This window comes from Cricetulus griseus, chromosome 3 (genome assembly GCF_003668045.3).
Source record: "Cricetulus griseus strain 17A/GY chromosome 3, alternate assembly CriGri-PICRH-1.0, whole genome shotgun sequence".
In the NCBI taxonomy this organism is placed as follows: Eukaryota; Metazoa; Chordata; class Mammalia; order Rodentia; family Cricetidae; genus Cricetulus; species Cricetulus griseus.
The window spans coordinates 40,504,604-40,576,692 of record NC_048596.1 but is presented as its reverse complement, the minus strand read 5'-3'; the positions used below and the strand labels follow the sequence as shown (position 1 = coordinate 40,576,692).

General features: G+C 37.0%; 1 protein-coding gene across 1 annotated transcript; it reads left to right on the top strand.

Annotated features, from left to right (window-relative positions):
• The first annotated feature begins 21,134 nt into the window (after nucleotides 1–21,134).
• Nucleotides 21,135–61,949, top strand: LOC100768654 (retinal dehydrogenase 1). The gene is made up of 13 exons (XM_027406543.2): nucleotides 21,135–21,292; nucleotides 27,369–27,473; nucleotides 35,367–35,507; nucleotides 37,618–37,747; nucleotides 39,168–39,229; nucleotides 40,802–40,930; nucleotides 42,197–42,310; nucleotides 45,918–46,020; nucleotides 47,791–47,975; nucleotides 52,910–53,074; nucleotides 55,116–55,273; nucleotides 58,449–58,523; nucleotides 61,407–61,949. Exons 1-13 carry the CDS (start codon nucleotides 21,236–21,238, stop codon nucleotides 61,477–61,479), a joined length of 1,497 nt encoding a protein of 498 aa, XP_027262344.1. The 5' UTR covers nucleotides 21,135–21,235; the 3' UTR covers nucleotides 61,480–61,949.
• Nucleotides 61,950–72,089: the final 10,140 nt, after the last annotated feature.

The following is a 72,089-nucleotide window of genomic DNA, read 5'->3' as shown; positions in this document are numbered from 1 at the left end:
GCTCTATCACCTATCATGACTGTGCCCTGTCTGTGCAACTATGAGTGGTACACAACAGTCTTCAGATATAGCTATGATAACATACTTCAGAGTGTGCTCATGTCCCTAACCCTCTAGGAGGTAATGTCTGTCTCTTCCCTTTTTCATTCCCTTTATCACATGGTTGACAAAAATAAATTGAGTACTCCTTGAATTTATCTGTGCAGGTGAAAAAAATGAAAATTAAGGACTTTTCACTAGTAAATTTCACCATATTCTGTTCCTACAAACATGATCAAAAACAGTGTTTAGAGGACAGGAGGCTGAGTCAGAAATAAATATCAGCAGCAGATGCCGAAGTGTGATAATACTACACTCTTATCCATGACAACTGATGCATTACCAGTCACAAATTCATTTGGTACTTTCATTTGCACTTAAATAGTTTATTGGCCAAGATTTTAATCCCTCTTTCGAAAGTGCTCCTGATAAGTAACAGTAATTTTCTGCTGACACATTCAAAGATGTCTAAGTAATAGCGGATTTTTATGTTGATTTAGCTTAATTTGAAACTTTGAATAGTAGGATCAAACTTAATATTGAAGCAAATAAGATTAACTTATAACTTTTGACATAAAGTTAATCAAGAGAGTCTATGGAAGGGAAAGGTGAAGGGCAGCAGGCTGTAATCAGGAGAGACATTTCCAAACACAAACATCTATGAGTTGTTAAAAAAAAAAAAAAAAAACTATAATGGAAGTGAGGAAGAAAATTCCCAGAAATTGATTGCTATTCATAAGAAAAAGCTTTAAATACGCAAAACTAAGAGATGAAATCACAGTTTTATGAAGCAATCCAGTGTTTTTTTTAAGTGACTGTTTTCTTTCTTTTCTGATTAAAGAAATAATTTCCATTTTTTCATTATAGCAGGCTAGATTAAATGAGAATTCAATTCAGGTTAGATACTTTACAGCTGAAACTCAAGGCAAGAGTGATAAATGTGCAATTAACCTAAAAAGAAAGATTTGGAAAACTCCAGAAGTCTAAAAAAACAGAGGAATCTGAAATCTTGGAGAAAACCAAGCTGTTCCTGCCCTTCAGGGTTTTTTTAGCCTTGACTGACCAAGATTTGAGCTGTCTGGAAAGAGGACCAGTAAGGCTTGGAGAGGAAGTGGGGCTTAATCCCCAGATTTCAATGACTTCTATCCAACTCAAGAATGTAATAGAAAAATGTTCTCTGAATGACTGGATAGGGACATGATTGTCGCCTCAGCCAAGACTGGATAGAAAAAGAGTCTTCCCTTCTTGTCATTTGCGAAACAAGCATGAGTTGCCTTGGTCAGTGCTCCTGGTGTTCCAGTGCTGAGACTTAGCTCTGTGGTAACTCCCCAATGCCAAGAAAGAGGTATCAGTAAGTTACTGATGAAATGGTCCTGCTTCCTGTACAGTCATGCAGCAACAGATACAATTCCGTAGTTTACATGTAGTTCTCATAAAATGTAAATTGAGAACACTTAGAAAACCTCAGGTCCCTTCTCCTTGCCTGTATGAAAATGTTCAAGAAAGTGTGTAGTCTTGAGCAGTTCCCTAAAACATCTCTGGATGTGTTATTTAAACAGATGAGCCTTTAAAGACATTCAGACTTTGGAAGTGGTTGCTGCTGTGTCTTATGAAACATACCCTCTTACAGATGAATCTACATGGGAATTTGCCAAGTACACTGGTTAAACAGACACTTTACTTTGAGTTTTCATTAATGTCAGTCCAGAGGAGAACTTCAGGCTTTTTCCTTCACCATTTATGTATAAACATATAGAACATCCAATAGTTCTCCCAAATCCTTTAGTTAAACGCGACCTTGTTTGTCTTGTTTAAAAGCATTATCAAATATAACATAATAAATTACTGAAAGTCTATAAAATGTGTAGAAAAATGTAATAAAAATGCAGTGGATAATCTAAGCAGTAGTTTGATGAGAACTGAATAGAGATGAAGTAAGCTAGAGATTTAATAATTTAATTAGGAGAAAGAAAAAGAGCATGATGACCAAAAGTTTTCAAATTGATTAAAAGAGTTTGAATTGAGAATACCTCACAATTAATGAAAAGAAAAACTAAGAAATTTGCAGAATTAATGAAAGTCATAAAACCTAGATTTAAGTATCAAAGTGAATGCAGAAAAGAAGAAAATTACACAATAGACCCATGATTTATAAATGCAATAATAATCTGAAAAGCATAGAAAAAAGAAAATTTGCAAATGGCTGAGAAAAAATAAAGATAACAATACAAAATTATCATTTTCTCAAATATTTTATTACAGAAAATTTGAGAACAAAAGGAAGAATTGCCTCAATTTTTTAATTCTGATAATCAAAGAACCAATCATTTGGACTGGTTCTTCCACTAAAAACAAGTAACCAACTGTAAAAGTAGATAAAATATTTATATACAAACAAATCATTTAAGTCCATGAAGTGTTCAAATTAGATACTGACATATTATCAGGTCAGATTCTACAGCTGCATAAAAGCAGCTGGAACAATTAGACATGTAGATCAGTAGAACAAAATTGAAGTCAAAAACTTGAATGTGAAATTCATACCTGTCTGACTTTTAACAAAGATGCCAAAAATACAGCACCCCAGAGAAAGGACAGTATCTTTAACAACTGATGCTTGGAAAAACTGGTTGTCCACATGCAGAAGAAAGACACTAGGCATATGTCTATCACTATGCACAAAAAATTAACTTCAAACTCCTCTTAAGAGGAGTTTCAGGTTTGGGGCTCCAGCTCTTAGGACATCTTCTGATTGCAGGAGATCAACTGAGCATCGGTCAGGCCACACTACAAACTCTCTATCTCCTGGCCTCCTGGTACTCAGCCTATAGCATGCAGGGAGTACAGGGTAGTCCTGATATGTGCCCCTTATTTAGACCCCAGAATATGAGGGTTCACAGCTGTCTGAATGAAAATGGAGACACCAAAAGCTTTGCAGTATCAAATATGGGAAGAGAACATCATCTTAGGTTTCTGCTTACTTCTACAAACACAATTTTAAACTAAATTCCTAATGCCTTTTTTTTTTGGCAAAGTAAGAGGAAAAGAAAACACCAACATAACCTTGGGAAAATTACAGAAAATACAAACACATATGGTTAGAATTATCAGAAACAACCTTTAAAATGTTAATGTCAAAAAGACAACGGCAAATTTTGGGAATGTCCCTGGGAATTTAAAATTCATAGCAATATTTTGTTAACTAAAAATGATCTCTTGTAAACACTTCTGTGAATAAATTTCTTATTACAATGTGAACACTGTAGAAAGTAGAGCTGACAATTAGTGAAGAAAAATTTATTCAGAATCAAACATACAGTGAAAAATAACAAAAAGTAGGGAAAACAGGATAAATGACTAATAAAACACAGTTACATATTCTAAGACAAAACAGGAGTGCCAGAAGGAGCAGAGACAAAGTGTGTGGAAATTGTGTCTGTGAACGTTTCTCTACAGGAGTAGATGGAGGACTCAGATATAAGAAGCACCGTGTCCACTAAGGAAGATAAAAACCAAAGAAATCCAATTTTAGGGACATCTCATTTAGCCTTAAGAAATGAAGTAAGAGAAAGAATGAAGAAAGAAAAGAATAAACAAAAATCCTTTAAAAGAACAAGGTTTGACAGCAAAGGGCACAAAATGGTACTTGGTTGGTTGTGTTTAATGTTTCCAAATAGGTGATAAGCTAGAGTTACTTATTCACAAAGCAAGAGATTGGGGAGCATAGGAACAGATAGTGGGGAGAGGGAAGGAAAAGAAAGGAAAGGAAAGAAAAGGAAAGGAAAGGAAAGGAAAGGAAAGGAAAGGAAAGGAAAGGAAAGGAAAGGAAAGGAAAGGAAAAGGAAGGGAAGGAAAGAGAAGGCAAAACAAGCCTGGACAGTTATTGGCAGGGGATAAATTCATTTTAACAATATGTAAAAATCCTTGATAAATTTCAGCAATCAAGTCAGTATAAAGTACAATAAGGAATATTTTTATAACATAGTGTAATTCTTTCTAGAAATGGAAGATTAGTTGGATTTTGAATTAATGTGATTCACCATATGCTTACCTAACTATATGAAAGGTAAATTCTTGGACATATTTACAATGCATTCCTGAATGAAATAAGAATTAAATGAGAACACCCCCCAAGAAAAATCAATCATCATTATAATAGCAAAAGACTAAACACTTTTTTCTATGATCAGAAACATGATAATTTTGGCTTCAAATCAGTCCCTTCAGTGTTTAACATTCTAGACAGTGTGATCAGGAAATGAAATGCATACTTCATTTGGAACTAGAAAAAATAATAGTTTCTGTTTATCAGTTAAAGGACACTTGGGTTGTTTCTATTTCCTAGCTATTGTGAGGAGAGGTAAGCAAGTATCTGTGGAGTAGGATGTCAAGTTCTTTGAGCATATGCCAAAGTGAGGCGTAGCTGGGTCATATGATAAATTTACTTGTTTTGCGAGGATAATCTAATGAATTCCAGAGTGGCTGCAACAATTTGCATTCTCACCAACAGTGAATGATGCTTCTCCTAATTTACCTACAAATTTGCCAGGATTTGTGCATTCTGACCTGGATGAGACAAAATCTCAATGTTTTCACTTGCATTTTCTTAATTGTTTCAGAATAGGACTCCACTTTCTGAGTTATTTCTTTGCCATTTTTATTTTTTTTCTTTTGAAAACTCTGTATAGATCTGTGACCATTTTTTTAACTGTTTTTGAGTTCCTTATGTATTCTAGATACCAACATATCAAGCCTCTGTCATATGTAAGCTGACAAAGATTCCCATGCTGTGGGCTTCCTTTTTACTTGTTTGATTGTTTCCTTTGTTTTATAGGGTTTTTAAGTTTAATGATCCCCCACTTTTGGCTTTTGGCCTTAATTCCTGAGCAAATGGAGTCCTATTCTGAAAGATGTTCCTGCATCAATAGCTCGTAGGGTAGCGACTGTTTTCTTCTAGCAGTTTCAGTGATTTATGTTTCACAATGATGCATCAGATTCATTTGGAGTTATGTTTTGTGCATAGTGATAGACATAGATCTAGTTTCTTTCATCCATATGTGGACATCCACAGTTTTTCCATCAGTTATTGAAGATGCTGTCTTTGCTCTGGTGTGTAGTTTTGGAATCTTTGTCAAATATCAGCTATAGATTTGTACACAAGTTTGTGACTTCAATTTTGTTCTTCTGCTCTATATGTCTGATTGTTGCAGTACCACTCTACTCTTATTTTCATAGCCCTAATAGGTTGTAGTAGTTTGTAGTATATTGAACTCTAGTATAATTTCTCCAGCATTGTTCTTTTTGTGAGTCCATTATGAATTTTAGAATCATTTTGTTTTATGTTAAGAATATTATAGGATTTGGATTTGGATTTGGATTTGGATTACACTGGATATGTAAGTTGTTTGTGGTAGGATGGTTATATTTTCAATATTAATTCTACCAATCTGTGAGCATGGGGGGGTGTTTCCATCTTCTAACATCTTCCTCAGTCCCTTTCTTTGGAGATATAAAGTCTTCATTACAGAGGACTTTCTGGATATGCACAGAGTTCTCAAAAGAAAAAAAAATAAAAGTGGCTAAGAAAGATCTCAAAAAGTGCTCATCTTTCTTAGCAATTAGGGGGATGCAATTAAAAACACTGAGATTTCATTTCTACTCATCCAGGTCAGAATGGGAAAAATCAAAAAATAACTGACAACAAACACTGACAAGGCTATAGGGGAAAGAAACCCCCATTCACGATTGGTGAGAATGCAAATTGATGTAGCTACTCTGGAATTCACTGGAGAATCATCAAAACACTAGGTTTGTTCCTGCTTTGTTTGGCGGCTCTCTAGAATGGGAGTGTATCTATGATCTCTTATACAAAATGTTTGGTAATTTGTATATAGAAAAGCTACTGATAATTTTTTGCAAGTTGATTTTGTATCCTGCTGCTTCACTAGAACTTTTGACAAGTTCTGGAAGTCTGCTGGTAGAATTTTTGGGATTGTTATGTGGAATCTCATATCATCCACAAATAGAGATAATTTGACTTCTTTTTTTCCTCTTGGTCTTCCTGTAATTTCCTTCTACTGTCTCATTGCTTTATCTAAGTCTTCAAGTGCTATATTGAAAAGGACTAGGGTCAGTCACATGTCACTCCTGATTTAAGTGGAATTCCTTTGGTTTTTCTCCATTTAAGATGATTTGACTGTAGGTTTGTCATATATAACCTTTCTTATATATATTGATGTATATTGATGTATAATTGATATACATATCAATTATATATTGATGTATGCTCATCTAGTATTATTTTTTCTAGGACTTTTACCATAAAAGATGTTGGATTTTTCCAAAGGCCTTTTCTCCATCTAATGAGATGATAATGTGATTTTGTTAAGTCTATTTCAATGGTTTATTACATTTGTCAATTTATATGTATTCGACCATCCTTCTATCTCCTAGGATGTTTTTAAAAAAGATAGGGAAGCATATTACATTATAAACTTAATAACAATACATATAAAGTACATCTGTGTACATATATACATATATTTATATTGTAAAATACATACATATGCAATAAATAGCAATATTCTACAAAGGGTGATAATAATTCCCCCAAAAGCTATGAACTGACTATATAACAAAAGCCCCAGTACTAAGCATAGGAATCCTCGCTTTTAGTTGTTGTTCAGAGGATTCCAAGAGAGTCTGAAAACAATTTAGACTCTGCCCTTACTCTTGGATGCCTCCAATATACTTGAAGGTGAGACTCTATTAGAAAACAAACCACTCACTTCAGACACAGGACTTGTAGGAATCAAGTTGGAACTAACTAACACTAGCTCTCACAATACTGAAAGTATTAGGCAAGCTGCCAAGGGAGAAATCAATCAATAGTTCTATTCATATCTAGAACCTATGAACTACAACAATGACTAATATGGAAAGATATTCCTAAATAGTTCAATACCGGTACTTTCATCTTGAAGCCAAATAAGAGATGTATAACTGGATTCAAGTTCCTTTCAAAGTGAGAGAGATCAGGCATGGTCCTGTAAACCTAGCCACAATAAAAGGGATATAGATGTCAGAGAACCTGAGGAGAACTCTTGTCAATTTCCTAAACCTATATAATTTAAAATGTATTCTACATACTATTCCCCAGAGAAGAGTGTAGCTCTGACCCCTCATCAAAGAATTTTTTTTTGCAATATATGGAAACTATTTAAGAAATCTAAAAGGGGTCAAAATGAAGAAAACAGCAGACCATGGGGTGCCCAACCACGTTTGACTACTCTACAATGGAATTTCTATACCTAGGATAGGAGTCAGAAAGATTGAAAAAGCCAGAGGACCAGGGCATCTGCTTCTAGACATTACAAGGAAGCTGCACCAGTGCAGTCTCAACAATATGGTTGCCTAAACAACACCTGCAAAATGACAATACTAATCAACATTCTAACGGGAATAGAAAAAGTTTCACAAGGCCCCTCGGCTAGAAGAGCTAAGAGAGGAAGAACCAATTATCTCCAGCAACAAGACCCCCTGAGAGTTATCTAATCCCAAGTAGTCAGCCCTGAATAAATATATGTAGGGGAAATGTTAGCCATGCCCTCTTGGGGGTCGGCACACTAGCACGTGTTCAGTGACATAGCAAGACCTTAAATATGAGGGTCGCACACAGGTGGTGCTCTGTTTCATGGTTCGCCTGGTTGTTAGGGACTGGCTCTGTCTCTTGAGTACTCTCCTATTAAAACATCTGGTCGTCAAACTTGCTCTGACTCCCTAGGGATCTGAACTATAATGCCACTCACTTTAAACATACATATGAGCAGTGCATAGATACATATATATATAGTATATAAGAAGAGATCATGAGTTTGAGAGGAAATGGAGGGACATGACGGAGGTAGACAGGCGACAGACTGACAAAAATGTTTTAAGTACAGTACTCATGTATGAAATTCTTAATGAGTAAGTCAGATAAATAGTAAATCACTGAATAATAATAATACAATTTGCAATAACCTAAAGAGTATAATTAATTCAAAGTGCAACAAAAGTGTGCAGTGACAGCTCTAACATGAAGAATATCCAAGCTCAGGGTCAAAATCATTTACATTATTTGCAAAGAATAGTAATGGAGTTTAAACCTTCTTATGAGCTTATCAAATGTTTAGGTCAATCATTAAAATGTATTTCTTCTCATCCAAGTACTAATGAGGCCTGGCCTTGCTTGGTTGCCAAGATCAAATAAGATTGGGCACATTCAGGGTGCTATGGCTATAAATTGAAATGTATTTCTTACAAGCAAGAGCAGGTACAATACTGGAAGTGATGCTGGATGACAGTCTATATCTTTCTCTGGCTTCTGCATACATACCCACTAGCTAGAGCTAGAACATTAACACACATGTGCGAGCGTGAGTACACTCACACACACACACACACACACACACACACACACACACACACACACACACACACAAAGGGTGTAGGGGGAAACAGTGCATAAGCCATAGGCATGGTGAAGGTAAGTACAGAGCAGGACTTGATGGCTGCCTTGCCAGTAACCATTTTTTTTCTGTTGTCCTTGATAATTCCATGTGTAAGAACCTGAAGGTTGGGGGCAGTAGACAGTTTTCATTTTTCCTTGACATTTTGATGTGGATGTGTAAGTGGATTCTTGTCTACTAATTCCAAGTTCCAGGAAGCCTCAACACACAGATAACCATTTTCTCCCTTTCTATTCCCCATTCTGAATCCTTTAATACTTGATGTCATAGGAGGAATTGTAGCAGACTTTGCTTATCAAGAGGTCAAGAGGGAAGTGTACTTCAGAAATACTGGGACAACAAGTTAGAAGTCTTTTAAAAAGTCTACCTGGAACTCTAGTTTCCAAAGTCAAGCTCGACCTTGTCTGAGAGGAAAATAAATAATAAATAAATAAATAAATAAAATCCCTCATCAAAACCTACCTCTCAATTCCACCTGAAGTGGTTATTTCGAGCAGGAGAATCTAATCCTAACTAATCAAAGCCAAACAGAAAGCAAAAAGTGCATCAGTAGTCATAGTACATATAAATGTATATTGAATATATGTTAAACATTAGTTAAACATAGTTATGCAGTATATGCAGAAACCCAACTCAGACTCAGGGTACTCCAATGATGTATTCTTTAAACCCAGACCTAAAACAAAACACTGTAGTTGAAAGTAACTAGTTTTTGTTGTTAATTAAATAAACTGGTTTTACAGGAAAAAACAAACAAACAAAAAATTCAGAAATGCTGAAGTTTAGATGCTTTGATGTGACCATTACAAGCAAGAAGAAATTAAGGAAAACAAGCCTGAGAAATTAAGGTTTTTTTAGGGATGTGGGAATGCAAAGTAAACTAGAAAGTGAGTTAGTGAAATCAGACTAGATAAACAAAAATTCTTGGCAGTGTGGCCTTGCAGTGGCTCTGAACCAGATTCCCCAAGAACTCTTGCTATTTTGCAGGTGACTTGGCCTCACCTCAAAGTTTCTGACTTAGCAGCTTTGTGTTAGAAAGATTTCCAGCTGATGTGAAGGTGGTTACCAGCTTGAGAGTCTCTGCTTTGCATTCAGAGGTTGGCTGTGCCATGAGGAAATGGACCAAGAGCAGATGCCCCATGTTCCACCTATGCAAGATGCTTCAGATGAAACCTCATACCTGAGCTCAAACCAAGCCTAGAGGCTGAGAATATGTTGCTTCTCATTGGCTCAGTGATCTCAATGTCCTAAAATTGACTCTTCAGCCTTTTCTGACACAAAAATCTGGGTTCTTTGTGTAAATATCTCTAAAGAGCAAGAGGGTATATAGAGCAAAAAATAAGTACATAAATATATAAATGAATAAATAAATAAATAAATAAATAGTTCACAAGCTTGCAAATGCAGCTACTAGACTTAGGAAGCCAATATCCAGCTAATGTGTAAAACCACAACCTGGCAGGCCATTAGAGTTGTGGTCACAGATCTACATATGCCTAAAATATTTCAAACGTGGGAACAAATTTAAGTAAGCAAATGTAAATACAAAGATTGTTTTTATAGCTAATAGCTTTCACAAATATCCTGTGTTATATTTTGCTTCTGCAATAAAATAAATATGAGTTTATGTTGCAACTGGAACTACAAGATTTTTGGGAAGCCTAGCTGCTGAAGAGTCTTTTGTTCCAAAGGACAGATACAAAGCTCACCTGTATTTGAACACAAATATTTAGATATTAGCAAATAACTGTGTTGTCATGGCACATATCTATCACCTCAGCAGAATACAAGAGATTACTCTTGAGCCAAATCTGCATGCTCCTGGCCCAGGAACGCAGGTTCATGTTGCACCATCATGTATTAAATTTACAGAACTGTAATCATAAGTGGTGGGAACAGCAGGTAGGTGGGAGTTAGCAAGCAGGGAAATCTCTTTAGTGGATCTTTGATGTTATTCTTGATGATGGTGTCCTTAGTTTTGAGGCTGGTGGAAGCTTCTGGTCTTCTAAGTTAGTACATTCTGAAAGATTTTCTCTGACATTTACAAGAAAGTTATAGCAGACACAGAGGTGGGTGTAAATAGTTATTTAAACACCAAAGTCAGAGGAAGATAATTTGGCTCTGCATCTGCAACATTCCAACTCTCTAAAATTATGAAGTTTAGGCAATTGGGTGGCCTTGCAACATCTTCAATGTAGACATGGTTTTTGCACACTTCAGTCCACTATTCTCCCTCTTGACCACATATCATATTTTGTGCATTTGGAGGCCAGGTGTTGTCTTACACACTTCAGGGTCAGAAGAGTTCCCCCTAGCATCTAAAGTTGAGTAGATAGAAGAACAATCACAAGGAAAGTAAATAACAGGCAAATAATGGAAGACATATTTAACCAAGAAACACTGGCTCTTAAGGTATAAATATCCTGGGTACTGTCATTGCAGGTTGATTGTTTTTGTATAATTGGAATTTAAAGATGCAAAGAATCAATAGAGTCAGGGTTACACATTGGTCTAAGTATGTCATTGTCATAGGCTTCCCAGAGGCTTCAGAATGATATATTAATATACTGAATATCAATAGCAACATATTCATTTATTTGGTTTGGTTCAGTTAGTATTTTCTCAGTAGGAAGAAGTGTTATTGCTTTGGGCACTGGGAATTTGAACTTGAAGTAGAAGTAAACCCCCTCCCTCCACTGGATTTCCTCTTGAAAGAATTAAAATAGGACTTTGTCAATTTAAACCAGTATGTTTTTACCAAATCTGTATTAAGCAATTAGAGAATCATTTTATGAAGATATTGGAAATTTGAATCTTCTTAAACATGAAGACTTCATTAGATAAAGTAAAAGACCTAGTTGAGTCAGCAGTCAGTATATAAATGTGGTTACTGAGAGGATATAATATCATCCTTATTGTAGTTTCACTGAAATCGAGACCATCATTACTTCCATGATTTGGAAATTCCAATATCACAGTGTTCTCATTCCTATAAAAGAGAAAGAATTAGTAGAAATTGCGGTAGAGGATTTTGAGTTCTGTTACTTGGCGTACTCAATTGAATCCAAGGATGGGTGTCACCAAAATGTTCTAAAGTCTGCTTGGATGTGTCCTTGGAAGTTAGTGTGAGCTCAAGATGAGAAGTATGGTCTTACTGGTTTATCCAGTGAAGTTTCATAGTCCAGAAACTTCTTTAAAATATCTGGTAGAATTCTTTATACTGAAGCTGAAAGGCATTGATTCAGTTTCTTTTCTAATTGCAACACACCTGGTTTTAGTACTAATTCCTTTAGTTTTGTTGTTGGAAGGGCTTTTTGTTGTTTTTTATTCATTTTGTTGTTGTTGTTGTTGAGGTTAGGTTGTTTGTGTAGGGAGAAACCCTGATTAGAGGTACCACTGACCGGGCCTTGTCAGCGGTACCTCATCAGGTTTTCTCCCTACATGTTTGTTTGTGTGCTTTCCCAGGAGATCATTATAGAAAAATTCTATAATCAAATCTGAATTTTTAGTTGTTTTTTTTTGGATTTTTTTTTTTTTTTGGTTTTTCTAGACGGAGTTTCTCTGTGTAGCTTTGGAGCCTATCCTGGCACTGGCTCGGGAGACCAGGCTGGACTTGAACTCACAGAGATCCTCCTGCCTCTGCCTGCCGAGTGCTGGGATTAAAGGCGTGCACCACCAATGCCCGCCTAGTTATTTTTTAAAGTGTGTAGTGGTTCCCTTTAATGAAGATTGATCATACAGTTCCCTCCTCAATTTTCCTAATACTTAGTAATTATTTTATATAGACATATTTTTTTCTAAAAGGGAGCAGATCTTAGATTTAGAAGAATTAATGCTATTGTATTTGACTTAGGAACATATTTATTCATTTTTTACTTTTAAAAAGCATATAATATTTGATCATTTAACCACCAATCAAGAGAATTAAAAGGCAGATTTTAGAAGCAGGTTTAAATATTTACCATACTTATAGATCATATCTCACTCATCACCAGAGAAGTTTTCTCTTGCAGTGGATGGGCCCTAAAATAAAGACCACCTATTAGATAACACACAGAGAGTAAGAAATATTTGGAACATTCAGTCCTAAATGGGATCTCTTCATCAAACCCCTTCCCTCAGGTTTCAGGAAGTTCTGTGGAAGAGGAGGCAGAAAGATTGTAAGAGCCAGAGAGTATAGATAGCAACAAGGAAAAGTGTCTTCTAGATACAAGACTGATGTATGTATGAACTCTCAGAGACTGTGGCAGCATGCCCAGGGCCTGCAGAGCTGAGTCTCAGAGCTGAGAGGGATGACTGGACATGAGCTCCTATCCCTACCAAGAAGCTATTGTCAATTCGCAACTGCCTGCAAAGGGAAAATTAGTTTTCTACAATGGAGTCTCAAAGGGTAGACAAACCAGACTTCAGATCAGGCCCCAGCTCCAGCAGTAGGGCCATGCAACATGAACTGAGTAGTTCTTTTGCAGATGTCTGTCTCACGTTGTTTTGCTTTGTTTGTTTGTTTGTCTTTTGGGCTTTTGCTACTTTGTTATAGTTTTCTTTTTTTTTTAGTTTTATTTGTGTGTATGTGTATGTGCTGTGTTTCTTCTGTTCTTTTTTCTTTTTCTTTTATTTTTTTGTTTGCCTGTTTTTATTCTAAAGAGAGAAAGAAAAGGCATGGGGTTGGGTGGATATGACGGTGGGGGTATAGAAAATCATAATCAGGATGTATTATACATATAAATTGTCAATGACAATATAATAAATTAATATTTAGCTACTAAAATAAGTTTCATGATTATTATATAATCTTAAGAAATGCCCCATGTAGAAATAATTCTTTCTAATACAAACTTTCTTGCTGATAGGCTGGCAGCTCTAACCAGTGGAAAATCAAACAGTCTGCACTTGGATAAAAGCCAATCACTGTGGTTTAAATGCCCATTTGGTAAAGAGATGAGACATTAAATCCTTGTTCTTCAAGAAAGTTATTCTGTAAACATTGCTAAGATTAGATCAGTGCTTTAAGAAACTTGTTGTAAACAGAGTTAGGCTTCAGTCCTACCCCAGTGTGTTGAATTTTGGCCTTAGGAATTTTGAATAACCTTTCATTACATCCAACTCAGTCATATCCACACCATCTTTCTTTCGGGTTTAACTTTTACAAATCTTCATATGACATATGTTAACCTTCTAGTTTTGCCTTCTCTGCTATTTCCATTTTGAGACAATCATTTACTTTTAGAACAAAACTAAATTACAATCTAAAGTCCTTTCTCATCAAGAAAATTTTCTTTTTTCTCTTTTAAACCTCTTTATCAAATATTTTTCTTATATCTATAGTTATATAAGTCTTGTTATTTATTTATTTATTTATATAAGTCTCATTTTATTGTTATTTCCTGTCTCATTTTTCTTTACAAAACTTAGAGAACATTCATTTAACAAAAAAATGCGTATATTAGAACACACATACTGAGACATTTAAAACATAAACAGAACATGTTCATAATCCTGGAAATATTTCTAATTTCTCTTTCCAAAGCTGTTCATTAAATATTCATCAATAATTTAAGTATGATTGCAATAATAAGCACAGAGAAGCTACCTTTTTAAGAAATCATTGATTTCTCACTTGGTCCACAAGGCAACTTAAAGCAAGAAGAAGCCTGGTATACCTGCCCTGACCTGCTGCTGCTCTTAATTCTTTGGGGTCATGTGTTTACTTCTGAATCTAATTTATACTAACTATGCAATGAAGCCAACCAAGTTTACTGTCTACCTGGTACCTACTGTAACCCTCTAAGCAGTCATGAAAAAATTAATTTGAAAATGGCATGTTTTTCTTTCTTCTCATTTTACTTTAGTCACAAATTTTAGAATGGACTTTTAAATGTTTGTATTTCAGGCCTAAGAAGGAAAGGACCTTGGAAAACAGATTTATTTTTTTCAAAGAGGCTAGTACAGGGAAAAAACCAGTAGAAAGACATTAAGCCCTGTCTATTAATGGCATAATTTTAATTCAAAAATAACTCTAAGACATTTATATCCACATCCATATTTACATTTAAATCAAGCATAGTAATAAATATTGATATAGTAATCGTAATAATAATCTTAGTGAAAAGTAAGTTAAAAACGTAAAAATAAACCTGAGACTACCACAGATTTGCAAGTGGAATTATTTTAAAAAATTCTAGAGGCAGATTAAAGCTTTGCCCCACACAGTTTCAATCACAAAAAGACACTTTAAAACTAATGACATAAATGCAGATATCATGAATATGTCCAACATAATTACGTTAAATCTTAGTACACTGTTTGCATATGTTGATAACACCACTGCAAGTGATGTGTTCCCAACCCATTAGTAGCTCAAAATTCTGGCTCAAGTAGGTAGTATCCCAATTTGAATCAGCAGCTGGGGTTCTGGGACACACCAAGCAAATGAAGAAAATACGGGGCTGAGTAATAGAGGAGTGAAGTTGTTTATTATTGTATCCTTCCAGTTGTAAACAGTTTGAGCTGATGGGCCTGTCTTTTCAGATCTCTAGTGAATGAATTCTGTGGACTTCATACCCTCAAAATGGTTAAGTATGTGTTTTCTATGATCAGGATTCAATTATACATCTAGGAAGACCAAATTAAGTACTAATATAAGTTTTCCCACACTAAAATCTTAAAATATTGTACATAGTACATCAATTAATCTGATTGTCAACCAAAGAAAATTTGAAAATAACATGCAAACAAATCTTGGGGCATGCCTGTGTGAACATTCCTAAATTAGACTATTTGAGGTGAGAAAACCACCCTGAACATGGGTGGCAATGTTCCAAGGGCTGGGTACCCAGAGTTGGGGGGTTGGGAGACAGGGATAAAGGAGGTAGAGGCAGAGAAGCAGCATTCACCATGCTCTGCTTCCTGAATGTGAAGGAAACTGGAGTCAAAATAAGCCCTTCTTCCTCCAGGTGCTTCTGTCAGGGATTCTGTCATAGCATGAGAAAGGTAAGCGATACTTATGTAAATGATGAAATGACAGCTAATAGGATACTTTCTGTTTAGTGTAATGTGATAGTTTATGCCTATAGCCATATCTGTGTGCACATAAAATCATTGTTTGCCCTCTTAAAATCATTCAATACTAAGAAGCTTTCAGCTTTCCTTGAACAATCTTTGTTTCAGAGTCAAGAATTAGGCAACTGGTGATTTCAATTGCTGGCATTGTGGACCACAAAGCTGAGGGTGAGTCCTTCAGTGATCAGGCATCACAATGACAAATCACTTTGTGAGAGGAAGGGGTAGGAAGCTGATTGTATGACCTTTGAAATGTATGATAGCATGGATTATTGCTTAGTGGGAAAACCTTGCTCCAGCATAGCATTGAGTAATGCTGCATTCAGATTGCTTTGTCAACATGCAATGATTGGGTTCATGCTGGAGTAGAGATACTTTGAGAGAGTAGAAAAGGACTGGTGATTCCTAGTGAGGGCCCAGCAAGTTGTGAAGTTCATCGAGGATTCTTTGTTCACATTGTGGTTATTTTCTTTTTTCATTTTATAGTTACGTATTGAGCTGTATCCTCATAGTTTTTAAGGACTCTATAAATGGTGTGTTTAAGTAGTATATACTTTGGAAAATCATAAAGGAGGAGCAAGACCACCATTCCTACCATGTCTTGTAATCTCAGTTCTGACTCAATGCTGTTTCCCAGGGCTCAGCACCAAGCCTGACAACACTTGCTGTCACTACTTCATTCAAATGACTGAAGTGATGGGGAATGTACTTCTTTGTATGTTTATCTTACTGATTATTGAATAAAATACTGTTTGGCCAAAAACAGCAAGTTAGACAGGACTAGGAGTCAAAGAGGATTCTGGGAAATATAGTAGAGAAGTGGTGATCCAGGCAGGAAGTGACATAGCAAGGAGACTCATATTTAAGCAAAGGAAACAGGAAGTGTCCCCTTTTTCCCCTTCCTCCTCCAGCGGTGCTGTGTGAGCCACCAGTAAGAGAGGGTGCCAGTGAAAGGCATCTCTATAAGTCTTATAAAATATATAGGTTTATGATAATTAAGACTGAACTAACAGATGAGAAATCCTAGTCATTGGCCAAGTAGCATTGTACCTAATACAAGTCTCTCTGTGCATTAATTGGGGCCCTAACTCAGGCAGGTGGCTGGCGTAGAGCGCACCTGTGGTGGTGGGGTTCCCCGGCTTTTGGCAGAAAGATTTATTATAACACTGAAGAAATGTAATTTAAGTTTATGAGTGTAAAAGTGGGTATGGGGAATTATTTCTAGTAACATGATGAACATGTTGAAGGGTAATCTATCCATAACACAAATGTGGGAAACATGGAACAGGGAAGCCGTAGAGACCTCACAAGTGTTTCCAGTGTTTTTATTTTCTCTCTCTACTGTTAGGAACAATGGTGGAAAGTGTAGACAAAATACTGAGTGCTGTGTTGGCAAGCTAAACTTCATGGGCCAATATCATCTTCTGGATCTTGGCTAGCATGGCCCATAAGGTTTAGCAAAAATGTTTTTAAGATCACACAATTATCTTATATAGTCTTTAATCCACAGTTAATTTTAGAGAACTTACTATGCAGTAAGTGTCCCAATTGCATCAGATGCTGGAGATCCAGGCCATATCTTAGTTGCATGAAATAAACAGAAAAGCAAAGATATGATACGTGAGGAACAAGAGAAATGAGAGGTGATGAAATATGTCTAAATGGAGAATAGTAAGTGAATAGAATTTATCCCACAAGTGCATTTAATTTAATACAGGCTTGTTAGCATCAACTTATCAATTATGCACAAGCAAGGACTACTTCTTATAATTATTTAAACCTAAACACTCAATATGAACCAGAATGATATTGTATCAGACAAAATTATATTCACCAAAATGTGAAGGCATACCTACTATGGGAAGAAAGCAGTGGTTCTAGGAGTGAGACATGAGCCTCACAAACTATCTGAGCAAGACTCTGAACTCACATGAACCATCCTGGATCTTGAAATTAGACAATGTGAGAAGGGAAAAAAAGTCATCCTACACTTTTTTAGGTACTACAACAAAATTCTGAAACATAATTTCCTTGTAAACAAACAAACAAAAATATTTCTCCAAGGTCTGGAGGCCAGAAGTCCTCTATCAAAGTTTGGCACTGTCAAGCAGTATGAGCACTAACTTCTTTCTGGGTAGCAGACTCCTGAATTCTCTTTAGATTTTCACATTAAAGAAGTCAGCAGGAGAAGCAGGGGTTGTATTTTATTGATAGAGTCCTCACTCAGAATGCATGAGGCTCTGGGATCATTCCTATCACCACAAATGGCTTCCCCTTCATGGACCACTTATCCCCAAGTCACCAATTCCTCACACTTTGTCACTGGGTTAAGATTCCAGTGTGTGCATTTTGAGGGGAACAAACTTTCAATCTATTGTGGAAACTTTCACCTCACCATGAAGTTCACTTTTGTTATTTAATCTTATTTTAATGTGAATTATTCATATTAGTAGAAGGTTCTTTCTTGAATGGAGCCAAGAACAAATGTATAGTCTATTGAGATTGGTTTTGGTGATAGAAGATGTTGCAGTTTATACATTTCTTGGGGAAAGAACAGACTTCATCTGCTTGAGAGATGGCTCATTGGCTAACAGTGCACACTCCTCTTACAAAGCACATGATCTCTATTCCTAGCTCCCATGTCAGGCAACTCACAACCACCTGAATCTCCAGCACTGAGAGATCTCTCACTCTTTTCTGATCTCCAACAGGTTCCTGTGTTCATGTACACATACCTCCCTCCCTCCCTCCCACACTTGCACATAATTTTAGTTTAAATGTGAATCTAAAACCACTCCCCCCCCCCAAAAAAAGCCATGTGAAGATCAGGAGGCAATCACACTACTATCTCAATTTCTTTTTTACTCTCCCTGGCTTTGTGTAGGTGGATACGATAGAGCAATTTAGCTTGTCATAGAGAAGGAAATATTCTCTATTGAGGAACCCATGTTAAATTGCTAGCTCTGGTATATGTTGAAAATACCCAACTGTGACTCCAGTCAAGAAGTAGGCCTACTTGGTGCTCATCATCATAACAAAGCTAGTTTTTCCCCTGTAAGGGAAAGAGGGGGGAGAAAAAGTTCTTTTACTTGCTTATCTATTCTGAGGAATAAGCTTTTCTAAATATTAAACTTCCAAAATACATCTATCAGACTTGTGGTTTCCAGAAAATAAGAGGAGCTCAGCTGATATTTTTTGAAGACTGAAGAATGGCTGGTGCATATACCTGTTTAATAAATACTTGAGAAGCTAAATGGGCAGGCATGGTAACTGTCTCCAAAGTGTCCTTTAGTTACACACACAATGGTGGATTTGAAGAGCTTGTTATTATGTAATTATCCAAGAAAATACAATGAATGATGTTGCCCATTCAGAGAGTAAAGTGAATGGTATGTCAAGTATGTTGTGCAGCCTGTGCTTTTTCCCTTCTAGACACCAAATGAACCAGTTTTGAATCTACAAACAACTGTGACTCTGCAAAACACAGCTGTTTGGGCATTGGCCTCAGCACCACTCTGTGTGTTATATAACAGCTATTGAGCAATTGTGCATTTAAATCCAGAAACATTAATGAAAGAGAAAACAGTTCAGTTTTTCAAAAAAAAATGAGAAAGGGGGAAGGAAGGAGGGAGGGAGGGAAGGAGAGTGAGAGAGGAAGAGAGAGAGAGGGTGGTGAGAGAGGGAGAGAGGAGAGAGAGAAGAGAGACGGTAGAGAGAGGAGAGAAAGGGAGAGGGAAAGAGGAGAAAGGGGAGGAAGAGATAGGGGAGAGGGAGAGAAGGGAGAAGGAGGAGAGAAGATAGAGGGAGAGAAGAGAGGGTGATGGAGAGAAGAGAGAGGAGAGGAGGAGAGAAGACAGGGAGAGAAAGGAGAGGGGGAGGGAGACAAGAGAGGAGATGGGGGAGAGAAGAGAGAGAAGAGGGAGACAGAAGAGAGAGGGGAGAGAGAGGGAGGGAGAGAGAGAGGGAGGGAGAGAGAGGAAGAAAGAGAGAAAGAGATGAGAGAGGGAGAGAGACAGGGGAGAGATAGATGATAGATAGATAATATTTAGAAAACACTGACGTTCCAATGCAGATTCAAACAAGATGAGCAGGCTATCCAAACACTACTGAATCTAGGGAAATGCTCAGTGTTGTGCATCTGGCTTGCCTCCTATTTTTACATACACAATTCCATTTTTTTAAAGTGCATTTATTTGCCTATTGTCTGTTGTAAATTTTAATAAGCATAGAACACATAAAAACAGAACTGTTAAGTCCCAGGAAGATGAAAGTATTTTCTCTCTGTTCCATGAGAAAAAGTTTGCCTATCCCTGCTAGGATGAATAAAAGGTTAAACATAATTTCGGTGTATGTAACTACCTCTGCGGAGATCCCAATCTCACCTTGATCTTTTGTGGGGATCATCTTACAGATATCAAGGCCGAGCTAGAAAGGAGGGATAACAAGAATAACTGAGGAAGCTTTGCCTTGAGTGAGATTTCAGCCTTATACTGTGAGGTCTATGATTACAAGCTGTGTTCCTCTCTGTGTTTATAAAATGAGAAGCTGGGGTCAGGGTGAAAAGAGAAACAGGTTCCCAAACTCCTGTTCCTACCCCTCGTGCAATCCCCATACAGGGGAGGGGAGATGGCAACTTTACTACAAAGAAGTTACTGCTAATTCTTAGGAACTGGGGCATCCAAGGAATGTTACCTTCTTCCTCCATATCTTGTGCTGCAGTGTCAACACAGAGAAGCATTGTGTTCCAAATGAAAACTCCCAAGGTCAAAATTGTCCTTTACAAAGTTCCAGGCTCGAAACATTCAGAGTTTAAACTCTTAGGGAGAGATATTTACTTTCTTTTCCGGCTACACTGTTTAGAGTAATGATTTATAAGCGTAGATGTGTCCCAATCAGACATTCTTCCTCTTGAAATGAATTTTCACAGATGACATGGACATGATGTTTTGAGGATCTGTGAGTGACAGGGACCACAGTTTTTTGTTCCCAACCAAAAGACATAGCCAGTTTGAGGATTCTGAGATCACATGAGGTGGCTGAGTTTCTTAAACTGTGGAAGACAGAGTCTAGAGAAGGAGGTGTTTCTCCCTAACAGCACCCTGATCTGGGACAAGAATGGATTTGTTCGTAGCCATGTCCTGAAGATTCATGGTCCTCTGCTCCCCAGATTCTGGTGAGAACAGAGGGTGTTTTAGGTTCTTCTTCCTTGTAAAATCTTTAATTCTGAGCCTGTTAGAGAAGGAAGGGTTACATAGTAGTATAACAAAGCATGAACAGGCAAGAAAAAAAAAAAAAAAAAAAAACCATAACTGGCTTCCAGCTGCACACACACACCCTCAGCACAGGTTTGGCTTTGTAAACTAATTCATCTGTAAATAGTGAGCAGTCTCCAGATGGAACTTCAGAGCTGAGGTGCAGGTTCCTTAAGGATTTACATTTAAAGGCAAAGGCTCCCAGCCCAAGGTATTAGAAGACAGTAGTGTCCTTTCTGCCCTGCCCTGAGTCTGTCCATCCAATCATATCCAATATGCAAATGACCCTTCGTGCATGCAGATAAAAAGGAGCAAGGGCTCTATCAGAACCAAATTGCTGAGCCTGTCACCTGTGTTCCAGGAGCTAAACCAGCAATGTCTCAACCTGAAGTCCCTGCCCCGCTGGCCAACTTGAAGATTCAATATACCAAGGTAAGACACTTGCAAGCAGGGCTCTCCCTGGAGGCCTGATTAAAGCCTATGTCGATTGTGGCTTCTGTAAGAGCTTTCTGCAAACATAAAATTAAAATGCTTGCAAAGTTAGTGGGGTGATTCAGCAATGAATCCTAAACCATACCAGACAACTTCTCGTAAGTTTTCTAGCTTGAAATGTGTTCCAGGGAAAAGAATTTCACTCTGTATGAAAGGTTCTTGTGCCAGAGTGCAGTGAAGCAGAGTGAGCAGCAGGTCTCTTAATCCTGTGTACTGAGCACTTAGGGTAAGGCAGACAAACAGAGGAACTTACTGGAAGGAGTCAAACATATGAAAACAGCTTTTTCTCTCCTTCCTTCCCTCCCTCCTTCCTTCCTTTCTTCCTTCTCCCTTTCTTTCTAAAGGAGAAATAGCAGGATAAAACAGGATAACATGACCATATGTTTCATAACACAGTGTTGGAGTTGGAGGACTAAGTCTGAGCAACGAATGAAAGCTGTTGCCAAAATCCCCAAATGGACTTTCATTATTTGCTTATTTTGACATAAAAACTGTGCTTATCTATTTCTCCAGGGAAGTTTGTTATTGTTGGAGACTGTTGGAGAACACATGTGATTGTTAGCTGATAAATATTTGGAGAAACAAGAGGGAGAGTTAGAAAATGATCAGGCTGTGGCTGTCTTGAGAAACTCTCTGCATTTTTCCTACCACATAGTTTTATGTCCACTTTTGTTTCGGGTCCTAGGTTTCCCAGATTAAGAAATAAATCACACACACACACACACACACACACACACACACACACACACACACACACACACACACACCACACACACGATAAGCCACTGAAAATTAGCTGTGTGGTATGATTCAAAGCATAAAGAGATGAACTGTTCAGACTTCTGACATACGCAGTGGAAACCAAGAGGATTAAAAGAGATGACAAGGGCCCAAGCCGTTTGTGCATTTATCTCCTTTTGCAAGAATTGGGTGGTTTTGAAACACTGAAGCCTTTTGCACTTTGCTAAGCACATCAAGTGTGGTGTTACATGTGCTCTTAGCCCAAAGTCTGCAGAGAGGAGTGAGCCTTGGTAATGGCTGAGGAGCAGCTAACAATACACTAGCCCAATTTCACAAACTTTCAAAAGAAAGAAAGTGACTTTCAATTTAGGTTGTTCTTTCTTTCTTTCTTTCTTTCTTTCTTTCTTTCTTTCTTTCCTTCTTTCTTTCTCTCTTTCTTTCTATTTATTATTTTTTTGCAAATTTGTAGATGCAAACTCTGGTGAGTCCACAAGCTCCAACCCCTCACTCACAACGGTCAATCTCCTTCTCTCACTCACTTTCTGGTGTTTGGAAGAAATTCTGTACACCTAGTGTTTCAAAAAGATTGGAATTATTGACTCTGTTTATATAATTATAGTTTAATCACTATGAAGAGTTTAGTTTGCACGATCCCAGCTTAGAATGGATTTTGATAGTTGGGATATTGCCCTCATCATTCTTTACTTTATTTGTCCTATTAACTTGGCTGTGGTTGTGTGTGTGTGTGTGTGTGTGTGTGTGTGTGTGTGTGTGTAGGAAGTGTTTTAAGTCAACTATTTTCCCACTGCGTTACATTTATTTAGTACTTGTAAAGCATGCAAATGAAAGTACTAGAATAATGGGGTATTCCTTAAAGTCCCAAATACAAGGACAGGATGTTAACACAGATGTTTCCAGACTGAAACCTCTTCACTGCAAACACATGGCATAAGGACATCTGAGGGAAAAGGAATGGACCTAAGAATTTAAGAATCAAAAACATGTTTGCTGGGTATTCACTTGCTTCTCTAGTTAATAACATGCAACACCACTCAGTCAATTTTGATTCTTCCGTGTATTTTCTACATAAATCTGGCCTACTCAGTAAGCATTATACCGTTTGATGTGCTGGTTACAGCATTTTCACACTTGGGAGGACACCAGTTATGTATGCAATTAAATCTCAATGGGGAGCTTTCTCTATGCCTGTGCATGTTCTGTTTACTGTGTCCCACTGAAGATTTGTATTAGATTCCCACTCCCGAGAAAGGGTTGAGACAATGGATTTTAGCTCCTGGTTGCAAAGCATAAAAGTCAGGTTAGAGGTATTTGTCAAATTACCTTTTCTGACCAGTGTTTCAATTTATGTATTGTTTTCCCTACTGTTATTTTTCTTTATTATTGTCTAAAGCAGGTTGGTTTTGGGGTTGAGGGAGGAAATTATAATGCAAGTAATAAAAAGAGAATTGCAGCTATAGTCAAACAGCTGCATAATCTTAATCTCAAGAGTATTTCTGCTCTAACCAAACTTATTGATACATGTAGAACTATTCTCTAGTTTAGTTCCTTTTTGATGGGGTACATGAAATGAAGTCTAGAGTTTATGAACTATCTAGTAGGAAGTCTGCATTTCTCCCCATTTGTGTTGGCTACTCTAACTTTGTTTCCACCCACTTGACTGTAGATAGTTTCCTACCATATGGTATTTTCCCATCTCAAGTTTGAATCACAAGATTTGCTTTGCTGCTCCAGGCTTAAGTTAGAACTAGTTGTGAGAAATCTAGCCCCCCCTCCCGCCCCGTTTTTTTTAATGTTTAAGATCCACTTAACATGTTCCATTCTCATATTGTTCATTGTACCGTGCTTTTCGTCATCTTATTTTCAACATTTCTCATAGTCTTGGTATGTTTTCAGGTTTCTAACGATGAAAAAAATGTACACATAATAATATTTACCATTCCCTACACGTTGATATCACAACTCATCACTCTCCATACTGTGTCCCTGCCTTTCATATTTGGCAAGATACACAGGTGATCTAGAGTGAGGATTGACTGTAGCGTTTCTCTTCCTTAGAAAATCTTATAATTCTTTGTACATTGAAAATTTGATTTTTATAGATTCACAGCAACTAAGAAAACATTGACTTCCATTATAAGGACCTGAGCTAATTGCCCTGTTGCCAATGTGTAAAAATCATTTGAATTCAGGGCACTTCATCGCAGGGAGTTAAGAGCCAATAGGCCACCAAATCTCATATCAACAGGTACGAAGAGAAGAAGAGAATGCACTTACTATGTCCATTAATAAAACTCATTTTGATGTAAATCAGAAATATTTAGAAGAAATTTCATATTTGGTAAAGGAGAAAGGTTTATATGATCTGGAGATATACCAGAGTGTAGAGATTTCTTAGTTAGAATTGTTTTTCATTGAAAACATGAAGACTTAATAACTTTGACTGTGAATAGGCATCATTTTTCCTAATAATTATGAGTTGAGAAACTATACTACATCCGGTAAATAGGAAGATAGTATGCACATCATTTTTAATTTCATCTATGGAAAGTACAAAAAATAGAAGTCAAGTTTTAGTTACCTAAAAAATTATTATTGATTGTTTCATCAGTTTAAAAATATACTAAAATAAAAAACCTTGAAATTCCAGGATTGCAACTGACATCTTTAAAACTGATTTCTGTGAACTTAGACTTAATATCTCTTGTACATATACAATACTCTAAAGCACTACGAGTGCATTCATAATTATAATACAGTTAATGATTAAATGCACAAAATATTTTATTTTATAATATCATCCCTGTCTCCCAAACTTGTCAACAACAAACAACAATTGGAAAGTATACTTCTCTCCATGATAGAACATTCAGTAGTCCCAGATGGTTTAATAATTACTATAATAAACATTCATTAAACTAAATTTATCCATATATCCATTTAATATAATTATAGGGAGGGTGGTTATTCAAATATATTTGTTCTTACAAGTAGCTAGAAGCCAATAAAAATGTAAGTCTAAGACAACTAAGAAGGGGGAGAAGAAGGAGAAAATACCAATAAATTCACTGTAACTAATAAGTAAGAGGAAGGAAAAGTTGTTGCAAGCCTGAGCCATTAGGGATACATTAGTAATCATATAGACTGTGTTGAGTTCTGTCTTAGTACTGAAAAGTCTTATGTAGAATAAATGTAATCCATCACTGGCAGATTACTGAGTCCTACTGTGTGGATGATACAGCTATTTTCTTTCTAGCCTTGTGACCTCATTGTTGGCTTGCTGACAAGGTCTCTGGGAAAATCCTGTAGATCTGCTTGCTCCAGTTAATGTCAGTTTTGGCAATTTTCATTAATTATTCAAGCATTCTTTTTGGTCTAGAAGCTAGTGATCACGGTCATCAGAGTCCACTAGATGTTGACTTCATTTCAACTTGATTCTAGTGGTGTCTCTGCTGGGTTGTAAGTATCTCAAGATTGGTCCATGCTTTGCTCATCATTTGTCTTCTTTCACCTAATCCCACATCCCTTTCTCCCACAAGTCTTGCCATGAAATTTATTGAAAGAATTGCTACTTTGGCTCTTTGAATCTTCAGTTTACTGGTTGATATTGATTAGAAATCCACTCTTCCTAGAGTATGAACCTTCAGGAGCAAAGCTACACTTAATATATTTCTCATTTTCTCACAGTATCTTCCATGGTCATTATTTGACAAAACATTTTTTCTGATCATAAATGTGATCAGTTTTGCATGGCATATACAGCGTTGTCATGATCCAAACACACCTATGGCTGTCTACAGTGAAACAATATGAGACTGGGGCTATGAGCATTCATGGATCAGGGAGGGGTTTACATGTCCCTGTGCCTTCCTGGTGAACTTTTGACAACTGATGGATTCTGGGGATGGGACAGTCATCATTTTCACTTGTATATCCAATGGTGAGCCCACCGTGCTCCTTTTGGATAGTTTTAAATCCATGGGCACCAAAATAATCCTAGTTAAATTCAGATTTGAAACAAGTAAACAAATGAGAGGTTGGGAGGACTATTGGAAGTGTTGAAAGATGAGAGAAGCATTCGGTTGCACTAATCAAAGTGCACTTTGTACTTGCATGAAATTGGCAAAGGCAACAACTCAATAAAAAAATTTAAAACAGCCATTCAGGATTTGGTTACATAAATTAAACTAAATAAACACTGGATTCCTAGTTTTCTTTGGTATTAAAGGTTAAATCTGTATAATGCTGAGTCATGGGCACTCACAGGGTTATTCAAGCCTATCTCTTCAGCTATCTGAAGCCTACCAGATAAACTTCAGTATTATTCTGAATCATCTACTGCCTTTAGTATGAAGGGACAGTGTACAGTTTAGGCACATGATTCTAATATTAAAATGATGTGTACACTTTGCCATAGCTCACCAAAAGAAAGAAGTCATCTATGGCAGGGATACCACTCAGAACCCACAGAGCTAAGGATCTGAGGACTTAAGCGAGCACTAGCCAGTCTCACAATAGCATAACAACATGGAATCAGTTTAGTATGGGACTTTCCCTCTATTTCTAAGTGAAATTCCAATTTTCAAACTGGGTAGGGTGAGGTTATGAGTCTATCTACATATTAGGAGACATTTGATTTCTTGGTTTATTTATAGAAAATCTGAGGTATAGTGCAATTCCTACAGAAGAAATAAGAATTGTTGGTGGTGAGTGAATTTCATGATAATTTTCAGGGCTGATTATAATGTCCAGGCTGGTTTACCATCTCATAGGTTGTGGATGTCTAACTTTGACATAGTAGAACACACTAATTTGGAACAAAAGAAATTACATTTAGGTGGAGCAACTAGTAAACAGGTTATGAGGAAATGCTGCTTAGTTAGAAGTAAAACATGAAAATGGTTTGGGCTCTAGCTGAGAAACTTATAAAGGAAACTGGAGCAGAGGAGCAGAGGAGGACTTGGTGACTCAAGCAAGCATGAAGTGGAGGGGATGCATGGATTGAGCTCAGGGACTGTGGGACCAAAGGTCAAAATGAAAAACCACCTGTTTTTTGTTTCTTTCTTTCTTTAACTCTGTATGTACAAATGTTTGAATGTATGTATATTACATGTTAATGAAACAAATGATGGGCATTGTTAGACAAGGAGAGATGTACAGCATGGAGGCATCATACTGTACTTCATCTCTAGTTTAAAAAGGCTCAAACTTACTGCACATTTAAGTGTGTTTACCTGCTTTCTCTGTATCTCCACAGATCTTCATAAACAATGAATGGCATGACTCAGTGAGTGGCAAGAAATTTCCTGTCATTAACCCTGCAACTGAGGAGGTCATCTGCCATGTGGAAGAAGGGGACAAGGTAAGTTCCAACACGCACAAGTCCAATTTATACCAGGAGTCTTTGCTTCTCACTGTTCTGAGCTCAAAACCCAGTGGAAGTGCAATGAGAGACACGAAATCACGGTTGCTCTGGTAGCTGGGTCAATGTTCTGTTGTCCTTGGCATAAGACAAACACCATCAATGGATGCCTTAGGTAAGGTGCTGATATTTTTCAATCTATTTTTCCTTGACTGCTTTTCAATTGAAATAGTGTCTAGGTTTATTACGTAGACAGACTCATAGGAAGAAATTCCTCTTAGGCTAGAGAGAGAAATCTTTTTATAAACTTACATCTGTTCTTTTATATTAGCTAAGTGAAGCTAAAGATTGAACCATATACTATCAAGTTATTTTATTGAAAATAATTGATATGGGAACAAGGAGATCAGGGATTTTCATACTGTACTGCATAATGGCAAAATCATATTCCCACTAGAGTAGGCAAGGATTTCTTTTTCCCATAATCCCAACAGTATTTTTTATGTTTTGATTTTTGTTAAGAATCATTGTGAATAGAGTAAGAGAATATCAGTCGATTACATTTCGTGTAGAGTTTGTCCAATAGCTGCCAAGTGGACATAGTTCCATGTTCTTGATGTCTATTTACTTATCAGAAGCAATCCTTTCTGACATAATTTCCACTTAAATTAGATTGTTTAGAAAATGTTTATTGATATTAGTCCCTTATAACATCTGACAACAAAATATTTGTCAGATGAGCAGTCTAAGCTTTCCTCCTACAGGCTGCCTGTTTCACACATTTCTTCTGTAAAACTATGACTCAACACTACACAGATTAATTTATTAATTTGTATGTATGTTTGTTTTAACAGCTGTGCTTTGGCAACTTCTCCAAACAGTCACTGTCTAACCCAATATCTTGAAATCATTTTGCCCACTTTTCTTCAGTAATATCATCATTCTGTATTTTTCCTTTGGGTCATACATCCATTTGAGTTAATTTCTATTTATTGAGAAAGAGGAGGCTCTGTAGTAGCTCTTCTTCATGTAATTTTCCAGCATCTCCATAAGAAAGAGGCTGGTTCTTCTCCAGTGTACACTGTGATACGTTTATGGACATGGCTTCAGGGCATAATGGGAAATATGGGTTTGGGCTAAAGATAGGATGATTGGCACCATTGTCTTATCCAGGGGTGTGTCTTCATGAACTTCTAGAAAGCAAAACTTAGGCAGAGAGATAATTACCATTCATGGCTGTGCCACAGGAAACCCAGAAGGCTCTGAGCTAACCCCAGAAGGAAGTGAAAATATGTTTACTACATTAAGTCAAGGAGGAATAAATGCTTTTTTCCTGAGGCTAAGATATACACAGTATGGCTTTACCTCAAATGCCACCATCACTCATTGAGTATCTCCAACAAGACTGGGAAGGAAAAAAACAAAAAATAAGACTCGCATGTGGTAAGACATAGATATACACAAACTAAGAGCTCATTCATTGCTAATACCTTCTCCGTGTAGATAAAAATGACACTTGAGACTATGAATCTACAAATGACAGTTAATAAGAAGTAATATTGTTGCTGCTTTAACACTGAAGCCTTGAATATTTAGCTCCTAGGTGACATCTTGTTCTGACACTGGGATTGATCCCATTAGGAAGACAAACTCTGCCTGGGTTCAGTGGAAACCTTGTCAGGCAGGCTGAGGACTTTGCTGGGGGAAGCAGTGAGGTTTTCCTTCTTCCTCAGGCACAGAAGGGAAAGCTGGTGTCCAGCCCAGCAGCCTTGCCAGGGAGCACTGATCTTCTCTGTGCTTAGTGACAACTGGCCCTCCCATAGAAAAATCAAGGAAACTGATTCATACCCAGGCAAGCTGCAAGTCAAGACACTGTGCCAACCTGGTTGGACAAAAGAGTCCTCTAAGGCAATTGTCAGTGATACAAACTATTTGTGATAAACAAGGGCTTGCTTCAAAACCGCATTCCTGTCTCCGTTTCCTCTTTAAAAAAAAAAAAATTCTTTAAAAATTGTCTTTTCATCATTATTTCTGTTCAAACAGTTTGTGAGGAATCTAATGAAGAGTGACTAGCATTGCTTAGTTACTCTAGCATAACCTGGTAAAGTTCACAGTCACAGGAAACCCGATATGCTGGACTGCTTCCTTGGGTCAAAGGCTAAAGGTTTTGAAGATTCCATTCACAAACAGAATGGGGCTGCCAGCCGGCCCTACCCTGCCTTTCATGGTATCACAAGTGTGGTGCGCGGGCCAGAGCAAATGCTTGTTAAGAATCAAAGAGGGTGGGAAGTGTTTTCTTTTCACTTCACTGGCTCCTTTAGGACCTGCTGACTAATCCTGGGGCGTGAGCTAATCGATAATTAGAGGGATAAAACTAAATGTCCATTAAAGTAAATGCTTCAGACAGGTGTGAAAGGAAACTGGTCTGATTGCTATTTTCTCCATCTACGAATGAACTTAATGTGAGGGTATACATTCCAGGAGAGATGGAAGATTCGGACACCCCCCCCCTGCAACTAGTCTTAGTGGCTCTTGTTGTCTCAGGTTCGTTCAAAGTGCCTACATACATTCAGCCTGCAGGCTCTGACTTCAAAACTGGAATATTTTACTTTCTCTAGGCCACAGGGTTTGATCATAGAAAATCTCAACTAATCTTGTTGTCTAGTTAAAGATGTATATTTAATACACATGTATCTTGGAAATGCCAGCCCTTAAATAAAAACATACAAAAAGAAGTAAAACGTATTGAAAACCCTTTTGTGATTAATATATTGAGTAATGCAAAAGTTTTGTTATGTAATGAAGTCAGTTAAACTATGATTATTATAGAAATGTCTAAAAATAAGTTAAATAAGGCAAAATGCATGCCTTTGTATGATAGTAGCATATCATGTTAGATTTATAATAAACCTAAAAAATGATTAAATATTGGATGTGTATTAAAAGATTAGCAAGGAACCTTGTATTCTGTAATACATTGAGCAGTGACTATGCTACCCAAAGCAGCTTTGTTAGACAGCCTGGCTGACCTACAAGAATTACAAAGGTCATATATAAGATCAAATTTTGGCTCTACTTTCTGCTGTGGGTCACATGTGTAAAGTCTAATTACCTACAAAACAAGGTCCATGATAATTATGCTAGTAACTTCGGAACTATAAAGATATGGCCTTGTGCTGGGAGCCTAAAGCCTCTCTCTTAAATCACTTTATGGAAATGAACTCACAAAGAAAACCATCACACAACCTGAGGAAGAAAGCTGCTCTAACAGAAACTTGCCTAGTCCCAAACTCACTGTGCCTCTCCCTGAGCTTCTTCACAGTTAGAAGGACCATTGTGAAGGCACAGAACTTCACTAGGTGTTCCACTCTTTCACTACCAACTATGTTTTTGTAGACTTACCCAACACAAAAGACGATGACAGAGTTGAAACAAAGAAAATGAGTGAGCTTTTAACCTCTCTCACAATCCAAGTGTCCTTTTGCCTGTGTTCTCTGCTGTCTCATTCACTGCTACAACTATTTCTTCATCACCTTTATACGAGTTATGCTATACACACTCAACTGTCCACATATAAACATTATAGTTTAGGATCTTCACATGAGGAAGAACTTTCGATTCTTTTTCTGAGCTTGAGTGACCTTGCTTAATATTATACATATTAAGTTCATTCATTTTCCTGTATATTTCATGATTTCATTTTTCTTTATGGCTAAATAATATTCTATTTTTCTATGTGAACCACATTTCCATTTATCTATTGACAGATATTTAACTTGCTACCATTGCCTTGCTATCATAAGTAGAAAAGTTCATGATAACTATCTATAGTAATAACTTCTGGCAATAAAGAACTTGCTTTCCTTCCTGGAGATCAGTAATAGGCTCTTAATTACTAAGTGTCCTTGAGCGATGTGTCTGTGACTATTGTGGTATATTAACACACTGATCCAGGACTTTTTGAAAATGTGTGGGACTTTGAAAGTAAAAGGTCATGCTGCTACAACATTCTCTATTAAAGGAGAATTTCAGGAGCTGAGGTGAGAAGGGATGGCTCATGCCAAGCAGGTGAAAGGTAATCAGGAAGTCTTCCTTAGCAGGTGGAGCCAGGAAATGTTGGACCTTGAAACCAATCAGAAAGCCTTGCCCTTAGGATTGGGGATGAAGCAAGCAAGTGTAACATGAGTGGGCACGTGATAAGATTAATTACATGAAGGATATTAGCCTGGGAGCCTTATAGAGACAGTATGAAGGAAAGTGGGAGGCTGCTGACAGTATGCAACAACAGAGCCTATGTAGAAGAGGGCAGAGAAAGCTTAAAGAACATGCTAGAATGTACTAGGATACTGTCATCACTTTCCTGCTGGACTCTCTTTTAGGACCACAGTTGTCTCTATCTAGTGAACACTTAGTTTTCTGTCACATAGAAAATGTGAGACAACTGTTCCTGAATAAGAGGAGTGAACTTCAAACAATGTATCTTACTTTAGGACAGAGTGGACCATCTGCACCGAGTTTCATGTTGGTAAATTTATCACCCTGGGACCAGAAGGTGGAGCTGCTGACATAGACAACATGATACAGTGTATCACAGCTGTGTGAACATTGAGTTCACAGGCTTTTTAAGTCATTATTCTCTAAATAGTAGAGTATAATACCATACTATAATATTTACCTACTATTGTTTTATGTATGGGAAGTAAACTAGAGTTAACCTGAAAGGTCTGTGGGTTATATGCACATTTTATGTAAATTTAGCATATATGATTTTTGATTATCATTCCAGAACTTGGGAATCAGTTCTTCTTGAATACTGTGGGAAGGGCTGTATTTGCCATACGATAAAGTAGTGTTTTGTTGTGTGTTCCTCCAGTTTAGCAATTGTTTCAGAACAAACTCTTGACCTCACTGTTCTATCATTAGCCTACCTACAGTTAGAATGCTATAAAGGCACACAGATGTTTGCATCCCTTAAATCTTACCTGGGTAAAAGAAAAAAATCAGAATTCAAAGCTGGGCTTTGGGTTTCACTAAAAATTCATGGTCCTTACTCTTTTTTCTGGTCCTGCAAGTTTCTATACATAATGTGAGAGAAGGAGAGTCATGGCCCCAAAAGATATAAACATAAGAACAAATTTATTTATGATAGCTCAATGCCAGAGACCTGCTTTGGCAGGCAGGGTTCAGGTACCAACAAGGATGTGTGTAGTCAGCATGGGGGTAGTGTGGAGAAGGAGGAAATGGACACAGTGTGAGGGTGAGTCAGGTTGACTGCCAGCAACATCTAATTGAGAAAAGATCATACCTTTTATACTGTACAGTTGCACAAAGGATTTAATGGGAGACAAAGGACAAGTGATCTGGGGTATGGCTTGAGATCAAGGGTAGAGGAATCTAGCATTGACCTTGACAATAGGCAACAGTCACATGTTAATGGAAAGGCCACAAATTCCTCTTGCTAGAGATAAGAATGACTGCTCTATAAAGCAGGGACTTTCCTCAAGCACTCCAGGGAATGAAGACTCTTATCCAAATCCTGACCTAAGAAAAGGATTTATGAGGAGTAGACACTATATTACAATTTCTTAGTCTCACTATATGGTCCTGTTCCCCTCATAACATTCCTAAAAGGGAAGGTCCTGGTGTCTTACTCTTCTCCCATTATACAGTACCATTCTGATTTCTCTGTATTTATTAAATAAATGTTTGCCCCTAATGGCCTCAGGCTCGGAATCTGAATTGTAGGCATTTCATCTTTGGGATCAGGTGTGTGTAGGAAATCTCCAACATTCCTGTTCTTGGTATAAATAGGAGGATTGTTCCTGGTTCCACAGTGGCAGAGATTTTTTTCCAAAGAATTCTTTTGTTTAGTGAAGCTACCATTGTACACATTTTCATCCTTTGACAAAGTCCATACAAAATTTCCCCAAAGGGAAAAGCATTAGTACTGAGAACCATTAAAAATGAAAGTAAAAAGGTGCTGCAAAAGCATGTTATGCAATGTCAAAATACTGGAACTTTGTCAGGCAGCCGTCCATGCCATTTTTTCCCCCCAAGACAGGATTTCTATGTGTAGCTTTGGAGCCTATCCTGGCACTAGCTCTGGAGACCAGAATGGACTCAAACTCATTGAGATACATCTGCCTCTGCCTCCCAAGTGCTGGGATTAAAGGCGTGAGCCACCAAAGCCGGGCTTGTCTATGCCATCTTTTAGTAGGAAGCTTTCTCAAATGTCAAGGTTTGTTTCAAAACCATTTTCTATCTGCTCTTAGGGCAAGGGAGGAGGCTCAAGACAGCTCATATTTGGCAAAGGCCAATGACATAACACAAAGCAGAAGAATCCACACAACAGCTGCTTCTCATGGGTCTATCTAACACAGAGGGGTATGTGTGTACCCAAGTGTGTTTTAAAGTATCCAGTGATCACAAGGGAAAACTCAGATTTTTGAGGTTTGCTTTTTCTTCTTCTCCAAACACTGCTCTCTGGATTTCCTTAGGGAAAATTTAGAAAATATGTTGTAAAACCAAATGAAGTCCAAATATAATCAATGATATGGTCAACATGATACCTAAAATACACATTGTTCTCAATGCAACAAAGAAATAGTTATATATATTTAATTCCACATACTCATTACTCTTCAAAAGATTTGACACTATTGTGTAAAGTAGTACAGTGAAAGGATATTTGTGGGTAACTTTAAACATGAAATTGTTCAAACCAAGATATACTTCTAAAAAGATTCTTCCTGCCCCACTCATAAATACAGAGGGTCTTTGATTTATATAAGTTCGGTTGATATTTTACAAACTTTGTAAATCTTTTAGGGTTTTTTTGTTTGTTTTCTTGTTTTTGTTTTTTGATACAGGGTTTCTCTGGTAGCCCTGGCTGTCCTGGAACTAGCTCTGTGGGCCAGGCATAAGAAAACAATATATATATTAAATAGGATGTTTGTGGGACTCCCCAACAGTCACACAGCCCTGTGGGTAGGCCATCAATTCTGTAATCCACAGCATCCACAAAATGACACATTCAATACTTGTTAAGGAAGACTGTCCATATTAGGTAGTTTAAGTTAAGCTGTGATGTTTGTGGTGTCATGTGCACTTAATGCATTTAGCATATGGAAATTTCAATTTGTAGCTCTCATAAATGCAGGAACATCTGTACCATGACATGGTTTATTACCATTTCAGTTTGCAGACATATAAGTCTTCGATGCCTTATGGAACAGTTTCTGAGGTAGGTGATATTAATATGGTCTTCCATGCCTCTCTAAAGTGAAGGCAAAACTGGGCTTCAGCTAAATGTAAGCAATTTAAAACTATAGGAGGGAATCTCCTTCCTGAGAATTCACTCTCCTAAATAAAGATGCAATCCACTAGCCTATAGGATTTATGAAGTTCCATATAATACCAGTCTTGCAGACAAAACTGAAAATTAATTACATTTAAAATATTAATTTATGAGTCAGGCAGTGTTGGCATATGCCTTTATTTCCAGCACTCAGGAGGCAGAGGCAGGCAGATCTCTGTGAGTTCGAGACCAGCCTGGTCTGCAAGATCTAGTTCCAGGACAGCCTCCAAAGCCACAGAGAAACCCTGTCTTGAAAAACAACAACAACAAAATAAAAACAAACAAACAAACAAAAAACCATGTCTATTGTAGGAGTTTAACTATTTGATAGACTATTGGAGCTTATTACAAATATTACTCAAGAGTAACCATTCCAGCATACTATGGTATGTAGAATGTAGAATATTCTGGACTTTGGGCTAATGAAGATCTAGCTTCTGTTTGTGAGGACTATGTCCTAGTTTACAAGGTTATGATGTTGTTTTTGCTTATCTAGTATTTTGAATATCCTGAACTGTGTGTTCTGTGATTTCTAGGCGGATGTTGACAAAGCCGTGAAGGCTGCAAGGCAGGCTTTTCAGATTGGCTCCCCATGGCGCACCATGGATGCTTCAGAAAGAGGGCGTCTACTGTTCAAGCTGGCTGACTTAATGGAGAGAGACCGCCTCCTGCTGGCTGTGAGTATTAACCAATGCCAACAACAGGATGCATAGGAGAGTTCCCAAGAGCACTCACTGCTCCAGTTAGCCAGCTGGTTTGCCTAAGAGAGCAGCACATCGACTTTTTCTCTAGAATTTTTCAGTCCTTGCTATGGTCAAATGTTCCTCTAACAATGCCCTTGATTTCTCATATTCACTGAACCTGAAGTATTTTATGGGGAAATTTGTGAATTTGCTAAAAGTGCCAAAATATTGCTAGAAAAAATTTTATTTATATCTACCCAAACATTTATGTAATGCATCTTTCTCTTGCCACATGTCTGTTGACAATGTTGTAACAAAGAGAAGTAATTTTCATTTTGACAGGTGTAAAGGAATTAACAAACTAGGATCCAGGTTGAATATTGAATACAATCAGACTTCTCTTTTGGGTGCTATGTTTTTTCATTTCTGTGGTAAATATGTCGGTATAAAATATGAATGGGAGCACATTTACTTGTCCTCTGGGTCATGAATTTTAGTAAAGCCAACTGAAAATAACATGGCTCCCAGTTAGATATCAGACTATGTTTAATTATTTTCATTTTACTGGAAGCATTACCAATGTTTTGTAAAATTAACCCTTTCCTCAATGATGCTGAATTTTTCAAAATATGAAAAGAATAGTCATACTGCCCTCAGTAGTCTATAGAAAGGAAGCTATTTTCCAAAATGTGACTTCTCCCATTTGTTGGTGGCATGCAAACTGTTAACTACGTCTGTTACCTTGGAAGGCTGAAGAGAATGAAGAAGAGATACCCAAAATCACATGGGTGTAGATTCTGGGGGAAGTGGACAATATGAATCGGAGGAAGAAGAGCTTTAGCTATTGAATGATCATCTCATGGAATGTAGGATTCCAAGGAGACCTTTATAGTCTGAATGAAAAGAGATGAAAGAGAAAACACAACAATACCAGAAAGCCTGGAACTTTATAGTTTGACTATTGAAGTAGTTATGAGTATGTTTCCAAATGGCAGGATTGCCATTGAAAAGTGCTGAGGAAAATCCATAAATCCATGGTGAAAGATTAAGTGTCATATTTGGTCCAACAGACTTTCTATCTGTGAAGAATATGACAATAATTACTTAGGCATCAAGAATGGATGCAAACACCTTGTCTCTACCGTTGGCTGGCAAGAGAGATCCTATTGGAATTCTTATATGGCAAGGAGACTACCAGTCATTTTCACAGTTGTGTACCTGTGAAACTGTGCCTAGTGTGTAGACATAGTTTAGTTGGAAGGAACTCAGAGTGTGACAGAAAGAGCACAAGGGTCAGATGACAGGAATCTCATTATCCTCTCTACCAGGAGCTTGCTATGTGACCATAAACAAGTTATTGGACTCTGTTTTAATTTTTATTTAAATTATAAACAATCTTATTCTATATATCAATCCCAGTTCCCTCTCCCTCCCATCCTCCCATGCCCCACACCTACCTTCCATGGGGGATGATCACAGTCTGTCACATCATTTGGGGCAGGGCCTAGGGCCTCCCCCGTGTGTCTAGGCTGTGAGAGTAAAAAACAGTTTAGTTGAGATGATTTGAGATTCCATATAATTACAAAGCTCTCTGACATAACTACTGAAAATGTCGATCATTTATTCTTCTAATTTATTTTTATAATATTCCATACATTTATAAAATACATATTGATCATATCCATCCACAACTACTTCCTATCAACTCCCCTTAGGGCCACCCATACCACCTACTACCTACTTTTTACATCCTCTTTTTACTTTTCTGAATCAGATTATGCTGCTTATTCATACATGAGTATATGGTTGTTCATTTTTAATTTACATTATTTTCTCTGTATGGGTATTTGTCCCTTATGTGTGTCTGTGCACTAAGTACAGGATTGCTGCACTCAGAGGGCAGAAGGAGGCATAATATCACAAGTCACTGGGATTATAGATGATTGTAAGCTATTGTAAGATGTGGGTGCTGGGATCGAACTGGGTCTTCTGGAACAGCAATTGACAATCTTAACCACTGAACCATCTCTCCAGTTCTGCTGAACAATGTTCTTAATCTAATATCTTGTTGCAATTGTAGACTGTGGTTTGTGTTCGTTTTCAGACATTGGAGGCAATCAATGGTGGGAAAGTCTTTGCCAGTTCATACCTGTTTGATTTAGGAGGCTGCATCAAAGCATTGAAGTACTGTGCAGGCTGGGCAGACAAGGTCCATGGTCAAACAATACCAAGTGGTAAGTGTACTTAGAAAACTGGCAGGGATGTTGGCAGAGGCAAGGCTACCGGCTACCATTACAGAGATGACACTTTAAAATGCTGATAAAGATGTCAAACAATAAGGCAAAAACAATTTTTCCATTGACTTTGAATAAAGACATTTCTGAAAAAGGAAGTTCTATTGAGTCAACATTTTTTTTAGGCTGTACCCATTAATCATGAAGAAAATATAACTATGGAGAGTGTAGACAGCATTAAAGCATTTTCATAGACTCAATTAGGTATCATTGAGATGTCCAAATGTTCGAACTTTTCAAAACTGGCCACTAAAATCACTTATTTGTGTTTCATTTCCATAACAACATTGACATTCTTCCTAAAATACAATTTTTTAAGATATTTGGTCCAGAAAGAGGAAGGTATGCTGTCTGTGCCCTTTTAAGCTCAGTATATTTAAAACAAACTAATTTATATTAACATGTTTCAAAACACACAAAACAACATATTTACAAGCTGAGTTAAAAGATTTGCATGGAAGTGTTTGTGCAAGTATTACTCAGTATGCACATAGTAGAATAGACACTTAAAAAATATTTCAAGTGAAAAAGAATCAATAACTAGAAAAGAATCTATAACTGGAATGACTTCAGGAACTCAAGTAGTCCACTTCCAGTTCTGACACCAACACTCATTTCCAATCTCACTAGTCTTCAGGAACTAAGACGATAAGAATGAGACAACAGAGATACCATAAATGGGCTTTTTGTGGCTCTTACACCACTCTTAGGAAACATAAAAGAAGCTGCTTAACATACTCATAGTTCTTGCCAGGAACAGTACTTGCTGCAATAGCAGAGGCACCTGTAAAGGAAGCCAAAATAAAACACAGAACAACAAAATTCCCAGGGTAACCACATCAAAGTAAGGCACTTGAGTAGGCCAAACCCAGATGGAAGAGAACCATGTTTCACTTCAGACACTTTTTTTCATAGATTAAAAGACATTGCATTTACGTTTGATAGTCAAAAAATAAAACCAAATATTTCAAGTCAGTAGAAAGACTGCTTACTCTGGGGAGATATTTTGCTATTTTAAATCATTTATCTTTAAAAGTTAGTGCTCCTGGGAGATTCAAAATGCTGGAAACATTTGTTTGTGGCTCTGCCCTTACCCAAATGGGACCTCACCTCCCAGGTCCTTTGTGCATGTAGAAGGCAGCCATCTTGGAATACAAGAAATTGAGTATTTCTCAGTCTTTAGATTCAAATAGTTATTTGATAGTCCCATTGTTTATGTTATTAATCTTGTAGATATTATATTTTGTTTCCCTTTTGCTATTCACTGTGGGGCTCCCCTCATACCCACATCCTATCACCCTGCCATGAGTGCATCCCACATTTTCCTTTTAATGGATGGTGTCTTTACTCTGTTTTCCAGATGGAGATATTTTTACTTACACAAGACGTGAACCAATTGGGGTGTGTGGCCAAATCATCCCTGTAAGTTCTCCTTCGTAACTCCAATGGGGAAAAGAAAACAGTAATCCATTTGATCTGAAGCCATCCCCACACAAGTGAAGCTTGTGTGATGGTTATGTATGAAGTAAATTCAATAAGTATGACTGCCTGAAGAATATATTCCTGTCACTTTGTTTCTTGGATATGAGTTAGCTGGTGCAGATCCCCTCTATCTACTGCTATACCTTTGAGGGTGTTTTAGTGTTGCCAAATAACCCCTAAGTGTTTACTGCATGGGTTATTTTGAGATTTGTGTTATGTTCTGGTTTCATGAGTTGTGCTTTGTAAGTATGTGACAAAGGCTTATTACAACTCCTCTGTGCTGGGACATGTCAGTGGACACAGCAGTGCTCACTGCTCCCAGCATGTCTGTCTCCTTGAGACTTCCCACTAAGGACAGTAGTAACTGAAGCAAGATTGTTCAAGTGCTGGAAAATGTCTTTGATTGAGTGGGAGGAATAAGCTCCATGAAAACTGGAATAGTTTATGTCCTGTGTTATACATTTAGGGTAGCAGGATTGGGGACTCAAAATTCTTCTGCCAAAAAAATAATGTTCTGGATGTAACCAAATTTCCTCTAAGGTTAACACAGGGCACTGGCCACATACAGCTGATATAGTTTAAGAAGATAAATAAAAAAAATAGTGAAGTGTTGTAAGGTTTTCAGAATGACAGTGACTCTTGGCTAGTGTGACTGAATGTATCAGTGTATTTCATGGAAATACTTCAGTACTTCAAAGGTTTAAAAAACACTCAAAATCACCTACATCACTCTTCCAGCTAGGACTATTGGATAAGTTTAAACATTAACTTCCCCTGTTTTGTTCTGTTGTACTGGAGATCTAACCCTAGGCCTCACACATGCTTTGCTGCAGCCCTGAATTTCTCAATTAATCCTGAGGACATCATCTAAAAGAGACAGGACTGTTTTACCATCCATGGGGGGTGAATGGCATTAAAGAGAGAAACAGTCACATATCTTATTTCTTACAGGTGGCCAGTGGGTTTGCTGAGATCCAAACTCAAGCATTTGCTTACTTTATGTGAACTTCCTTTGCCTTTAACCATATTGTTTATCTTGGGCTGAGGCTAGCTCTGTCATGTGGAAATTGCATTCAATATGTCCATGGCCTGATTTCAGTCTCTGGGATCCAAAAAGAAAAAATGAAGTCTCCTAGACAGTCAGTGTACTAAGAGATATTATAATTAGGTAAATTCAATAAGCATTCTTTAGAGAGATGTAAGGAGAGAATGTTATACCTTTTAAACTATCTGTAACATTTGCCATGCTTAATTATATACAAAAACATAAAATAATGTTTTCCTTGTAGAATAAGAATTCAAAATAATGGGACTTGATTAGATTCAGGGGTGTTTTCCTATTCCCTTCTATGTTTAGTTCAGAACATTTATCATTTACTAGTTGCTTTTAGCAATAAACCTAAGTGAGATATGCCAGGTAATTACACCGAACTTATCAGTTTTCTATCAAGACAGGTCATTTTAGAAACTGTAGCTTGAGACAATATAAAATTATTCAATTTTGCTTTCCAGTGGAATTTCCCATTGCTCATGTTCATTTGGAAGATAGGCCCTGCCCTTAGCTGTGGGAACACCGTGATTGTCAAACCAGCAGAGCAAACTCCTCTGACTGCTCTTTACATGGCATCTTTAATAAAAGAGGTGAGTCTACAGAGTCACAACATGCAGGTAAATTCAGGGTTCTCCCCCACCCCTGTTTACCTTACAAACTTCATTCCTGCCACTGTGAGCTTCATTGATCAAACATGGCTCCTGCCCAGTCATGGAGATAAAAGAAGCAGAACTACAATCTTCAACTCTTGTCAGCCCGAACAAATGTGTCTCTATCTAAATAATGACAGAGGCTTATAGCCAGTCATCTTGTAACCGGTTACTTATGTTGTTCAAGTCTCATGAGCATAATTCCTGAGGAAATAACGGCATTCTTTCAAATGCTGAAATATTTGTTGTCACTGAGGAATTTATAACTGGCCTGGTTGCTTCTGTGAATTCTTTCAGTAATCTTAGTTTGAATGTGGCTGTAGGTTAGAGGCCACATGTGTCAATATACTCACTATGTTATGCAAGAATAAAACAGTTGTTTACAGTCTCTTATCTATCATAGCTTCATCTTCAGGTTCTTTTCTGTTAAAAGTGCAAAGAGTACATGGAACTTCTATTAATTCAACATGTGTTATTTCATGCTTTAAAAAACAATTTGCTGGGTTTTGTTCTTAATATCATACCAAAAACTCAAACTTAGAATTTTGAAATCTGAAAAAACATCTTTCAGATACTTTTCATTTCAAATTAAAATGAACAACCTTTTGTCAGAATGAGGCATTTAATGCAAATATCTTGAAATTTTAATATATCCATCAAACTAGTGGGACTGTCTTTGTTGATTTCAGTAGGATAGGAATCATTCTATCATCCTAAGAAGAGAGGCTTTGTTTATGTCATTTTTTACTGATTGAACAATACCTCTAGGGATTTGGCATGTAGCCGCTCTGCCTGCAAAGGCAATAGGTAAGCACTGAAAGTGTGACGACTCTAGATTTTTAGGTTTGCTGATGATACTGAAAGCCTTCTTTCTATGTACATACTTTATCATACTTTTCTGGATCCTTTCTCAATGAGGTCTCCCTTCTGACATTTGACACAGCTAATCTTGGAACTATGATCCATTGATGTGATATACGGATTTGGCAAAAAGTGTTTTCAGTATTATCACCTTTGAGTATTCTTTCATGTGGAAAAAGAAAAGAAATAGTAATAACAAAGAATAAACACTTAAGTGAAATTTTCTGGGTAGAAAAAACTCCTAAGGTTAGAATAACAAAGCAGCTTCAGTCATGGGTCATGTAGTCGTGTCTCTGTTGAGAATTAAATTCTTCTTCCATTGACTGCTTGCCTCTTTACTTGTAGGCAGGGTTTCCCCCTGGCGTAGTAAACATTGTCCCTGGTTATGGACCAACCGCAGGGGCAGCCATCTCCTCTCATATGGACATCGACAAGGTGGCCTTTACGGGATCAACACAGGTAGTACCAGTCTTCGGATGCCTCATCTCTAATGAGAACAAGCATGTACTCCGCAGCTTTTTCTTAACCAACACTTCTGAAAAAAAAAGTTATTTCAATGATTTGTTCCTTATTCTGTCCATGTTTATCAAAGACAAGTGGGTGAATTTAGGATAAAAGAAAATACCTGTTACTATTGGAGAAAGATTACCATTTTCAATGTGTTTATTACTATCTCTTGTTAATACAGCCTCTGAGGTTGTCTGATGAGTGGTAAAGTATCTGGTAAGACATATAAATTCCACCACAGTGATGTATATGAGTGAATGTAAGTACAACCTCTAGAACAAGAAAACTAAATAGTAGAGTCTCACCTTTAGTGTCTTATTTGGGACTGTCTACCCAGCATAGCCTGAGAAGGGGACCAAAATTCATTTCTTTCTATGTTTCTTCTGGAGAACCTCAGTGATCTGTGTGCCTGACTTTTGAATACAGTAATTTTAAGAAGACCGTATGTCAATTCAACTTTTGAGAAGTTTATTAAAATATCGAAGCAACTAACTTCTCAAAAGTTGAATTGATAAACCTTAAATTCTATTTTATTCAATTCTTGACCTTCTAAAACACATTTTCTTTATTTTTCATGGGCAGTAGAAAAATAGTACATGGTGAAAATCTATGACTGACATATGGTCTTCTTAAAATTACTGTATTCAGAATTTTCTATGGGGTAAAAAGATGTGAGGATGTACAAGACATGCTGATAACTTCTGTCATTGTGATATATCAGGGAAGGAAACGGCAGGCAGATAGAATCTTGGGACTGCCTGCAATGGGGAAGCCATGGGCATATCTGGGTCCAAAACCTGTGCCTTCTCCAGGGCATCTATGCTGAAGGCTTCTGGTCCTGACCCCAGAGGTAGCATGAATGTTCAACTGCTATAAGTGATCCTGAGACATGAACCATTTTGAGGCCTTTTTATAAACTCCTCAATAAAGATGGAAATTAGGAGATCAGGCAAAATCTGGGCTCAAATTCCAATCTAACTCTCTAAGTACAATGCCCCTAGAAGTTCAGTGTCTTTGCCAAATTTGACTTTCTTTACTTGAAAAGTAGAATGTAATATCTGTTTTTCTCAGTTTTACATAATAAAAATGAGAGCCTGTAGAAGAAGACATTTAGTACCCCTCCGAGAACTCGAAATGTCCTTGTAATTTCGTTTTCCCAGGCTTTGGTTTGTATGTGGTTATCTGCTCCTGTTACCTAACTACAAGAGTTCCCACACTGCTCCTATGCAAAGTTCAGATAAAACCATGAACTAGACATGTTTCTATCTGTGTTCCCACTACCCTTGCAGGACAGTGAGTGTCCTTGCAGATTGATCTCTTTCTATTATCTGGCTAGCCTCAAAGACTCTTGTTCAGGGTTAGCCAGAGAATGGTGGCTTCTAAATGACAAAATGGTAACAACATGATTTTAAAAACCACAGTGAGGGAAAACATAGCATTATTCCCACACAAATGCTCTGTGGGAACTTGTTCATTTGTTTTCTTCAAGGCTTGTAACCTGACTTAGACTAAAGATCCTGAATCAATCTTAATCCAGAAGCAAATGATAGATTGCATCTCTTGTGGTCACAACAACAAAACAATTTAACAAAAAATTTAATGTAGTTTAGATATTAAGAATTTCAAATAATTCATTTTTATAAAGAACTGTAGCCACACAGTGTAAGACACATTTTTTGGAACACTGCTTCACAGGATGCAGCAAGTTTAGATTTCTGCCATTCTCATTGTCCTCTTCTGGAAAATAAAATTTTACTTTTTAAAAGGAAGGGGAAAAAAATCACAGGATAAAAATTATTTGATTGTTTTCTGAGAAAATTCAAGCAAACTACAAGTTGTCCACTTGAATGTGCAATGTATGTAAAATCTTTATTCCTCCTTCATATTTCTACACAGCCATTGTATTACACATTCTTTGCCATGTGGGTTGTGGCTTTAGGAAATGTCTTCTGGTTTTACTCCATTACAAGGTTTAGCTATGTTGCCAAAACTTTTCTACTAAACTTAACAGGTAACTCCAAAAAGATAAAATTTTTTGTAGAGAAAACAGAAACTTTTTAAATGAAAATAGTCACAAAGATTGTATTACAGAGACTTGACATGGTGGCATACACCACTACCCCCACTTGGGAAGTGAAGCAGGAGAATCACAAGCCAGATTGAGCTAAACAGGGTTACACTGTATAAATAAGTACTTATTTATAAATATTATATTATTTATCTCTTTCTCTTATCTGGCTAGCCTCAAAGACTCTTGTTCAGGAGTATAAATAAATAAATAAATAAATGGACAGAAATGAAGCAAGACAACAGTCTGAAAGAGAAGATAAATTTCAGGTAGAGGTTCCCCAGGACATGGCTAGATTTGTTTGTGTCTATTCATCTAATTTCAGGAATTAAATTGAGATCATTAATAAAATGAAAATCTTAGTAGAGTGAATATCTTTTCTGAAATGCACAATTGCAATGAAGTATCCACATAGAAATAATCTCAACAGTCATATGTGTGAGAGAAACATTGCATTAAAATCCAATATGTAAAATAGCCCAGGAAACACAGAGGATTAAAGACGCAAAGGGGTACCTCTAGACACCTGGGTAAAGATCTTTGCAGTAGAATGTGGTCATGGTGAACAGAAAGAAGTACAAGTGGTCATGAAAGCTGGATTTATGGATGGAAAAGAAGAACAGGTTTTTTGTTTTTTTTTTTTGTTTTTTTTTTGTTTGTTTTTTTTTTTTTAGAAAACAACCTTCAATTGAAGGGACCCAAAGAGAGAAATTAAAATAAAATGATATCAATGTCTTCTTTTAGACAAAGGAACTAGAATTAAGGAAGAAACTAGAATGGCAGGATTCCAGCTAAGGTGAGGAAGAACATAGAGATCAGAGCCTGCCTCTTTCTTTTATATCCACTGTGCCAAGTGCCATGTGTAGGAGAAACAGGAGCACAGGGCCAAGAACACCATGGTGAAGGAGCATATGTGATAAACACACAGGGCCATAGAAAATGACAGTCTATTGGGAAATTTTTGCAGATGTGTATGATACCATTTGGGGTATTCCAGATGGATGTTCATGTGTTTCTTTGGGAGACCAGAGGAAAAAGAATCACGCCCACCTAGAATCATCAGAGAAGGGCTCAAAGAGAATCTGTGCTAAGAGATGAGCCCAAACAAAGGAAGAACTGAGTTCTCTAAATGTCATCAGAGGTAGAGAAGTCAATGCATCAGATGTTTGGGGGTATTTCTGATCAAATACAGAGAGAAAGTTTTGATGAAAGTGAAAAATAAACTCTTATCGGCCCACACATGAAAGTCAGCTCTCAAGTTGCAGTGTCTGTTCTCCTGCCTACAAGCATTTTCTGATTTGCCTCATATTTTCAGACTTAATGGTAGAGGCTTTTTTACACCTAAGGTGCCAGATCCTGAGTGACACCGTTTCATGTTTCTTCCAAATTAAATTACAGGGTGATATAAATGTCCTATAAATGGAAAGTATTAAAACAACCTATTGACATGTGAAGAAACTAAGCCTCCTTCTCTGCAATGTCTGCTTTCAGGTTGGCAAATTAATCAAAGAAGCTGCAGGGAAAAGCAATCTGAAGAGGGTCACCCTGGAACTTGGGGGAAAGAGCCCCTGCATTGTGTTTGCAGATGCTGACTGTAAGTGCAAGTCCCTTGCTAGCATCTCACCTTCTTCCTCCTGGTGTTTGATGATGTCACACAGTCATCTGGAGTCTTGCAAATGGCTTTGCTTCAAGGTGTAAGGAATTAACTAGAGTCTGTGGTGATTCTGCAAAGCTTTCAAATTGTTCCTGTAGTATACAGACAATAAAACACAGAGAAGATTTTGTCCTGAGTTGGAATAGCTTATTGCTTCTGAGGGTCAATCTGAGGTAGTATAAATGCATTGCATCTAGGATCTGTGATGTGGTTTTGGTAATTTTGTATCATAGATTCTTTAATTGTGCCGAGGACATGAAATACTTAAGACATTTGGAGCCAAAAGGAGTATAGCTGTCACAAATTGCATAATTTCTTTCTCCCTTTACTCAGGACCATTCATAAGAAGAATAAAGTGTATTAGACTTATTTAAATGATTTCTCTTTTTTCAATTAATGTTAGTGAAGTTGAATATGTTAAGTTTATCATTTGGATATGATCACATCTGTAAAATTCCAAACCTTTCTGATTTTACTAACAAATGAAATATTCAGTTACTTATCATGTAGGAGTAATTTCACTGAAATTCATGGTCCATTATTCCTTTTCCTCTTACTTCATTAACTGCATAATTACAACTAGACTATAAACACAAACGGTGCATTATCTTTGCTATTGTCACTGTGGTGATCCTCACTACAGATTTTAGAATTTACTTTCAGTTTACTATTCATCACATGACAGGGTCCCTAGTTTATCACTCCTAACTACAACTGAAGCCATTACTATTGCCTCAGATTGACACCCCACTTCTATAATATTAAATAGAAACGTTCTTATTCATAAAATTCACACACAAACACACACACACACATACACACACACACACACACACACACACACACACACACACACACACACCTTTCTTTTTATTTTGTTAGAACCAACAGCATTCTAATAAAAACTCTATTCCCATTGTACCACATAAACTAAGCAATGAATGTGCATGTATGACATAGATTTTAGATAGATTTTGGAAGTGTCTTGTCTAGAGGAAAATTCATATGGTGAGTGATTCTTCTGAATACTAATAGTTGTTCTCAAAAAGATAATTTTTCCCTTTGACCAAAGTACATGAATTTCTTGAAATTATTTAAGGGAAGATTTCATATTTTATTAGCTAAAATCTGAATCTGAAAGTAGTCACAGATATTTCAATCATTAGAAAGAGTTATAAAATTATTTTCATTGCTATTTCTTCTTACAATCAAGTCTATAGTCTTAGTAAGGTCTGTGTTAAAGGTGGCCTAGCCTCTCTTTCCAGCTTCTTTCTGTTGTTATTTCATTGAAAATAAAAAGATTATCAAGATTGTTTTGTCATTTGGCTTCCAAGAGGTGAAATATGTTGAGTCTATGTGTGTTTGGTGAGTTTTTTTTAACCTATCACCATTTTTCATCTGAGAAAAAAATACATCTAAAAATTTTATTTTGATTCAGATGTTGTGTGTATGTGTGTGTATATGTCTGTCTATGTGTGGGAGCCTCCAAAGGCCAGAAGAGAGTTTCAGTGGTCCTGAGGAAGTAGCTATAGGAGACTGTGACCCATCCTTCATGAGCCATGGGAACTCAACTCCAGTACACTAGAAGAGCTCCAGGTGCTTTTAACCACTCAGCCATCTCTTCAGTGCATGTCCATGTGTGTGAGCACATTTACACACATATAAGCTATAGAAAATATTTCTGCTTTAATGTGAATGTTTCCTTTGCAGTGGACACAGCCATTGAGTTTGCACATAATGGGGTGTTCTACCATCAAGGCCAATGTTGTGTGGCAGCATCCAGGCTTTTCGTTGAGGAGTCAATTTATGATGAGTTTGTGAGAAGGAGTGTTGAGCGAGCTAAGAAATACGTTCTTGGAAATCCTCTGAACACAGGAATAAACCAAGGCCCTCAGGTAAAAAAGACAAGCATTACAATACAAGAATTAAGAACTACTTTGAACTAATTTTGATAGAGTTAACTTTACCTCTTAGCTATACACTTTGCTAGTGGACATGATTGTGGTGATATCTTGCTTGTAACAGTCACAGGACTGGGTGGGATAGAACTTCCATCTACACATTATTACGCTGACCTCATTGTAAAGAGGCTAATTTCCAATAGGAAAAAAATCATTCTAATTTTGTGTTGGCAGTTTTTATTTTATGTGTCTAGAAGTAGTTTAGGAATAATGCAGGGAATTAAACATGTAAAGGTCTGAGGAGATAACCCATTGGATAAGATTCTTGCAATTTAAGCATGAAGTTCAAAGTGCAGATTCTAGCACTCACATAAAAACTGAATGTATTTGGTAGCTGACATTTAGCCTCAAAGTTCATGAAATATGGCAGGAATTTCCCAAGGCAATGTGACTAGCTAGAATAGCCAAACTCTAAGTTCTGAGTTCAGAGAGATACCTTATCTAGAGTAGGAGTAGAGAGTGAGAGTAAAAGACACATAATGTCAACCTCTGCCTTCTGCACACATTGCACTGTCATACTTATAACTGAGTGCACACCACATACACATAAAACACAAGAGGTAAAGAGGAAATTTTTCCAATATTATCAGTTCCTTGCCCTCTTCAGTCTGTATGCTTTTTGTTTCCTATTACAATTTGTAGACCTCTTCGAAGTTCACATAGATTTCTGTAATTTCTCCCTCATAATCAGTCTTTGACTTCAGCAGTCACTCTACAAGTATAAGCACTTGAGCTCTCCTGGATCCTCTGCAGGGTCCTCAGTTTCTCTAGTGTAATGATACTGTAAGTGTTCTTGAAGATTCTGGTTTATGGGCTTCTGACATGCTTTTCTCTGTAGTTATCAGAAGCAGGCATTTCCCAAGTGGCTCTGAGTTTCTTCTGTGTAGTTACATTCACTGTAAATATGAGTATCTTTGTCTCTCTCACGCAAAGGTCACCCTTTCATCCTGTACAGCTTTGGTTCATAAACTGTTATGGTCTGCTCAAGCTTTATGGACCTTTGTTTCTGAGTTCACGCCTGCTTCTGGATCTTTCTTTAAAACAGTGAGCCTTAACCTGAGGTAGTGGTGCCCAGCCCCCACAATAGCAAAAACTGACCTTATCTGGAGACAAATTAAGTAATTACAAAAAGGTGAAGGGGATCTTCTCACATCTAGTGAGCAGAGGAAAGATGCCACCCAACAGTAAGCAAGAAAACCTCACAACAATGAGCTTACTGTCCCCAAGTGCCATTAGAGCTGTTCCTGAGAGCTGTGCCCTAGGGACTGGACATTGACCTTGGAACTGTTATTCTTTTACATTAACTATGATACACTGTTTCTCACTGTTGAATTGGAACCAAAACTCATTCTTGATTTATTTAACAACTGCAAACCAAATTCTATTAGCACAAATTTAGGGGACATTGCTACTAGCTGTACCTCATGAGAGTACCTTGAAAAAAGCCATAAATCCCAAAGAGAACATGGTCAGTAGCATCTTAGACTTTATCATATAAATAATTTGGACAAAGCTCTTAGCGTTTCTTTTCAATCAAAGTACCCATGTAGGAAATGTGTAGGACTAAAGCAGTGTCCCAAGATAACTGGCAAGTGAAGGTATTATTTACATTGTCTCAGTCTCATTATATATTTTTATTATTGATTTCAGTGAGTGTATAAAGATAGTTGCTGATTTCCTATTTGCTAATTCTCTAATCCCTATTTGCTCTAATATTTAAAAAATGATGGAATTCTTAGTAGTTTTGATGTCATCAATTCTCTTCTTAAATGTATATTGATCTACTATCCAAATATAAAACATCTTACCATTACATAGATAGATAAGTATATATGATATGTGGGTAGATGAATGATAGACAATAGGTAGACAAATAATAGGTATGTCCTTAGATGACAAAGGGTAGAGAAGCAGAGATTATCTGAAACCCTTCACATTGAACAATAGTCATTTTATTTTATCAAGGGGTCTGTGTTATTCAGCCATAGCCTTCAATTGAGAGGCAATGCCTTATTATTTATAAGCTAAATTAAAATAGAATTCTGAATTGTAGGATTCTAAAGTAAACAATCCTATATTCTAATTGACTATTACATGGCTTTACTCTCTGTAAGTGTATACCTTTTTAAGAGAGGTTACTCTGGATACAGAGAGCAGGCAGGCATGTTGACAAGCAAAAGCGTGAGGAGCCCCCAGTCTTCTCTACTTTATGTTTTTATCTGTAATAAGATAGATATTATGAGAAGAGTTACACATTGACCAACTTTTGCCTAGTGCTTCATCCACTGCTGGTTGAGTAACTGAGACTTTTTAAACAGAGTTTGAGAATTCATAAATATCACAACAAAAATAATTTTAGGGGAAATTAATGCCAAACACATTTGTTTAGGAAAATATTTTACAATATTTTGTTCTCCTTTCAAAGGTGTCAAATTGCAAGCATTTCAGTTCAAAGGCAGATTATTATATTATACTATACTATATTATACTATTTATTATGAGTATAGTATTTATATCTTATATATAATATATTATCATTTATATTGTGTTACATGAGTATTTGTATACACATATTGTTTTCATTTATAAAGTAATACTTTTATTTGTTTTCGTGGACCCAAATGCATCCATAAAAGCTTAAAATGATCAATATTTTTTATTTGAAAAAAAAACACATGAACTTCCCTCCACTCACTTTCCTTGTTGATTAAGCAGTGGTATTAGTATAAATCTTGAGGATTCATTATATAGTGAAGTGAGATAAACTGCATGACATAGCCAACATGATGTTTATCTCTTTGTATAGTCATCAATACCAATTAAATCTCTCTATGCATGATGGCAATTATACATAATAATACATGATGACAATTTTATGTGTAGTATTGTAGTATTCTAAGAAGAGCATGTATAACCATTCTCTTCTTAAAAATAATAAGCTATGTATATGTCTATCCTCAAGGTACTTATTGATCTCTAGTTTCTGGGTATGAACATATGGTTTCCAGAGATGAACTTGTGTCTTTTTGGTTCATATGATTTTCTAACACATGAAATCTAACAAAACAAAAAATTCTCACATTGAAAAAAATCAAAGCACACATTTTAACACCATTATATCAGCAGAGTGACATTTGCCATTTTGTAGACTGTGTGTTATGATAACAGATTACTATTATTAGTCCCATTATCTAGTATGATATACCTCAGCCTTCCCTCTTTCTGAAGCAAATATTCAAAGACTGGACTCCCTAGGGGTATTTTTTGGTTAAAGACAGAGAAGCACTATGAGTTGAGAAATATATCTTGAAAAACAGAACTGAAAAATAGTGAATTTCAGGACACACCCTGAAAAAATTCTGAGACTAGGACAGAGAAGATATTCATGGAGTTAAAGGATACTTGACTGCACATTAACTCCAGAACATCCCAGTTAGGCATACCTACATGATACCATAACTTAGCCTGGTTATATTGCATGTAGTAATATCAGTGTCTTGACTTTTAAACCAACCCCTGGAATTCCACAAGAGATAACAAATGAAGATAATATCTTTGAGGAATGTTTTTTTTTGAGTTTTGCACGATGAAAATTTTGGAGCAACAGGTTGACAAGCACTATGCCAACTTATCTCAATTAGCAACTGATAACAACTAGAATTTACCCTGACTAAATGTAGAGGCCTAAATAAGCAATTAGAAAGCACATCATGCAAGCTTTTCTGATCCTTTGAATACTAAGAAGATTGGCAGAGTCCAATGATATAAAGAATGCCAGTTATCTATTCAAGACAGAAAATAAACCAGCCCCAAATCCGACCCCCTCTTTTTAGTTCCTTGGTCTCTAATTGTTCCATTTATGTGAACCCAGTCACACCTCAAACAGGCAGTTTGCAAAGATGATCTGGAATCCAACACTTAATCATTTACCTCCCACTTCTGTGAAAACTGGGGTAATAGGAAACGTGTGTGTCTCAGCAAGTGGGTTGAGTGTTTAGTGATTCTGATATTGTCAACCAGAAATGAGATCCCTTTTTAATTCTTTCTTATGCAGAACATTACTTAGCACATGATACTTCTGTGACAATGATCATATTATTTAGACATGGTCCATTTAATGGAACAAGAAGATGATAATCAACTATTATTAGAAACTGGGATGCAACCTACTGCACTGAATGGAGCAAGACCTACAACCTCTGCTCATACACAGTATGAAAGGGCAGCCAGAGCAGTAGACATGACCCAAGAATAGGCAGATTCCATTTGTGAAGAATAAAGGCCTCCTACAGTCAAAAGCAGCTGCTATTAAAGTGACATACCCACTGGACCTGATTCTTTTCTCATCACGATTTTGTTCAGGCATATGTGCTAAATCGTTAGCAAATTTCTTCCAAGGTGAATAAATGGCAGATGTGTAAAAAGTCCCTAGAGTTCTACCTTGCCAATTGCAATGCTTTGTAAATGTACTAAGTTTACAAAAACCCTTAAGCTTTCCTTCCTAAAAATATTCACAGAAAAAAAATGCCTGAGACTAGGCAGACTGAGCTGAACTCTGCAGAACTGTCACACTTAAGAGAGTGTCCAAGACTCTCTTAAATGCATTGATTTTCAACCTGTGGGTCACAGCCATCAGAAAACACATATTTCTGGAGGCCTTAGGAACTGAGACACCACTCAGTAGCAAAATTGCAGTTACAAAGTAGCAATAAAAATAAATTTGCGGCTGCAGTTCCTAAAACCATAGAAAATAAATGTTTTCTGATAGCTGTAACCTGCAGCTTTTGAACCACTGATTTAATGTTGTTGTTGTTGTTGTTGTTGCTGTTGTTTTTATTCCCCTTTCCCCTGTGATTTCTTTCAACTAGATTGACAAGGAACAACATGAGAAAATACTTGATCTCATTGAGAGTGGGAAGAAAGAAGGAGCCAAACTGGAGTGTGGTGGTGGACGCTGGGGAAACAAGGGCTACTTTGTCCAGCCCACAGTGTTCTCCAATGTTACTGATGACATGCGCATTGCCAAAGAGGAGGTAATGGTTCCATGTGGTTCTGTTTCTGGGCCTTCCAGATCCTTCTGTGTGTAAACTGTGTGTCCCTCTATAATGTTCAGTTCCTTTAACAGCATTCCCTAAAATGCTTGATGATAAAATCTAAAATAATTTGTGATCAAGACTTATCAGTGAGGAATCCAAGGGACTACAAACAGTTTGTATCAAACACAGCACAAAGTCCACATCAGCTTCTATAGTTGCTTCATTCGCAGCCTTAGAGAAATGGGAAATGACTCTGTCATTTGTAAAAAGAGAAACCAATATGCACACTATACACTGAATGATCTGTTATAAAAAGAACTAAAAAAAATCATCCTCACAGAGAGAGAGTGGACTGGCTTTGTAAGGCAAGTGAAAGTGAGTTCTGTGGAGTGCTATCTAAGTAGGATCCATAAAGATGATAACCAATAAACAACATGTAACAAAAATGAACTAGTTTGTGATTAAAATAGTAACTAATATACATCTTGCTTATGAAGGCGTCTGCTATATGCAGAGGTATGAGCATCTGCCTTAAACAATGAAAGGATTACTGCTACAGTACAATAAGAAATTACAATGGCTCAACTGTACAGAACCATAATTTCTCCATTCCGTGAATTTATACTCATGTCCCTGATACAACAGAGGATCTGAGAGGTTATTTTCTTTACTCCACAATGTTAGAAAATAAGGAGAAAGGGCAAAATATTCAGCTGTTCAAGAAGAAGAAATAAATATAAACACCAGAAATAAACATCATGTATGTGGATAATCCAACACACTTAGATTGTTTGCATCAATTCACTCCTCAATTGCATTTGAATTTCTGACCTTATCATCCAGTTCTTCTTTGATCAGACCTATTGTTCTTTAGATCTTGATCTACATGGGTAAGAAGGACAATAAAACAGAAAATAATATTTATTCAAGGAAGATTGTGATCCTATAACATATTCACTGAAATATCTCATTTGCTGCTTCAGAATGGGAGCCTGGAGCCCATACTGTCTAGGCTATGTTGCTATAGCTCTTAGAAAACCTACCATAGCTCTGCTCCAATTGATTTCCATTTACAGTGCTCACACTGTTATGCTTCCCAGTTACAGGGTCATGAGAGAGTTTAGAACCCCAGAATCTTCCCCAGCCTTCGAGGAATTGCTGCTAACTGTCCCATACCACTCATATTGACTCAGAAACAGAAAACCATTTGACATCGCTGAGTATTTGCCAACTATGCTTGTATTTCCCAGGAAAGTGTACTGACATTCCAAGAATACTCTCTTTCACTTAATTTTGATTAATATCTTTTCAAAAGACAATGGCATCACTGAAAAAACCCAGTTGTTTCTACTTACTTGTGGGGTGAGATATAGACTGAGTTGTGTGTAGGCTTTATTGACTAGATTCCAGCTGAAATGAAATACTGGTAACACTGGAATAAGCAAGAGTAACGATAGTCACTGCCAGGGATTTCAAGCTTTACTTAGTGTGGAGTGGTTCCAGTGTTTAGTAATGGTGTATAGTATTGAGTGACACTAAGGAATAAACACCTATGCTATATTATACAATATTTATAATTATGAAATGATACAAATACATTGAAAGGTGATGTTTAAATCAATAATACACTGGTGTTAAAAGCATAAACAGTGTTCTCAATCATTGTCTATTTGTTACTCTTAGAGCAAAGGACTGCTTTTTTGGTCATATTGCCTTGTGCAGTAACTTGAACAATGAAGAAAACTGGAAATAACTCGGAAGATATTTCCAAGGAAATCATGCATGTAGTGATTTGATGTTCAGTCCTTATATTTTGAACAGCTCTATCAAAGCACAAAACTGCCATCATGATTGGTGTCTGCTTCATAGAGAATGTCACACATGATCACAACATGTTTCCATGTTCATTGGCCATGGCCATTGGTTCTGATCCTTACACATAGTCCATGTAGAGTGGCTTCTAGTGAAGCATATCTAGTGTATTTAAAGCATATGTAGCATATATAGTGTAAACCTGTTTTCATATCATTCTATCTAGATATTTGGACCAGTGCAACAGATCATGAAGTTTAAATCCCTAGATGATGTGATCAAGAGAGCAAACAATACTAGCTATGGCCTAGCAGCAGGAGTCTTTACGAAAGATGTGGATAAGGCCATCACTGTGTCTTCTGCTCTGCAGGCTGGGGTAGTGTGGTAAGTGCATCTAAAAGTAAGGAGTGCCCTTCCTGCATCAGCCACATGGGCAGGCTGAGTTGACCCCCTTCAGACTTGATATTCATAGAAATTATCTGACCAGCTAAGAAAGTTAATTGTCTTATTTTTAAGCCAAATTAACTTTATCCAAAAATTTTATGAATGTTATTCTGTACATTGTAAGAATTGCTAGACAATTTCAAGGTATGAGGCATTATTTTGAACAATGAACATAAAAGAAAAATTCTCTCCAAGTTTAATTATGTTGCATAATGTTTTGTTGCTTTATGTATGCCAAAAATTATTATTGTTGTCATTATTCTTTTTCACAGAGAATACTGTATCTTGTGCCTTGCAATATAGGCAAGCACTCTGCCCCTCAGTCCTGTCTCCATCTTTATTTTGTGTGTGTGTGTGTGTGTGTGTGTGTGTGTGTGTGTGTGTGTGTGTGTGTGTGTGTGTATTCAGCAACTCAGTAAGTTCAATTATATATGGGATTATGGGTCTGCATCCCAGGCAAGGTGGTATTCAGCTTGTATAGTAAATTATTCTTTTTCTTGTTTTCTATAGTAGATTCTTACTCTGGGATTTTTTTGAGACATGTCATTTTTTAGAAGATCATAACAAATTTGTGAAGTATTTTCTCTCACTTTTGTCCTAGTCTGCTCTTTGATTTTTATAGTTTAACTTACATGATACTCAGGCTGTGCCTCTCAAACTACTGCTGTGCCTACTTGACTCTACACCCTAGACCATTTACTCAGCAACCTTTTTATCATTAAGCCTGCTTTCCCACTGTCCAGGCGGCAATAACATAATGCTTATTTCTATTTTCTCACATAGTCCAGTTAAGGAAAATCAAGCATGGAAAAGCATCCTAAAAACATGACCAAACAATTATTTACCCTCTTGATAGCTTTAAAAATCTTTCCTTCTATCAAAGGTAGTCACCAGTTAGTCACTAGTAACTGAAAGTTACAATGTATTTCTTATATTCATCATTTAAACTGACCTGACACTATTTATTAGCCACATCTGTGGTAAAACCAGGAACCATTAAGGAACTCAATGGAGGCCATGAAATGAATAGTGGAGTGAGAGCCAGGTCATTACATCCTCTAATAAGTCCTCTTACAATCAGTCACACAAACATACACGTTAAATAAATACATTTTGCAGAAATAGGGGAATAGAGTTGGAGAGCTGACTCATCAATTAAGAGAACTTCCAGACCTTGCAGAGGGTCCAAACTCAGTCCCAGCACTCAGGTTGGGCAGCTCACAACCACCTGGAAATCAAGTTCCAGGTGACCTGATATAGTTTTTTGGCCTATGCATGGCCAAAAAACATACATGGTAGACACACATGGTAGACACACATACATACATCCAGGAACACTCACATGCCCATAAAAACAATAGGGATATTCAACCAATAAAATCTATGTGTACATTCCATAATCTAAAGAACTTCAAAACTGAAGCACTTGAGTCCTCTGAAGCTTCAGATAAGGGATTCTCATCCTGTATCATCTGAGAACTTAAAAACAGGTAACCTGGGTCTGAGGCAAAGGCTCAGCTAGGAAGTACTGCTTGGGTCAACATAAAAACCTGTATTCAGATTCCCTGAAGCCATGTAAAAACCTGGAGGCTTTGATGCTTGGCTGTAACCCATTACTGGGTAGACAGAAGGAGTTTTCCAGGAGTTTGCTGGCCAGCCAATCCAACTGAATTGGTGAACTCCAGGCTCAGTAAGACTGTGTCTCAGAAAATAAGACAGGTTATTCAAATAAAAACAGGCCCATGCACACATATAAATACGCCAAATGGACTCAATAATAGATATTTATTTAGAAGGAAGAATGGAAACAGTGTGAACACAGTTCTCAAAAATTTATAAAATTCTCAAAAATAAAATTAATTTTAAAACAATAGTTTGAAAAACAAATCATGAATTTTATGTTATCCATGACTATAATATAAGTGAAATTTAAAAAGCTAATTAATGAAATATAAGGCTGCAATTGTGTAAGACATCCAGTGTTTCCCACACATGCACAGAAAAAAGTATGCATGTATTCATTAAACAAATTTGTAAATGAATGAATTAATGAATAAATAAGTACATGTAACATTATTTTGAACACATAAGATATTAGTCAAGCTTCTCATTATAATATATATTGGGATTGACTCTGGGTATAGTTCTTTTGAAGGACACTTTTTAAACTTTCATGTAATGTTATTATATAATTAGCACTAAGCACCAGGCCAAAGTCTGTTGTTTCTTGTTTTGAGTATGGTTGATTTTCTGACACGTAATGAAATCAAATTCTTTTGTTGTATGATACATCTGACTATTGATTAATAAAGATTTTTCATGTAGTAAGCATACTAGTAAATTCAGAGTTAAAATATCATGTGTTCATCAGCCACACTTACTGAAGGCTTATTGTGTACCAAGTACTTCAAATAGCATGTTTCCTGCATCATGTGACAAAATTCAACAGCCCTATAAAGCACCACTTTTTTAATATAATTTCTATAAAGTAATAACTTACTGCCTGCAAAACTACACTGGACTCACTACCACTCTTGCCTTGATCTTCTGTTGAGCCTCACTGTAATTCTAATCATGCTTTTATAATGTACTTCTCTATAGATCCATTTCATGTCTTCTATAAAATCTGATTAAAATTGCTAATTAGTTCCAATTCCTGCCAACACTTTTGAGAAAGCAATATATTAACCAATTAATGAAACCAACAGTGTATTTTGACACTTCTGCAACTTCTAAAGTTTAGCCTTGTTAACTACATGAGCATTACAAAGCTGCCTACAAAGAACAGCAGACAAAACCCAGCCTCCAACAAAATAGACACTCTTTTCATGGCACATTGGTTCTTCCAATTGTAATTCAGACAAATCTTGCTTTATAACTGTTCACTCTTACAGAAGTACTATTTATTTGTTTCTAGGTTAACACACGTTTGTTCTCTGCATTCGAAATTACGGCACTGCGTTTTTTGTTTTTTGTTTTTTTCTCTCATCCCAATAGGTATATTATACTAAATGATGGGGTTTTTAAAGAGAACTCTGATTCTTTTCATATCCAACTTTGTAATTATGGGGTGAGTTAAGTATTGTCTATTATGTCCTTCTCTTCTTTCCTTAAGGGTAAATTGCTATATGATGCTGTCACCCCAGTGCCCCTTTGGTGGATTCAAGATGTCTGGAAATGGACGTGAACTGTAAGTAAAACTTTGTATTACAAACATATTTTTGTGAAAAGGATTGTAACTCCAAGAAGGCTGTTCCATTTTCACCACCTTGAGTGAAGTACGCCTGCCTTCTTCCTTGGAGTTTTTTTAGAGAAAATAACATTTAAAATTTTGGAAATACTTCAAAAGTGCAGAAAAGCAATAGCAGATGGATTATGCTTTGTTAAACTCTTACTGTCCATAAAGGACACTGCTAAGTACCCCACCAAGGTAGCTGCTTGTTGTCTACTTTTTTGGATTGCCTATGATATAAGCAACTATAAGCAATTTGGGAGTCCTTTTCTGAAAGAAAAAGGTTAAACTGATAAACTTAAGAAGCATTTAAATAAATGTGGAAACATTCTACATATATAAATATAGCACTTTAATGAATTAAAGTTGCCTTACCCCAAACTAATATGCTTCTGGTGAAGTTTAGCTAATAACTTGTGTATGTGTTAACCAAGTCATTTGGTGTAAACTATTACCGGAGAATTACTGAAATGACCATCTCTAAGGACCCCCAAGAATTATATTGTGAATTACTCTTTAATCTTAGTATTTGAGAGACAGAGGCAGGCAGATTTCTGTGATTTCAAAGCCAGCATGGTCTTCATTTGTGAGTTCAGGTCATCCAGGATTATATAGTGAATCCCAGGCTCTCTCAGATTACACGGTGGAAAATATATATATATATATATATATATATATATATATATATATATATCAGAATTAACTCAGATGATAACAAGGGCCAAGATTGGGCATATGCAGTTCCCAGTGTGTTCACTGCTAATCCAGTCCAGGGAGCCCAAGCCTGGATTTGTGGATCTGCGGTCAGTGGTGGCACTGGAAAAGATTGAGAGGTGAAGATCTGGCTCTTTGTAATCCTATTCACTTCCATTTGTTTGCTTACTTCACTTGGGAATTTTCCAAGTTTAATCACTCTCAATTTCACAGGCCATTTTTTTCTTCAGTCAATTTATAAAAAATGGGAACAGGGAGATATTCTTTTTTCTTTTTATTCTTTTTATTTTTAAAACAATCTTATTTTACATATCAATCCCTGTTCCCTCTTGTTCACATCTTCCCACTCCCCCCACCTTCTCCTCACCCTACCCTCATCCACTCCTCAGAGAGAGTGAGACCTCCCATGGGGAAACCACAAAGTCTAGTGATGTGACAGGGAGATCCTCTTAAACATTGTGTTTAAAACAAGAAGTAGAATGATTTATTCTTTTGCTTGGTTATATTTGTCAACTCTAGCAGTTTCTCTGAGACTTGTTAATTTCTCACATATTACATGGTCTGTGATGAGAATCATGAGACCATGCAGAATTTTAGTGGAAATGCAGTGGCAGACCTCATCCAGAGCTGGGCATAGGATCAGCAGTATTCAATAAAAGGTCCAATTGATGTGTAGTGAGGAATTAGAAACAGAGATAGTAGGGTCTGGAGAGCACAGACTAGTAAGGCATAAGGCATAGTCTTTCTGAGCTAAAAAGACCTATAAGCAGATGTTACTGTGTTTCTGTCTTGAAACTGTACATGCACAAGATCCTAAGAGTATCAGCTTCAATGTGATCACAATTAAACATATGATTTTCCAATGAGTGATGGATGACACTAAAGCTCTAAATAGAATGGAAAACAACTTGGTCAAAATCATGGGTTAAATTATCTATCTCTTTGAGATTAAAAACACTTATTAAAATACTACCTTTTAATAGAATTTAGAGAGCTGAGGTGAAGCCCTTTAATTACTGTGAAAAAAAATTCTCATTTAAGCCTTCAAGATGCATTTTCAAAACTTTAATTACCCACAGAAAAATATCAGTGTAAGGAAATTGTGTTTCTGGGGAGAATAAGACATTCTCTACATATACAGGAGAAGGGTTTCGGGAGTAGTGCTGGTAAAGGACCAAAATCCTGCTCCTCTGCAAATCTGTGTGCATAGGTGTTACAATGTTGAGAGTGGTCCTATGAGCATGTAATTTTATCTTCTCACCAAAACAATGCAGGGCATAACTGAGTACAATCTTCCTAGATAAATCATGCACTATGTAGAAAGAAACCATAATTTCCAAAATTGGTCTGGGGTAAAACCCTGGTTAAAGTTACTGTGGTATCTACAGATATACTAGTCTCAGCTGCTGTTCTCTTATGGTAGACATAAAGATTTCCATGTGGTATTATATGATGATGATGAATACAGAAAGCCAACCTCTGCCAAAATTCCAAAAGCCTGAATCAGGACAATCTTTAGTTTCTTTTCTTCCTAAAATTATATACAATCAATTCAAAAGATAGAAAACTAGACCAAGAAAAATTAGGTGGTGGTTTTGCCAAGAATAGAAAGATCCTGTTAAAACTACAGCTTCTACTGACTGAAAGTGGATACTGGTCATCTTCTAACCTCTCACTATTCCTGTGACAGTGCAGATGGTGAATGCAGGCTCTAGCTGACAGTTTGTTCTGCTGGTCTTCAGTGGAATACAGTACAACATGAAGTACATCACTCTTCCTTATTGATCTGATAAAAACCTAACCAGGTTGAATTATGATTTGGGTAATTAGTCAGATGGTCAAGTAAAGTAATGCAAACAATGGATATTTTCTGTGAAAAAAAACAGAGCACAGAATTCTTTAAAATAAAACATTTTAGAATATTGCTTTCCACTGAGGAGTTTATATTTGGTCATAAAGCTTATGATAAGCTAGCACCTATATGAACTATACTGTGTTCAATAAACATTTTACATTGCCTCTATTCAGATAAGCAAGAAAAAAACTTGCACCAAATTATGGAAATTATAGTTGACTTACGCTGCAGTGCATAACAATGCTTATGAGCAATTTTTCTTCCCTTTCTAGGGGTGAGCATGGTATTTATGAATACACTGAGCTCAAGACAGTTGCCATGAAAATTTCCCAGAAGAACTCGTAAAGAAGCCAGCAGAGTGAAGAGAAACCCTTCAGAAATGACTACACATCTCCTATAGTCACCATTATAGTGGTGTTTTCCTTTAACACTTCCATTTATTGATTTCTTAAACATAAGCGATTCATCAGTATTAATGTCACACACAGAAAACATGTAGCTTAATCTGAAAGAATCATTGGCCTTCTAATATGTGACCCCAATTCTTGCCCTAGACTGAAAGGATAGATTTAGGTGCAAGCTCTCTGTGACTCTGTCATGGTCATGTGCTTTCCATTGTAGAATGTTTGGAATATTTACTTGGTAAAGAGGACCAGTTGTGATTTAAGCTCTGTCCCTCAGTGACTCCTTGAATTACTCAATCTGCACAATGGCTACAGAGTGACTTGCTCTGTTCCCTGTGGTTATCCCCTCTGAGTTTTGTGACCCTAGCTGGAATTAGAATGTAAAACTTAATAAAGGCACCCTTGCATGATTTTGCTTGTCTGGAATTATTTTGATATAAGTTTGGATTATGGTGATGAACTCTACTGGTGAGTCAAAAGCAATATCGAATGGAGTAAAAACATGCAATGCAAAACAAAAACAAACAAACAAAAGAGTCCAATCTACCCCTCTTAAAGTGTAGGAAAAAATTTATTTTTTCAGAATAATGCTTGAAATAATAAATATGTAGTTGAGACAAACATGATTAGTAACTGTTAAGCATTACTGAATGTCTTCAACATTCTAAGCAGATATGCCACCCCACTATGACAATTAAGAACTGTTATCTCAAGGTGGTTTACTTCTGGAAAACAAACACACAGTTCTGGCATAGCAAAAGAAGGGAGTGTGTAATGGAAACGGGGCTTTTTGAGATCCTGGGTTCAGTAATGTGCAAAAACGTAGAGATGAATCCTGAGGCCTGGGTGGAGTTGCTAGGTGTATAAGTAACATGTGAGGACAGAGAGTTAGGGCTATGGGGCAGAAAGAGGGGTCAGAAGGAGAGAAATGACTTCATGGCCATGGAAGCATGGTTAAGAGACACCCAAGAAGATGGTAAATAAACAAGAGACTCTAGTTTTACAACTTGCAACTGAGAGCTCTCTAAAGATGACAAGATGCTGTGTTTGGTCTTTATCTCCATTGGGTTGCTAGGAGTTTCCAAGCCCATGCTCCCCCACTCAGGCCAAACCTCATGGCTGTCATGGCTTAGAGCCAAGACTGGCCAGGCCACGACACTGAGGGGACTAGAGATGACTTTATGAAGGAATTTGACTAGATATAAATCTTAACAATAAGCTAATTTTCAGTACAAAATGGGAAAGAAATATTTTTTAACATAAAACAGCAGAAACATTCTCTACACTTGCTCTTCTGTAGCTTAGATTATAGAATCAGAGAAGTCCTCCCACTGCTTAGTTTTGTTTTATGATGTTTTCCCACATTTATTTTAGCCATGAGCTTGCCTTTCTGCTCGCCTCATTTAACACCAAGCATATTCAGGAAGTCTTGTTAGAAGGTGCTGTTCTTGCTAGCATCCCAAGAGGAGGAGCTACTGGAGGAGGGAGCATTCTAAAGATCAAAGGAGCCTCTGGCCGGATATCCTCTTTGTAGGCCCATGCTGCCATTATTCTCTCCAACTAGGACCTTTTCCTGGCCTGTGCTCCCATGTGGAGTGCAAGGTGGATGCAAATAAAACAAGACTTTTGTGTGCTTTGGTGACTATACTCTAAAATGGCCCTAGTTCGATGACTTAACAATTAAAATTATGGATCTCTAAACCAGCACTTTCCAGATCCTGATTAAAAATCAAATAGTTTATCATGGCCATGCAGCAGACACCCTGACAGTGATGGTATGACACTTTGATAGCTGCCTTCACACAGAGTGTGAGAAACAACAACAGTCAGTGACTCCGGACACATAAAGTAATTGCAACCCTAATTTTCAGATCCTCAGACTTATATAAAGGTATTGGTTTTGCCATCATTAAAATTACAGTGTAATATTACAACATAATTACTGCTATTTAGAAGTCAGAAGAAGTGAAAAGGTGTTTGATCACTGAAAACAAAACAAAAATAGAATTGCAGCAGGTCAGAAGGTGTAATTTTCTTTTAACTTTATTCTCATTTGATTCATTGTTCTTTTAATTCTCATTTTCTTAAACCAAAAACAAACCCTATATTTTCACAAGCTGTGTTTGGGTCATGAGTGAATTTGTTAGCAGGCAGGTTTGTGACTACTGAGGCAATGTACCCAAACCAGAACTCTTCTCCTGTATCAAAGAGAAGGCTGAGCACAGAACAAGACAAAAACCAGAAGTAGGTTTCAATATTTGAAAAATCAAACCTTCCTTGTGTAAATAAGACATTACAGGATTAAACAAAAAACTCTCTGCTTTGTACTAGCTTCTGCTAACTGCCACAACGCTGTTTTATTAACTGTATGAAAACCACACTAGCAATAATTCTTAAAACCTTTTTTCATTAACTCATATATGGGTTACTTTATGAAAAATTTAGCTTTGCTGCTGTAAATATGACTTTGTTGTCCACAATGTCTATGCAACTAAGAGATTTTCATCTTCATACATACCAAACTAATTGGCAAAAATTGACATTCACCATCCAGGGAGAGAAGGTATCAGACCTCAGATACAGGTTATCCAATGTTTAATCTCAACGAAATTTTTTCTCTTTTCCTTTTTGTATCTTTATTTCTCCTTCATTCTTTTTAAAAGACATATGCTTTTGAAACTATTTTTGAAATCTGTGAATGGTGATAACTTGATTATTTCTTAATACCAACACAAAATAACTGACTTAAGGTAAAGATCTTAGTTGTATCTACCTGTATTCAGGGGGGAAAAAAACTGCTTACCTAAAAAGACGCTTTCCATAGACAGTGTGAGTCCTCTCCCCATATTCTCTGCCAATTTTATCCTCTTATATTTCTTGTGAAGCCAGTAACCTGTTTTTAATGTTGAATATTTCATTGTTGAAATTCACACACCACAGAGCTGTCCTAAAGAAAATTTCTTCACTTCTGGTTTATTCCAACGGGGAAAATGGCTTTCAAACACAGTTGTGTAGAACAATTCCCAATCACTAGAAACTTCGATTCCTCATCTCATGTAGCATCTACACCAAGAGAAGAGCCCCCCAACACCCACTCTGGCTCAGTGCTCAATATTTTCCTGAGAAGACTGAACTGTGAGAGATTTCACTTAGTGTTGGTATTTTGGTTTGATTTTTTTGTTGTTGTTTGTTTCAAAGTTATTTACCCGAGGATGATTCGTCAGCCTCAGGAAAATACTGAAAGGCACAGGAATGAATAAAGCTAGTAACTAACTTTTAAAATTATTTTAATTAATTTTAAGCTTGTAGAGGAGAGGCCAAAGCAGTGAAAAGAGCTCTCCCACACCATTTGCTTACTAATTTAAGTATTTTCTAGTCTTGACTCTTTCAGTCCCATTCTCTACCCAAAGACTTATTTCCCTGTAGGAATATTTTGGAGATATCAGAAGTTCAGCTCAGGTTTCCTCTCTAGTCCCGGGAATATAGCTGTTCATTCACAAAAGCACAATGGTATTATCGCATGCTGAAATAATTTAACACTGATAGTACTGGTATCTAATACCCAGGCATTCACCAATACTTTATAAATTGTTCCATCAAACCTTTAAGAATGTTGCATGACAGAAATTGATGGCAATCACATATTGTGCTTATCTACCATGTTTTGCTTTTTGTTTTACTATTCATTCTTGATAGAGATACAACCATATAGCATGCTTAATTCAGTCAGATTGTTGATACTCTCTTAAACTTTGAAGGAAAGCTAAAGAACATGAAATTCAATGTCACTCACTGAGAAAAGGCAAAGGACATGGATGGTTTGAAGGGAAAAGTTTTGTAAATTAAATGTTTGATTATTTAATCAGGACAAGGATATTTACATTAAGTGACAGCACATGCTTTTTTTTTTTCTCTTTGGCCAATTGTAGAGAAGCTGTGTTCTGTAGAGGACATTGGTCTCTGTGCTATATGTGTTCCTAAAGGAAGTCTCTCTCATCCCATTCTGTATACTCATGTGAACTCTGTCCCTTACTTACAGGACACTAATGATGATAGAAACAGCTCTCACCTCAAAGGAACAAGAGAAAGGGTACATTCTGGGCTCAATAAGAATAATACTACCCAGGAACACAGATTCAGATTTGCCACATAATGTGCTCCAATAAGATAGCAATTTAATGAGCTTTTTTATTGTAATGGGACAAAGGCAGTCATAAAACACCACATTTTCAGGCACATTGGTAGGTATGTCATGTAGGTGGGTTAGAGAAAGTGGGGAAAGCTTTATTATAGGCCACAGATGCTATCTGACAACCTGCTTTGGGTAGTAACACTGGAGGTCTGTCCTTACATTCCAAAGGACTTACTCCATGGTTACAAACATATTAGAGCATGTTCAGAGGAGGACAAAATTGGCTACTAAGAGGCCTTAAAATGTTCCCAGGGAATTTGTCTGTGGACTTGCAAAATTCCAATCTCTCAATATCATTTACATCTTCATCACTCATTCAGGCTTTGTAGTCGTGGATTCTTTCCAAGAATTCCCCAGATCATCAACTTTCTGGTCACATGCAGGGACACTGCTTAAATTTAAATGGAAACAAGTCACTTAGCTATAGAGAAATTTCATTGTCTTTCAAAGTGAATTTATACAATAAAATATAACTTTGGAGTCAAACTGTTGCTGAATTATGGTTTCAACTCTCATGATAGCCATTATTTTGATTAAGGCTCAAATATTCCTTGTGTAGTCACCATCCAGTAGATAAGAGTGGCTGTTGAAATTCAGGACATTGGAGTCCAACTACAAAGTTTAGATGAACTCATCTGAACTAATTGAACATGGGATTAGGGAAACTTTTCTACATATTTCCAAACTACGATTTATGTTTTATTAAAAGGGATTAATGGTAATTACACACTCATATTATTCTATTAAGTGAAAAAGCATTTGTTTAGCATGATCCTCAGATTACAGTGCTTAATTATATGTAATACATATACTAATTTATTTAATAAAAATCTAGACCTAACAGTTATTCAACAAAAGCAATCATTACTCATAGATGCCAAGTCTTCCTCTTAACATTGGCATTGTATTTTTGTTTTTTCTGCTTGCTCATTTTCTCAGACTTCCTTTAAATTGCTAGGTAAATTCAATTAAACCCACTAAAATTGTGCTTTATTTGCTGTTCTTCTTAAGCTGCTTCCTTTTTATTATTGTCTTCAGATAAGAGGGAAGATTAACTATCAAAGAAAGAACAGGCTGCAGAAAAATGTGTGCCCCAAAGTTGGCCATGCACACTTTGTTCTAATTAAATGAATTTCTGCCTTTCACTGTCTCTTCTACCCTTGACCAGCAAGAACGACGCAACACCGAGGAATCTTCTTCTCATAGTTTATTCAGGAACCTTGATTTACAGGGAGTGGCCCCGGGTAGTGGAAGACGGGGCCTGATATAGTCTACAACTACCAATCACCTAACCCCACGTGGCATGCCAGGATAGGTTGTCTCCAAGCAGAATTAAGAGGATACATAACCTTTACCAAATTAGGAGTTGTTTACCACAGAGAGCACTCGCCGTTGGGCTGTCAGAAGGCAGAAACCGGCACCATCTTTTAGGCGCGGTAGTCTGCAGCTCCCAACATTTCACCACAGTCATGGGGATTAATCTTTAAGCTAATAGAGACTAGAGTAAGAGAACAACAAATAGGAGATTCTGCTTTCAAATGTGGCTAGTGGTTACAGTGATGCTTAGTTCAGAGATTCAGCCTCATGAAATCAATGGGTAGAGTTAGAGAACTGAGAGCCAGAAGGCTTAGCATTTCTGCCCACTGTGAGATCGTCCCTCACTCATGGAACCCTACTGTCAGACCTGGAAAGGAACAGATGTTCTTCTAGCCCTTAACCAGTGACTTTCTTTTACAGACTCATGATTAAATCAACATGTAAGAAGTTACCAAATGATGAGGGACACAGTTTGATGAGTCTCCTGGAAGATCTTTGTCCCTCTGTAAATATGTCACTATAATTGATTAAATACACAAAATCCATCCACATTTTGTTTGTATTTTGTTTTTATATTTTATCCACTCTTCTAAGAAAGGAAACAGTTCCATAAATGCCCTTTATTTTTGTTTTGCCTCTATGTATTAATTAATTAGTATTCATTGATTTTTGTCTAAAAAAGAACATCTTAAGTATCAACATTAGTCCTTAGGGAATTCAATTAGTTCTCATTGTTTCCAAAGCACTCCTGATAATTTAGGAACAAAAATTAAAAACACCATTCAATTTATTACATGGTTAATAAAGAATCAAATGAAAACTTAGGGGAGAAGTTCTTATCCATGTAATCTGGGTAGCAAGTAACATTCAGTGATTATTTGCTTTGTACATTAATGAAAGAGGCTGTGTGTGCAAAGCTTTTTAAAAATCTATTAGAAAAGAAAATGAGTGCATACTAAACTGCTCAGTCATAAACAGGAAAACCCAAAGTGTCTCATGCTTCATAGTAAGATAATCTGCAGCAGTTCTATTGGAAGAAAAAATTCATTTGTTGTTGATTCTATGGAAAATGAATCATAGCTGGGTTTGTATACTGAGCATAATCGAAGCAGGCAAAGCAAAAAGAAGCACACTCTTCCCTGGAAATGATGAATAAAATTAGTAAGATGCCTGTTATGTGACAAATGCTCTATGCTTCTGGCATTCAATGATAAGTGGGCAGTTTGGGAAGACCAAGAAATTCTTCTATTCAAAGCCAAGTCATAAAAGCTCAAATAATGAGGAACCCAAAAAAGATCCGTTAAAATCAATGGTAATGCAGTGAAGTTGAATTTTATTATATTATGGCTCTTAAGCAACAACAGATCCACAAGTATTTATCTTATAACCCAGTGGCAACCACGTAACAATCTGCAATAAAGTCTGGCAGAATTTCTTTTTTTTTAATTTCTTTTTTAATTTAAATTAGAAACAAGCTTCATTTACATGTCAATCCCAGTTCCCTCACCCTCCCCTTTTCCCCAGCCCTCCACCAATCCCCATCCCACCCTGATCTCCTCTGGCAGAATTTCTGAAGTGAGACACTGAAGCACTCAAGTCAGGAGCAGAACAGCTCCTGTAAGTACCACATAAGTATAGTGGGAAATTACCAATACAGAGTCTGGTAGAAATATAAGGGTATTTAATAGGAAAAAGCCTTACTTACAGAGCGACCTAGCCAGCCGATGTGGCAGCAGTCTGTATTCAAGCCCAAAAGAGAAACCAAAATCGAAAACGAAGTCACCCTACATCCCTGACCTCGCCCTGGAAAGCTTTCGAGGGCGTGGTCAGGCACACCTGTAGCCAACCCCTAAGTAGGCGTGGCTACAGCTTTCCCTACATATAAGTCCCTGGTATTGGCTTTCATGGACTCACCATGTTCCTTGTGGCAGCAAAAGTAACTTTGTTGTTTTGCACTAATGTTTCCTCAAAAGCCATTGTGGTTTCTCAGTTCACAGATATACATTTTTTTTTCTCTTTGTTTTGTGGTCCAAGTCTCTCAAGTAGGTCTCCTTCATTCTTAATGATCTCTAATGATAACGACAAACGGGCATTGGCCTCCACAGCAGGTGTCTCTAGAGAAAAGGATGGGAGAATTATGTCAGCTTTCCCTAGTGTTCTTTTCTACAAAGGACCACAGTGAGATAGCCATCATCTTTCTTGTCAATGGCCTTAAGAACCAAAGAGTCGACCAATGTGCCAGACCCAGCTCGGCGGTGGTGGCAGGTTACCAACACCGAACACCCAGAGGCAGCCCAGCCTCAATCCACCAGCCCAGGTAGGCCAGAGGCTGTTCCCGGGTCCTGCTCATCGTCGATGCTCAGAATCATCTGATACAAGTGACCATAGGGAGTTCAGCAGTGGGATCCAACACCCCGAGGCCCGGTGACAGCTCTGCCTCCAACTGCCCATCCGGGAGGGACCTGGCACGCCCTGACATTGCCAACACCCGGGTAACAGTGACACATCCATCCGAGAAGAGGACCGACATCAGAGTATTGGATCTGTTTGCATCTACCAGAAGGGAACCGTGGTCCCACACCCACCAGGAGAACAAGAAACACTTGCTACACCCACCAGAAGAAAGGATGAGAAGAGGACAAGGTAAAAGCACATTCAACAACAGAAAACCCAATATGACACCACCAGAGTCTAGGAACCATACACCAGTAGGAACTTAACATCACAATGCAGCTGAACCAGAAGAGAATGACTTTAAAAACATCTCCAGGAAAATGATAGAGGACCTCAAAGAGGACATGAGAAAATAACTTAAAGAAATTGAAGACAAAACAAACCAAAAAATACAAGAAACTGTTCAAGACCTAAAAACCGAAATAGAGACAATAAAGAAAGCACAATCTGAGGCAATGCTGGAAATAGAAAAGCTGGGTAAACAATCAGGAACTACAGATGTAAGCATAACCAACAGAATACAAGAGATGGAAGAGAGAATCTCACGAATTGAAGACACACTAGTGGAAATAGATTCATCAACCAAAGAAAATCTTAAGTCCAACAAATCCCTAACACAAACTATCCAGGAAATATGGGATACTGTGAAAAGACCAAACCTAAGAATAATAGGTATAGAAGAAGGTGAAGAAATCCAACTCAAAGGCGCAGAAAACATATTCAACAAAATCACAGAAGAAAATACAAGAAGCCTACAGAACACCAAATAGACTGGAAAAAAAAAAAAAAAAAAAAAGGTCACCTCGACACATAATAATCAAAACACCAAGCATACACAACAAACAGAAAATATTAAGAGCAGCAAAGGAAAAAGGTCAAGTAACCTATAAAGGCAAACCTATCAGAATCACACCTGACTTTTCCTTGGAAACTCTGAATGCCAGAAAGTCCTGGATCGATATTCTACCTACACAAAGAGACCATGGATGCCAGCTGAGAGTACTATATCCAGCAAAGCTTTCAATAATTATAGATGGAGAAAACAAGATATTCCATGATAAAACCAGATTCAAACAATACATATCCACCAATCCAGCCCTACAGAAAGTACTGGAAGGTAAACTGCAACCCAGGGAAGTTAACTACAACCAGAAAAACATAGGCAATAGATAATCCCAACTTACCAACAGTCAAAAGAAAAAGGGATAGAATCCCACACATAATCTTGCCACCATCACCAAATCAAAAACAAGCAAGAATGAACAATAATTAATGGTCATTAATATCCATCTACATTAATGGTCTTAACTCCCCTATAAAAAGACACAGATTAACAGAATGGATAAGAAGATAGAATCCTTCCTTCTGCTGCATACAAGAAACTCACCTCAACCTCAAAGACACACAGTACCTAAGAATTAAAGGTTGGGGAAAGATCTTCCAATCAAATGGGCGCAAGAAACGCGGGGATAGCAATCCTAATATCCAACAAATTGGACTTTAAACTAAAATCAGTCAAAAGAGATGAAGAAGGTTATTTCCTACATCACAGGAGAAATCCATCAGGATAAAGACTCAATTCTGAACATTTATGCCCCAAATACAAAGGCATCCACGTTTGTAAAAGAAACTTTACTAAAACTCAAATCACACATAAAAACGCACACATTTATAATGGGAGATTTCAACACCCCACTCTCACCACTGGACAGGAACACCAGACAGAAATTTAACAAAGAAACAAAAGAACTAATAGAAGTTATGGTGCAATTGGATTAACAGATATCTAAAGAACATTCCACCCAAATACAAAACAATTTACCTTCTTCTCAGCGCCACATGGAACCTTCTCTAAAATCGACCACATACTTGGCAGTATAGCAAACCTCAACAAGTACAAAAAAATTGAAATAACCCCCTGTGTCTTATCAGACCACCATGCTTTAAAATTAGAATTCAACAATAAGAACTACAGAAAACCTACAAACTCATGGAAATTAAGTAACACCCAATTGCACAATTCATGGAAGAAATAAAAAAAGAAATTAAAGATTTCCTAGAATTCAATGAGAATGTGGACACAACATATCCAAACCTATGGGATATTCTGAAAGCAGTGCTAAGAGGAAAGTTCATAGCACTAACGGCCCACATGAAGAAACAGGAGAATAATCACACTAGAGAATTAACAGCACAACTGAAAGCTTTAGAAAACAAAGAAGCCAATACACCCCGGAGGAGTAGACGCCAGGAAATAATCAAATTGAGGTCTGAAATCAATGGAAACTAGGAGAACAATACAAAGAATCAATATAACAAAAAGTTGGTTCTTCGAGAAAATCAACAAGATAGACAAACCTTTATCCAAACTTACTAAACAACAAAGAGTGAACATGCAAATTAATAAAATCAGGAATGAAAAGGGGGACATAACAACAGACACAGTGGAAATCCAGAGAATCATCCGTTCATACTTTGAAAACCTATATTCCTCAAAATTTGAAAATCTAAAGGAAATGGACAATTTTCTGGACAGATTTCACTTACCAAAATTAAATCAAGAATAGATAAGGAACTTAAATAGACCT

Coding starts and splice junctions, on each gene's coding strand:
- LOC100768654 (XM_027406543.2), top strand. CDS start 21,236: ATGTCTCAACCTGAAGTCCCTGCCCCGCTGGCCAACTTGAAGATTCAA. Junction 27,474..35,366: donor ATGTGGAAGAAGGGGACAAG/GTAAGTTCCAAC, acceptor TGTGATTTCTAG/GCGGATGTTGACAAAGCCGT. Junction 55,274..58,448: donor CTGCAGGCTGGGGTAGTGTG/GTAAGTGCATCT, acceptor TCTTTCCTTAAG/GGTAAATTGCTATATGATGC.